Source organism: Triturus cristatus, chromosome 7 (assembly GCF_964204655.1).
Source record: "Triturus cristatus chromosome 7, aTriCri1.1, whole genome shotgun sequence".
In the NCBI taxonomy this organism is placed as follows: domain Eukaryota; kingdom Metazoa; phylum Chordata; class Amphibia; order Caudata; family Salamandridae; genus Triturus; species Triturus cristatus.
Window position 1 is genome coordinate 1,729,859,601 of NC_140590.1, and position 72,089 is coordinate 1,729,931,689.

The following is a 72,089-nucleotide window of genomic DNA, read 5'->3' on the forward strand; positions in this document are numbered from 1 at the left end:
ACAAGTAGAGTCTGCGGGTCTGAACCATTCACTCATAAGAAAAGAAGCGACATGTCAGCACGTACAAACGAACCCAAAAAGAAGTCCTCCTAAAGAGGGCCAAGTCCCATCACCCACCGAAGTGGCATGCTTCATCATCTGGGACCTCCCATAACTACACCTGGTGTAGTTATAGAGCTACAACTCCTTCGATTACTGTAATAAGGAGGAGCTCAGGGATGTTCTGGTTCCTATGATTGGGAGGATGAATTATCTCAGCATGAGGAAGACTGTCCTAGGTGTGGATAATCTAGATGCAGTGTGTGAAATATGAAAGTGATTTAAAATTGATCATCATTGGAAAATAAATTTTATTCTGTATCCAATGACACCAAACTAAAAACAGCAGAAATTGTGAGGGGAGCGCGTACACAAACGTTATAGGGCCGCGCCCTCGTGGGTCAACATGTTTCAGCCAACCTGTGTCTACCTAATGACTGTGGCTTTCGTCAGGACCAAAAGGTAACACTACTGCAAAAAATGTGAATAAGTGGTAAGTGAGATAAAAAGGAACGATACAACCTAACAGAGTACCTACTTATCCGTGGATATGTGGCACCGTAGTGATGTAACTCAATCACCTGGAGACAAAACAAAATAATAAAACATAAATGTGCTGAACATGTCTACTCCATTCTCTTAAACGAAGTCCAAATGTCTCATACATAAACATTCGTCAAGCGTACAGACTGCATTGTCCTCTTACCCGCAAAAAGTCAGGGATGCACCTACACTCCTGGTTACAACTCAGGGCGTGAGGCAACGCTCTAGAAGACAAGAGAAAGGGGGAAAAAGAACTAGCTAGTGCCATAAGCAACAGAAGATAGTATATTCAACTGTGCGTGCAAAAAGCTGTGTAACCATAGAAACTAAAAAACCTAAAAACAGACAAAGGTGTGTTAACTGACTATATAATGTTTAAAACCATGCTACTAATGTCCTGGAAACTGACTCAACCAGGAGCTTGAGTGAGCATGTCCATGACTAGAATAATATTAAAATCACCAACAGCAAGCGAACAACAATCATGTAGTCAAATACAGCCAGAGACTACTCGAAGACTAATCTCTGCGATAGGGTTCATTAAAGAGACTAAATTACTGTATACGGATGAAGAGAGAGCAGGCTTACCTGTCCGTCGTTACCCCGGACCTTCTACCTAGTTGTACCGAGCGTAACCGGAACATCGTAAACCTGCCCTTCATAACGATCATCTGTATGGAGTGCCGGGCATCGGGCCAATCAGCGTGCGGAGGCGTGATGACGCAACACGCTAAGCAAACGTGCGTCGGAAACGCAGTGAATGCTGGGGATTGTGGTCTCCGCGAGTTATGTGGCGCGCTTGTGGCCGTAATTAAACGATGTAATGGGCAGAAATGTATTGTAAGAATGGAAACACAGTCCCATCTGTCCCCATAGTGAAACCCCACGTTATTGCATCACGTGGAAGCGGAATCGAGGAAGGTACGTGTGCGTCAGGAATAGATGCCTCTGAGATAATGGTAATTAAGTAACATGACGCTCTAAGGGTTACGAGTGGAGGAGGATCATGCCGCTCTCCCATGCTTCTCCTAGTTGACTCAAGTACCAACGAAGTGATGTGTCGTGAAACTGAGTTGAGGATGGAAAAGACCCACCATCAGCAACAAGGGCTTGGACCCAGAAGTATCACAACGAAGTCCAAGGTATGGACTCGTTGAGCCCTATCGTGTCGCTTTTGAGTGTAAAAACCCAGCGTTGCTCCTTTCTGAATAAAAAAGTGGACACATCAGTTATGTGGGACGGAATAAAGGGTTGTTCTATGATCGTCCACCTAATGTCATCAGGGCTATGTTTGGATTCCACAAAGTGTCTAGTCATGCGGGTTGCCTGCCTTTGACATCTGATGGTGCTTTTATGTTCCATTATCCTGAGTTTGATCCTTCTCGTGGTCATACCCACGTATCTTAGATCGCAGGGGCAGGTGATCAAATAGATCACCCTTTCACTATTGCAGTTAGTGTGTTTAATCTGCCTCCAGGGTTTATTCGTCCCTATATCCACTTCTGTAGTATGTCTGGTGTTGGGGCATACTGCACAATTGCCACACGCATAATGCCCTTGGACAGGTGGCAAGTTCCACAAGGTGTTGGTCTTAGAGATCACTCTGTTCTGTGGGCGCGTGTGTACTAGTGTGTCTCGCAAATTCGCACTTCTCTTGAACGAAAAAAGTGGAGGGCTAAGGTGTATCTGTCCCACATTCAAAATGCGCCAGTTTTTTCGTATAATTTTCTGAAGTTGATTTGAGTGAGTGCTGAAAGTCTGGACACATGTCAGTCTATCCAGAGAGGCCTTGGGTACCGATGGTTCTAATAAGGCATCCCGATTGTTGTTACTAGCCCGCTTGTAGGATTGTTTGATCAGTTTCGAGGGGTACTTCCTGGCCCTTAGATTCCTCGAGAGAACGTCAGCATGTTCTTTGAATTTGACAGTGTCCGTGCAGTTACGTTTCAAGCGGAGAAATTGCCCAAATGGTAACCCGGACCTGAGTGATTTGGGATGGAAACTTTCATATGACAGGAGAGAATTCCTTGCCATAGGTTTTGTATATAGCTCACTCCCTAGTCCGTTGGCAGTGGGAAAGATGAGAAGGTCTAGGAATGGTAAACTCAACTTGCTTGCTTCCATGGTAAAATTAAGGAAGGTATTCCGTTCATTGAGCCACAGATGGAAGGTCTCAAGGGTTGCAAAGTCACCTCGCCATATGACGAAAATATCGTCAATATAGCGTTTCCATATGACAATATAGTCACGGAAGGGGTTATCATTGCACAATATACATCGTTGTTCGAACAAGTGTACGTACAGATTGGCCAGGCTGGGGGCAAAAACACTGCCCATAGATGTACCTGATGTTTGTAGATACAACTGGTGTTCAAACTGAAAAAAAATTTCAGTCATGGCCAACCTGGCACACTCCATGATAAATTCCACTGGCGAACTGAGCCCGATACTGTTTGCTTCAAGAAGCCCTCTGATGGCCTCAAGAGTTTCAGTCTGAGGGATGCAAGTGTATAGAGATTCTACGTCAAAACTGACGAGAAAGTCTGTGTCAGTATTGAAGTCTAAACCTGGAAGCAGTTGTAGAACTTCCTTGGTATCCTGTAGGCATGTCGGCATGGTTTTGACCAAGGGTCTCAGAAAAACATCAACGAATGTTGAAAGGGGTTCCAATAACGAGCCCAAACCGGAGATGATCGGTCTGCCAGGTGGAGGGCGTTGGGTCTTATGGATTTTGGGCAGAACGTAGAAATAAGGGGTGACCGGATGTTCCGTCACCAAAAATTCTGCTTCTCGTGCTGAAATCCAACCCTCTAGTTTAGCCTCATGTACTAGTTCCAAAATTTCTTTTTTGATGCGTGGTGTAGGGTCCTGAGTGAGGATTTTGTAAAATCTCTCGTTGCTGAGCTGTCTCAAACATTCTGTCTTGTAGTCCAGGGCGTCGAGAATCACAATTGCCCCTCCCTTATCAGCAGGTTTGATGATAATTGTGGAGTTTCTGGACAGAGAGGTTAAAGCCTGTTTCTCTAAGTTCGGGAGATTGTGATATTGACAAGTTGGTTTAGTCAACATTAGGGAGGTTTCTTTGGTGACAGCAGTTTCAAAAGCAAGAACCTGAGGAGGCAAGGAATGTGCGGGTGGATTAAATGTGGATTTATTCCTGAGGCCGCTGTCAGTAACACCCTCTATCGATGTGGTATCCTCATTGGTCTTGTCTTGGAAGAAAAATCGCAGTCTAATTTTCCGAAAAAACTTAGCTAACTCGCAATGGAGAGTAAACGGATCACCCGTATTAGTTGGGACAAAGCCCAAGCCTTTGTTTAGGACCTTCTCTTCCATCGCGGTTAGAGTGTAAGAGCTCAGATTGACCACTAACTGCTGCTGGGTCCCGCCCCTGCTGGGCCCTTCGCCGAGCTGCGAAGGTGCCGGGGTGATGTTGGTGGTGGTGGGCTCCAATGGACCCTCGTTTGGTTTGGGGTTTGTTGACCTCTCCTTCGTCCCCTTGAACGTCCCCGGCCCTGGCCTAAAAAAGGCTGATTGTAAAAGAACTGTGGGGGGGGGTTGAAAGGCATCATGTTTGGGGGAAAGGGGGAATTTGGATATTGCCACGGTGGAGGTTGCCACCATTGTGGTTGTTGATTACCTCGCCAGTTCCGCCTGGAATTTCTACCCCTACCTCTGTTTTGTGTTGGCTCTTGAGTAGTGGAATCAGAGTCACTAGACCAACCCTCTGATCCAGAAGAAGAATAGTTGGAACCGAATCGTCTACCCTTCCTATTGAACTCAGGTGGTGTGTAGTTCTCTTGTGTGTAGGGATAGACTTTTTCAAAGGAAAACTTAGCTAAGTCTTTCTTGAATTTTTCTATCTTAGAAGAAAGAATACCATCTCGAAAATCTTTGTTAGATTTGTTGTTATCATCGAGGTTCTTCTTGTAGATGGAATGGGACAAAGTTGTCTTAATTTGTCCTTCTAGTACTTGGATCTCGATCATGATAGCATCGGCGATGCGTTTGGCAGTGCTAATGATCAAAATTAGCCAATCGCGAGTGCATCGCCACGCTATCATGGCCCAATCTTTGAGAAAAAGTTTATCCTGTAAAAACAAACGGGGTGTGTTGGTGACGATTAAGCCAGTAGGTGCGCAGTTGCCGCGCAAATACTCAGTCATAATCGCACCATGGATACTGGTACGAGTGTGCGATTTCTTCAAGACTAGAAGTTTCGCCCAGTCGTCGCCAGTTGCTCCTACCGGGTTGTCTACATTATCAAAGATACTTGGAGTGGTGGTCAATATGAGGCGGGCCACTTCGTCGTCAAAGGCCAAGCCTATAAGTTCTGTCATGTTGTTGAAGGAAAGTCAGATACACACACCTAGTCTATAAAGAGGCTGGGACACAATCTAAAGAAAGAAAGCACAAGAAACACAGCAGCACTGCTGGGTGTATGACATATGAAGACCCGCAGCCGTAGCTGCACACAATATCAATACAAAACAACTGGTCACAGGGTCTAAGGGAATTTTAAAGACCTGCGCAGACAAATCCCCAAATCACTTGAACAAACACAACAAGTAGAGTCTGCGGGTCTGAACCATTCACTCATAAGAAAAGAAGCGACATGTCAGCACGTACAAACGAACCAAAAAAGAAGTCCTCCTAAAGAGGGCCAAGTCCCATCACCCACCGAAGTGGCATGTCTCATACATAAACATTCGTCAAGCGTACAGACTGCATTGTCCTCTATAGTCAGTTAACACACCTTTGTCTGTTTTTAGGTTTTTTAGTTTCTATGGTTACACAGCTTTTTGCACGCACAGTTGAATATACTATCTTCTGTTGCTTATGGCACTAGCTAGTTCTTTTTCCCCCTTTCTCTTGTCTTCTAGAGCGTTGCCTCACGCCCTGAGTTGTAACCAGGAGTGTAGGTGCATCCCTGACTTTTTGCGGGTAAGAGGACAATGCAGTCTGTACGCTTGACGAATGTTTATGTATGAGACATTTGGACTTCGTTTAAGAGAATGGAGTAGACATGTTCAGCACATTTATGTTTTATTATTTTGTTTTGTCTCCAGGTGATTGAGTTACATCACTACGGTGCCACATATCCACGGATAAGTAGGTACTCTGTTAGGTTGTATCGTTCCTTTTTATCTCACTTACCACTTATTCACATTTTTTGCAGTAGTGTTACCTTTTGGTCCTGACGAAAGCCACAGTCATTAGGTAGACACAGGTTGGCTGAAACATGTTGACCCACGAGGGCGCGGCCCTATAACGTTTGTGTACGCGCTCCCCTCACAATTTCTGCTGTTTTTAGTTTGGTGTCATTGGATACAGAATAAAATTTATTTTCCAATGATGATCAATTTTAAATCACTTTCATATTTCACACACTGCATCTAGATTATCCACACCTAGGACAGTCTTCCTCATGCTGAGATAATTCATCCTCCCAATCATAGGAACCAGAACATCCCTGAGCTCCTCCTTATTACAGTAATCGAAGGAGTTGTAGCTCTATAACTACACCAGGTGTAGTTATGGGAGGTCCCAGATGATGAAGCATGCCACTTCGGTGGGTGATGGGACTTGGCCCTCTTTAGGAGGACTTCTTTTTTGGTTCGTTTGTACGTGCTGACATGTCGCTTCTTTTCTTATGAGTGAACAATAGACAGTAGACACAGTTTACACCATCATCGTTTCACTTTTTATTTTCAGGTAATGCATAACGGAATTATTGCTATATCGTGATATATATTGTTATTATGTTGTATTGTTGTAATCACTTTAATATACCCAGTAACCTACCGTATCTTCTATTCCAGATCTCTCTCCTCGCAGTACCCTCACTAATTCCCTTCCCCTCATCTGGCCTCTCTGATCCTCAGTGATAACCAAGTCAGAGCTACCAGAAGTTGGGCCTCTTGAGGGTACAGCTCCTGAGGAACATTTACTTAGTCTGTGACAATCCTGCTACTTTTTAGCTTTACTTCTTTACCCATTTGTAGTTTGCTTTCCTTCTGTCCTGCTGTTGCAATGCCTTAGCATACAACTTTAATTTCCCAAAACAGTTGAATAAAGTCTACTTCTTTTGACACTGTTTCAAGACACTCTGATGCACAGCCCAGCCTGGTGTTTCATGCTACCACTGTTGATAAGTTTTTCCATCTGACCAACAATGACATTTCAGCCACCGATTATATTTAAGAAGGGCTATAATCCAAATCTGAGACAGCCTCTACTGCTCAATCTGGTATAGCGGTTGCCTCCCTATGCCCTTGTGTTGGACATGTTGACACTGACTAAGCCACTGTGGGCCACATGAACCAGTCTCATTGGATGAGGGACTGTTATCTGTCCTGATGCTATGATGGAGAACATGGCCATTTCCCAACTACCTGACTTTGTGAACAACAAATGTCGAACATCACAAGGAACAACAGGTATGACGTAAGGCAGGCCACTGCAATGGACATCACTTACTTTGCTAATGACCAAATTGCATTCCATGCAAAATGTGCTACCCATTCACACTCAATAACAAATCGAACACAACCTGATTAAGCACAACCAATGTAGAGGGATCATGTGACGGTGTGCAAGTGGTGTGCCATCCTACGGACAGAGAAGCATAGGGCTCAGTCTCATCAGAAGTATGATTTGCACCTGTAATCTGTATCACACATTGTAAGTGGGAGATACACAGATTTCCTCACAATGTTCATGAAACTGTACAATATAACCCAATGACATCTCCAGACAGCAAGATGACATGGGAACAATGGTGAAATGGTGGCTGCTCAGTCAGTCAAAAACATCATTGAGTCATTAATTGGACATAACACAACATGGATGTTGGGTATGTCAAAGACAAGCCCATACCACCACTTTGCTTTTCATTCTTGCAAGATCAGCCTTTTAAACAAATGCGATGTACAGTAGCAGAACAAAAAACATGAAGAATCACATGCACATCCAGATATTGTCTCGGACAATCATGTAACAACACATTGTATTTATCAGGTACAACTAAATATTGAGAAAGCCGAGCATCCCCCGTGTTAACTCTGTGTGCCACAAGTCATTCTCATGGGCAAGAGGAGAGATGACATTACACACTACAATGAGATTGCACATCAAATAAAAACTGTTGTACTGCATTTGTTAGTCACATCAATGCAGCATTATATCACAAATCAAAGACTCATATCCCATACATTTTGCACAACATGTAAAGATTTGTGGTGACTGAATCACCTTAGCTCTCATCCAAGGGCCCAGACTGTAAAGCAAGGTGCTCCATAATACACACAATACATCCCTATTACAGCTAACAACGTCTCCAAGGACATATCGTGAGTGTCATAGAGGAATTCTGCACTGCTGTTGCAGGACAGCTACACAATGAATCAATACAAAATACTGAAAAATATATGGCCTACACTCGTACCAAGGTGTCATGCATTGCAGTCTACTTGTTCAATGGTTCTATGCAACGTCACAACACATTTACTAACTTCTGTATATTGTCCCCACAGTGGACACTGTGCACCAACATTTGTTGATAAACAGTGAACAGCTTCAGAAACATCCACTTTCAAGTCCATGTTTGATATATTGCAAAACGTAGATCCAGAAAAAAATGTGGGTGAATTTTTTGCCAGAAGGAAGTAACTCCAACAGCCACTGTCAAGTGTCATGTAACTGTAAGGATGAGCATGCTGGACACAAATCTACATATGTCACCATGTGAAAGGACATGTCTATCATCTCAGTATTGCTTAGGACCACCAGTAACAGGGAATTATGCCAACAGATTGTTACTTTTTGTGATGTTCTGGTGGTGCACTCCCCTTCACCTGATGTTCAAGCTGGTGTCAAGCCATGTAACGTGCCTGAAATTTGCATTGGCATTTAGGCACATGCACATACTCCACTTAATGTAACATTGGGGTGCAAAGGGTGTAACAGCGTGTCTTCTGCTGCAACATGCTTAGCCTTTTGATGTGCCCAGTGGTTGTGTCAAAATATATAATGTTTCTCTAAAGGAGGCCTACAAAGGGTGATACAAATTCAAATTATTCCATTGTCCTCTAAGTCTGCTCCTCAAATGTGTGATGTATGCTGATGCACACATTGAAACAGCATATTCCACTTCTGAATTGTTAAGGGTTATCTATAATGCAAGTTCTGAGGCTGGAGATGTGCAAAAATTGGTAACACAGCGCTTTGTCTTGTCTCAACACACAGGGATGAGGCATATGGACTATATTTATGGTGCATCCCTGTGTGTGCCCTTGCACTGGAGCCCACAAATCTGGGCAGTGCCACTATAGGCACACTTGCGCCATGTAGCTAGGGTGACTGTGCTGCAAGAGTGAGTTGCCATTTGTGGCACACCTTCAAGCTCTAATCAATCGTGAAAGCTGAATTGCCTCATCCATGTGTGCTGGTGAATACAGCATTCTTGGAATGAGCTGAAACGCACAAGGACTTAATATATGTTTCCTAGTGTTGGCTGTTGAAGTTGAAACAGCCCCATATGTGTGAATCTAGAGCTGCATCAACAACTATGGATGTTGTGGTGAAATGTCCACAACAACAACAATTCACCATCCCTTTGCTGTAGTGAACTGCTTTGGTAACTCTGGATCCAGGTTAACTGGCTTGGTGCCACCCTGTAATAATGGGGATGCTTGGAACACTATCAGAGCATAAAAAAGTGTCAATCAGTTGGTGTTTGTGCCTTGTATAAATAAATAAATCCGTATTTGTAAAGCGCAAACTACTCACCCTTACGGGTCTCAAGGGGCTGGGCGCCGTCATGGAAATTAGGTGAGCTATTGCCTAGAGTCACATGGTGCTGAGATGAGCTGCCGCCAGAGCCGGGTATCGAACCGTGAACCCTGAGCTCCGAAGTCAGCTGCCCTGGCCGCTGCCCCCAAATTTTTGGCACAAGTAGTTAATGCTTTCTTGACACATATGTGTGTTTCTCAACTCCATGACAGTGGTACACACCTTTCTGGAATGGGGCACATACGTAGCACATACATAGACACATACAGCATCTTGGAAATTGTATGACTTGTACAAATGCATGCATTGCCAAACAAACACTGTGACGCATGGCGCAGCATGACTGTGAAGGCTTACAGGTTGACAGCCTGTAAACGTTTTGAACAAAATACATATGACCAAGGAAAGCCACATACACACACACCATATGTCACTTGCCATAGCCATAGGCTGTTGCCAGGCATGCAACAGAGTAAAAAATGGTACAAGTACAGGTCAAATACCACTAAGCGACAAATTTTTTCCCCCATTTTACATTGGTGTGAAGTTTTTCATAGCCGCTTTACAAAAAACTCGGAAAGCACATGAGTTGCAAATGAAAATTCCCCTCTAAACTTTTAGCGGCAAAACAAATCACACTAATTTCACAAACGTGCCACAAACGCACAGGAAATTATGTCAGCATGCCTTCTGTTGCCAGGAATTGTGCTGTACGCTTCTACTTTCACTTTTGCTCATACTGTTAGTGTCCTTTGAGCTGTGTGTTTGTATGTGGAGGAGTGTGCTTGATCTGTGTGGATAACATGTATTTGTGGTGTTTAGCCTGGTGTCCGTCAAGACCTGTGTTGCGTTTTTGTGATGTTTTTTGAGTTTTTGCTCTTGTTTTGTCGGGTGTCCATCTCCAGGGTGTATATTTTAGAATTTTTTGTTGTACATTTAGGTGGGGTTTTATTTTTATACTGGCTTTAGTATTTTGGGAGAAGATGTTGGGGGAAGGTAGGGAGTGGAGGAGGACGGAGGACATATTTGGGGCTTTCCTCTGGCCTGTTGAATTTCAACCTCCCTAATATGGTTGAGAGTGAGGGACTGGTACTCCATTGGTTTGACGTGACGGTCTGGAAATTGCGGTCTGACCGCATACGCCACAACATGCGCAGAATCTTTGGTGTGGACAGGACTGTCCAAAAGCAGAAACATTGTTTGCAGGATTGCGTTGGCTAGGAGGGCAACCTCTTGGATAACCTGGTGATCATTATTGGAAGGCAGGGTGGTAAGTAAATGAATAATATTGTCTGCCTTCACACAAAGTGTTCTATGTAAACAACATTATTCAATGTTGATATGTTACTTTGGAAACAGGCATTTCACATAGCATTGATGCAAGATTGGCTGCCTATCACCTACCCAGGCACTCTTGCACCATTGTGCAAGGGTGATTGTTTGTCAGGAAAAGATTGTTAAGTATAGGTAGGTATCCCTTCGTGCTCATGGACAATTAGTAAGGTTGCCTTGTAAGGTATATGTGTGCTGCTACCTGTCGCACACATATATTTTGCTACTCATCATGTAGTGATGATTTGTAATGTGCAGGAAGGGACACCTTTCTGCTCAAAAACTATTTTACACTGTAAATCCAGGCTAAGATGTGTGCTACTGATTGAAGTAAGCATAGGTTGAGAACATTACATGTAGAAATGTCAACGTTTGGCCTTGTAGGTCGACCCTGACACCTCCTACTTACTGAGTTAGGCCTAGACTTGCATATCTGGTCCTGCATCACAATATATGGCTATTGTGTTTGTATACCCACCACAAAACCAATTGCTTGCCCCTTTGCTGTAGTGGACAGCAGTGGTAAAGGCCATATTTACAAGGTGGCCCAAGCCACGCAAAGTGGCACTGCACCACATTTAAAATTGGTGTCATGAGGCATCATCAGCAGAACACCCAAAAAAGATTTCGGGTGTTGACAATATGGTGATTGTTTACTTACATCCAAGTATGTGGACACTGGTAGCTTGATGTCTCAGAGTCTGCTGTGTTGATGAGATGGAGAAAAACAACACTTTGCAGTCACTGACATACAAATGATGTAGGTTTGGTGTTTTCTGACCCTAACCAATGTTAGATGTGACTGCCACTCTCAAATTGTAGTCACAATTGAAACACCTTTTGTCTCCGGTTTGTCTTGTATTACACAATCCTGCATTGAGCAAGTGTTGTGTGTGAGTCAGTTATTTCACACCCCTTCCTCTATGCAACATGAACCTACATATGGTATAAATTACTAGATGTTGTCTGTAGATGAGTTAAATACAATACATGATACATGTGCCACATGATGCCTGATGATTACTCCTCATTCATGTCACAGCTGGATGGCCATTGTTCATACAAGGGGACGTTGTTGCCTTTACGGATCCCCACAACACTGGTGAGTGCCTTAGGCCATGTATGTTTAATCAGCAAATGAGTGTTTGTGATGACTGGTCCTGTAGGTTGGTGATCCCACTTTGGGTGTGCATGACATGGATATCACTTCTCCTACAATGAGGCATATTTATGAGAAGATGTTGTAGCATTGAGCTGCTGCAAAATATGCAGTACTGCATCCCAACCTTTTCTGAAAACAGGGATGTTCTGTTTGTACAATGCTATGGGGCACCCCTGTATTTTAAAAATAAAATGTGCCATATGTTGCTGCCTTACACCAACACAGGCACCCTTGCACTGTGGTGCATGGTACCAGCATTGGTGCTAGGCAGCAAAAGATAGCACTGGTGCTTGGAAAAAAGCAGGGGTGGCAGGCAACATTATGTAAAAGGGATGTTGGTGATGTGTATGATCGGAGAGGGATTTCATGTACAAACTGGCATGATATGGTAATCAATGAGAATCAGAGCATTGCAGCTACACTTGTCAGCGACACCAATCCATACAATAAGCCAGTCTCATAAACAAGTTGGGACCTGTCTTATATATCAGAATGTTAGATGGTTGGTCTACCCCAGACCTACAACTGGTTGGAAATGAAAATAAAATTGGGCATTGTGATGTGGACAACTACTCTTCCCATTATTTGTTCCTGTCTTACTTCCAATGTGTTTAGTTCATGTAGATTTGCGGCACGGCTAGCTGCCATGTGACATAGAAGTACTCACATGCTTAAAGTAGATGTTTACAGCCTGAACCCTGTATATGTAGCTGTGGAGACACATCCGACTATGTAGTGCATTGCAGTTGACAGTTGGGTGACTTTTGTATATGTGTAACACTTTGGTGCTTAATGGAGAGGTGTGGCTCACTGGCTAGAGGCGGCAGACCTGTAGGCAGAGAATCGGCCAGGGACCAGGGTTCAATTCCCGACGCGCCAGGGTCAAAACGGACTTGATAATTCTCGCCTCGGTACCTACTCTAACCAGGAACACACTCGGCAACTCTGGGCATTAAGCTTGCCTCATCTCTACAACAGCCCCCCACAGACACCGGGGATGCCTGGTTTCACCTTGGAGATACCCAGAAAGGGACCATCTCACAGGGAAAACCAGGATGGGTTCCCCACCGGTCTTCAGCGCCAGGATACTCCATGGAGTCACAGTGCGCTTTACAAGTACACCCACATTTACATTTACATTTAGTATGCCCCTACTACACCCAGTGCATACTATGAGTAGGGGTAAATGTCAATGCATGGTTCTGCCATGGGTCTGTAACTCAGTCTCCTTGTGAACATTTTTCTGGTAGACTCTGTCTGAGTTTATATCGACGTCAGCATTTCACTTAGGAGAACATCCATTTATGGGATTGAACTCTGCCATACCACACATTACCTTAAAGGTATCAATTTGATATTGTGAGTAGAGATTGACTTCACATGTGATTTGTTCCATCAAACTTCGTGTTGAAAAAGGTTTTATGAGACTGTTACCTACCTGATGGTGTAAACTTGAATGTTGTAAAGACTTGTTGGCCCTAGTTATTTGTCCTGTTCCTTACATCTTGTCATGTGTGTATTTCATTACAAACAACATGTCAGCTGAGGCTACTAAGATGTTCAAACCTTTCTAGGACAGATACTGGCATGTCCAATGAGTTGCCAAGTGTTCCTGAGCCATGGAACTTCGCTACTATGAGGAGTGGGCTTAAGGACGCTGGAAAGCATTCCCTCAGAGTGCCCTAAGAGCAGCCACACTGAGTGTAATGTGTCAGCAACTGCAAAGCAACATGGGGTCTGAGATAATCTGCCGAGCACCTCTGGTGCACAATGCCCTACACCACCAGTCACACCATCTGCAGCTGTCTAAGCTGCTGCACCAGAACCACCTGTCCCAACAGCCACACTATCGACAGCTGGCCAAACTTCAGCACCAGTCACACCTGCCACCCAAAGACAGAAATCTTCTACAAGGCAGGGAGGACAGGAGAATTTTATTGGACCCCAATGTGAAGGTTGCAACTTTGGAAGAACAAATGGAGCAGGTTATCAACCATCTGGAGGACATAAATGGAGCCCTTGGGCTCCTTTTCTGAAAAAGTTGGAGTAAGAGTTTAGCCCTTGAATATTCCCTCAATTCCCCTGTGAGATATATACTCATTGTTTGTTTTGAATTGTAGATATACATGTATAATTAGAGTAGTTTTAGATTAGCGTTAGGTGTAGATAGTGTTTTAATATATTTATAGTCATCATAGTTAATTGATCCTCTTTTTTCTGGAATCTACTGTCCCTGGCCAGGCTTGGCTCCGCTGGTCCCCCTGGTTCTTACCCCAGCCGGGCTTGGCTCCGCTGTGTGCTGGGAACCGGACTTCATTACCCAGCAGCCCCACTTCTCAGGAGGACGACGCTGACGCTGCTTACGTTGGCCAGGAGGCGCTTAAAGGGCTGAGTGGTGCCGAGGCTTCTGTGATACTCTTTTTTCTGGAATCTACTTTCCCCGGCCGGGCTTGGCTCCACTGTTCCCCGTGGTTCTCACCCCAGCCGGGCTTGGCTCCGCTGTGTGCTGGGAACCGGACTTCATTACCCAGCAGCCCCACTTCTCAGGATGACGACACTGACGCTGCTTACGTGCGCCAGGAGGCGCTTAAAGGGCTGAGTGGAACCTCGTCCCACGGGACGCACCGGGAGAAGCCCGGGACAAGGGCGGGACCGTCTTAGGCCGTCATAGGCTGAGGGAGGCCGGGCTGGGCCACTCATCTGATATTTTGTCTCCCCGGGTACAAAATTGTAAGTACTGTTTATGAGAACTATACATTAACATTACCATGACCCTGAGGGAGAGTAGAAGCAAAACGGGTAATGGAAACCTAACCGGGACCCTGGATAATTTTATCCTCAGGGCTAACTCGGTAATAGACCAGGGGATTACGTTGATGGAGCGGCAGGTATCTCAGGATTTAGCCATTGCTAGAAGATCTTCTATGGGACACATTGCTAATGTTCGGACACCTGAATCTCATGGTCAAATCAGTGGTAATGTTGCCCCTGTGATTTTCGAAACTACGTATGTACTATCGACCGCCCGAGATTTGGATTATACTAGCCCGGGGGAGCACTCCATTGTTCCGGATTCATTAGCGCCATTACCCCATTTGCCACTTACAGTGGTTAGTCCTGTTAAGCCCTCCAATACCAGGCTCCTACAGGAGAGACACCAAGGGGCGATCACAAAGCGTAAACAAGGGCAGGTGTATGCCAATAACGATAAGAAAGGGAAGTCGACTAAAAAATCGTATAATACCGGAACTGTAGTTAATGATAGGGAGCAGGCTGTTATTAATCACCCGGATATCTTAGCCGCACTAGCAGAATATTTAACAAATCCTGCTGTGGTACTCCAGTGTAAGGATAATAGTGAGGGTGTTAGGGCGTTGATGAAGGATCCCATTTTGGCTAAAATGAGTGATCTGCTTAATCTCCTCCTCCACCCAGTTGAAGATAGATTAACTAAGATTGAACAGCAGCTTAATAAGTTTGGGCTTGTTTCCTTGGAAATTCTTGATTTTTTAAATAATGAAACTATGCCTAGGGATATTGTATTTTTAAATGGCCTTAAGGGGGGAAACGGTGTTACTGAACCTATACCCTCTTCAATTCCCATTTCAATTCCTAATATAGTTTTACCAGCTTCAGTTGCCCCATCACCCAAGATACCAGTGGTAGCAGCGACTAAGAATCCAGGGGAGTACAAACCGGTCCAGCCTAAATCGGGATCTGGGGCTTCACCATTGATCTGCCCCCGGAAACGAGTCCTTATTTGGTTGTTTTGTCAGGGGTTCCTGAACTGTGTAAGCCTGGTCAAGAATCATTTATGAGTCTAAAGAATAAAGTTGTTGACTGGTTAAATAAATTCAGACCACTTCCCCCGCACTTTTCTAGTAAAATACTTATGGTACGGAGGGTGTCCTGGGTGGGACATTTGACCAAGGATATTAGGGGTGATTGCGTTATTTGTTAATTTTAGGGACCCAAGGACAAGGAGAAGATTTGCATGATCTTTACGGGGAGTCCCTGAACAAATTAATGGCATCCCTGGATATGGTAATTCTAGAAAATGCCAAGAGTGAACAGGGTGATATAATCCCCACATTTACGGGTAGGAATGCAAACACAGTGATCGATTACATTTGTGTATCATCTTATATTACCTCACTGTGCAAGCTGCCTATGGTCACCGATTATATGATAAGTGACCATAATTGCATTATCACCGTTATCTTTTTGCGGAAGGATAGAGTTTTCCCCTCTGATCGTTCTGTGGTGAACATCGAAGCCCATAGACCCAATGGTGTAAGAATTAGATGGAAAGGAGAAAAAGATGAGGGAGCTATTAAATCCATAGTTAAGGACTGTCGAGGAAATTTTTTTGCTATCCTTGAGTGCGACCGTGATGCCGCCGACACTGTGAAGGATTTTATATCTATTAATAAAGTTATTGAAAATAAATTCACTAAAATTGTCTCGGGGAAATCAGCTCCCAAGAAAGGTTGGTTTGACCATGTTTGCACCGCTAAGCTATCAGAGCTTAAGCAGGGCTTGGCCGTTAGACCTAGAGATACGATTGTGGTTAACCAACTAAGGCAGAATTACAAGTTCGAGGTCAAGCGGCGTAAGAAGGAGTTACAGCAAGAGGCCTGGGACAAATTGACCCAGGCAGCTGAGACACATAACTGTGCTCTATTTTGGGCTACAGTTAACTGCCCTTTTCTTAAAGATGATAATGTCCCAGAACTTACCTCTAATGTTAACAAGGCTACATGGGTAATTCACTTTTCCAACATTTTTAATACCAACATTTTGCCTGAGGACAGGTATGGCCCTTGGCCCTTCATCCCGTAGGATGTTACCATCGTGGAGGTTATTTTGAGTATTAATGCTTGTAAAGGGGGCAAGGCACAGGGACCCGATGGGGTCCCTATTGATGTTTATAAAGCTGTGCCTAAGATGTGGGGACCCCTGCTAGTGAATGTATTTAATGCTGCTGTATGCGACGGGGTGCCACCTACCTGGGAGGAATCAATTATAATTCCAATCTACAAAAAAGGTGATAGAGGGGATGTTAAGAACTACCGCCCTATCTTCCTATTAGATTCCTCGGTTAAAATCTTGAGTAGGGTCTTATTGGTAAGGTTGGAAAAATGGGCTGAAGATAATGGGATCTTGGCTAGTACCCAGTATGGTTTTAGGAAGGGGCGTGGAACCGTGGACCAGTGTTTAAACTTAAATCTCCTCATAGGGATGTATACACAGGCAAAAATGGGTTCCCTTTATCTCTGCTTTGCTGATTTAAGCAGTGCCTTTGATATGGTTGATCACTCGATTCTCTAGACCAAATTGTTAGAAATGGGCGCGCCAGAAGGAATTGTCTTTTTTCTTGCCCAATTATATTCCAATCTTCAAACTAGTATTCAATATGGTATTAACGGGGAGTGCACGATAAAGTTTAGGATTCGACGGGGAATTAGACAAGGATGTGTTCTTGCCCCACTTCTTTTTACACTTTTTATCAATGAGGTAGATGCTGTTTTAAAGGGGGTGAGCGCTGATGTCCCCAAGATTAATGGCCTTGACGTACCGGTACTGTTATATGCAGATGATGCCGTGTTACTGGCAAGGACCCCATTAGGGCTCCAACGTTTGATGGATAGTGTTTCTATTTTTAAGAAGAATAGGAAACTACTCATCAACAAAACTAAAACTTTCATTATGACTTGTGGGGCAGGGTCTAGGAGATCTCAAACCTATTTTTTAGATGGGCACAAGGTCCAACAAGGTCCAACAAGTAGATAAATACTGCTATTTGGGAATTACATTTGCAAAGGATAGCAGATGGTCCCATGAAACCATTAATGTGCGGACAAAAATGGTAAAAAGTGCCCATGGTGTTTTTGAATTTTCTGCTAAATTAGGGGAAAGACGTATTTGGGATATGTTACAAATTTATAAAGCTCGTAGTGTGTCCACTGCCCTCTATGGTGCAGGGGTTTGGGGATATACATCGAACAGTATTTTGCAATTAGAGGAAAATCTTTCCTCAAAAGGTTACTGTGCCTGCCTAAATCAGCCCCAAATGAATTAATCCATAGAGAGCTAGGGATTTATCATTTATCTGATTTGATTTCCTTAAAGCCACTTATGTTGTGGAGTTCTGTTTGGCTGAAGGAAGAGACCTCCTTAAATAGAGCAGTTGTAACTGGTTGTCTCTCCCTTGATAATTATCCATGGATATAATATATAGTCTCCAGTTTTAGAGATATCTATGGAATAGATATTACTGAGGATTGTTATGCCGCCTCAGTTTTGTCTAAAGTAGAGATGAAGAATATTTTTATGACTTATTGGGGGGAGAGACGGAAGGTGAGCGCTGGTCAATTAGTATATTTTATAACAAACATGTGGATGGAGATGGCTATCAAATCTATCTCAGTAATGTTACCAGAGTTTCCCACCGGTTTGTATTGACCAGATTAAGACTGGGTATTGTACATAATCTGGTAGCCTTCCCCTCCCCTAAATCACACCTTGTTGGTCCCTGTCCCTGTGATGGCACCTCTGTACAAAGCACTTTGCATCTACTTTTAATATGTAAACTGTATTATCATCTACGAATACACCTTTTAAAACCAATTTTTGTAAAATATGGTGTACGCACCGTGCATGACTCAATGAAATTGCTTTTTAATATGTATGAAGTAGATATTTGCTTTTTTACTGCTACCTACCTTCTTAAATGTATCCAAATGAGGAAAAGTATGATGTTTTAAATTATTCTGAAGGTTTAATGGTATTATTGTACCCAGTAATTATGCTATCTGGTGACGTTATGTTTATATGTGCTTTTATGGTCATTATTTTAATGTATCGAATAAAGCTTTATGAATTGAATTGAGTTAAGTTTCCTTTTCGTTTGGGTGTGAGGTTGATGTTTTTGTACTTGTTTAGGATTGAATAAAGACATAAAAATGTAAAAAAAATAAAAAGATATATTATTGTTTAGGATATATTTTTAGGTAGTCTAAGTTTAGTTGTCTTTGTCCCGTCTTCACATGTGCCTTAAGGAGGAAGGTGGTTGATGTTTAATATGTATTGTTAAGTGTATAGGTTAAGATAGGTTTTTATAAGGTAGAGTTTAGGATAAGTAGCATGAAGTAGCATAACGTAGGTCAGTTTAGGAATTTAGCATAGACTAGGTAGGTTTAGTTTAGTTGTATACTTGTTTTTAATAAAGTTATACTGTTTTCCAATTTGTAGAGAGGTATTGAGCTAGTATTTAAGCGAAATATGATATCATTTTCCAAATTGATTATTAGCCCAACAGGTGTGAGTGACTTCACCACCTGGGAACAGGGCACTGTTGTACAGCCTATTGATTGACATGAACAGACATGCATTGAATGTAGAATAGAAAAGGTTACTTTTGTCATTTCATAGGGATAGGGTGAAAAATAAGTTCTCCTATACAAGATTATTGTGTGTTGCTAAAACATTAGGTCTTAGAGGAATGGAGCTCCCTCTATGTTTTTTCCATGATGTAGTTATGTTGGATGGTACATAGTTACCTGCCTCGTTCACTCTGACAATCACTACATTTGCATTTCACACCAAAGAGGTGCTTCGCTGGTTAGCATGTATTAACATGCAACTTTTGGAGTAACTGGTTTTTCTTTACACTCTGAGGGCACATTACCAGTTCAACAATGTTGTGGTCCACTATATTTAGTAGTCAATGTATTTCAGACAATGGGGCATATTTACAACTGGAGTGGTGGTGGGCAGCATTAATCCAAGAAGGCTAATGCTGCATTCTGCCATTTTGGAATCGCAAGGCTGTGCTATATTTACAACAACCTGGTGCAGCCGTGTATTTCTCCCTGCGCAGGTGCACAATTTAGCAGCTTAGTGCCAACGCAAGCCCACTTGCAACGTAGTGCAAGGGTGTCTGCATTGTGGCAATGACTGTTTATGTGCAGGAAGGTGCCCCTCCGTGCACATACACTATCAGTCATGTTGTTTTGCTGTCTCTATGTGTACTATACAATGCAGCACACATTGAAACAGCATAAACAAGGAGATATACAGCATTTTTCCTAATACGCCACCTTGTAAATAAAGTGCAACCCTGATCGCCACAGGAACGTCAAAAAAGTGACGCTCCTGTGGGGATCGAGGCTTGTAAATATGCCCCAACTTTTTAAATGTCCACTATATTTGATGTAGCAGCTACACAGATTAGGCATTGTTGACACCTGTCCTGTTTCATGTACACAGACAACACACATCAGGCAAATGAAAGAGCATGTATTAACATGTGCAAAAGACACATTGTCATACTTGACCAGTTCATTTGACAACAACCCCAAAAGATATGCATTGCCAGGGGATTTTCAGACAGAGTACTTGTGGAGAACATGTCAAGAGGCGTGTACAGGAATGGGACATTTTCAGTCAGAAGGAGGATTGCAGTGTCATTGTGGAGGAATGGCCACATTGACAGTCCGAAAATGTCCACGGTGAACATAGCATAATCACTATGAGGACAGTGATAGATGATGTTCCCAGGCATGAGGGTAAGCAAAAACAGGACGCAATGCAGGCACCTCTGCACAATGATGCAAGACTGCCTGAGTTTGCACATGGCAGCTACATTTAGCACCAGCGCTAAAGGAAAGGCAGAGTGCACAGTAATCTTGTGCATGCAGCGCATACCTGCATTTGGAAACTGTCGGAGCATGGCATTAGCGTTCTTGGATTAACGCCACACTGTTTCCTAGTAAATATGCTCCAAGGTGCAGTTGACACTGCACTCCACAATAATATGGTATGTATGCCCAATAGATATTACATGAATGCACTATATCTTGACAAGAATGCATATGCCTGCTATTACACTGTGTTTTAAAATAGGTTGACTGCGAGACTTGAAACACTACCTGTTGCACACATTTAGATAAAAGACACTTAACTGCTCACTTGTCATTGTATGTATGCATACGGGCTTAGTTACACAGGACTTCCACTACTGGTATGTCACTTTCAATGAAGTACAAAGTGACGTACCGACAGCTCAAAGGACATGTGAATAAGCCTCAGAGCACCTATGTAGCTAGCGTTTGACCTGCACACAGTGGGGGTGGGGGGATTTGAGGCATGGCTACCTGCATGAAACAACATTATGCATTCCCCCCAATGTCCCCGGTTGGTACTTACCCTGTTGTTGATGTAGTTCATCATAGTCAGCACTGACCTGTCACTCTACTCCAACCACTGACTCCTCAAAGATGACTTCAGACACCAGTTCCTCTAAGACCTCAAGCTCCTCTTGTGGTGCTGGACTCCCACCTCCAGTCTGCAGTGCTGCCTGTTGATTGCTGGCCAGTTTCTACTTTTTTTTGCACTTGGCAACATGCCAGTGCTTCTTCCAGTCAGTCACTGTCCTCTTGACTTCTGTGACAGAGTTAACCCTTGTTGACCATGGACGCCCAAATGGAATATTAGGTCCCTAATGACAATTTGGAGCTGACGAAGAGCTGGTGTTGATTCTCCATCACCTCCCAATTAGGATCTCATTTTCCTCCTGTCTGAATCTGCATTCCTTTTCCTCTTCCCCTCGGACTCTGGCTGGCCATATTGGGTGTTGGGCAGGTTGCTGTCCTGCGCTGAACTTAGTCCAGGCTACTCCATTCTGCATTCAGGTGATTTTTATTTTTCCCTTAGCGACGTATTTGCAAGCTTTTGTTTCCGCTAGATGCTGAAAAGTGATATCTGTCTGACTAGCGCAAACTTTCGTGCCGCTAATTGGCCGGATGTCACTTTCTTCAATCTGACATGTCTTTTTTTATCACCTTGACGCTAGAGTTAATATAATTTTTTGCAGCTGGTAGCTGATCCTAATGCTGCTGCCTAGCGGTGTCTTGCAAATACGTCGCAAACATAGCATTAGGATTCGGCATCGGCAGTGGTCAAAAAAATTGCTGCTAAACAGGGTGAAAACTGCTTAGTGGCAGTACTTGTAAATCTACCCCTGGATACCATATTTATCAAATGCTCTTGCAGCGCAGAAAGACACCAGCGCTGTGTGAAAGAGGGAGGGTAGAAATGAACCATATCTATAATATACTGCACATTCCTGTCCTCTGCCTGCTCTGGTGCGCAATTAGCCAAGCGGTGTGGCAGGCACCCTTCTCTCACAGTGCAAGGGTGCCTACGTTGTAAGTAGGATTGCTTTTGTACAGGAAGTGACACCTTCCTGCACATCAAGAATCCACTGTGGCATTTTCCTCTTTCTGTGTGTGCCGCAAAATGAAAGATGACAAAATGAAGAAAAATGAAGATTTTTCTCCTTGTTATGTTGCTCCTGGTGAGACGCAGTATGTGGACGCATTCCCAGGTCTGCCAGTAATGGTAAATGTGGTTAGGCTGCAGGCACCAAAATCCATGGGTGGATGTCTGGGAACACCTGCACTCCACTCTGCATAGAAACGTAAAGTAGAGCTTCGCTCTGCGTTGCTGTACTCTAGATTTATCAAGCCACTTAGGATCATGCAAGGTGGCCTTGCGTGGCTTGATAAATCTGACTGCGGCGCAGCATCGCCCCCGTGCCCCATTCTGTGGCGCACGGGCAATGCAACACTATGATACATTTGGCCCTAAGGATGCAACAATCATCTAAACGTAGGTGTTCTGTCAAAGTAATAGCTAAGTCGAGGTAAAGTTGTCTTGATTTAAGAAACAGACAATCCCGATATCACAGTGGGGCAGAAGTGAGTATCTGCCGAAGAAGGTACGCAAGTTCAGTTTCTGACAAAGCTAAGACTGAAGAGAAATTGTCTAAGAGGGTTAGGAAAGTTTGAGGGTTAGAGAGTTTGAGAAAATAAACTGGAGATCAGAAAGGGAGAAAGGTGTGAAAAGGATTGTTTTTATAGTGGGGTTTATCTCATTTAGCAGGTTTTATGATGTGAATGCACAATTTCACTACAGCAACTGTGTGAAGATTTTTAAAACGTTTCAAAGACTGGAATATTTCAAAAGGAGTGAAAATTAAATTCTGAACAAAAATAAGTGTTGCTGGAGAAAACTTTCAAACACTACTTTTTGAGGGAGAATCCACTGACGAAAACAATTATTTATAAAAACAAACTTATTTTGCAGAAAAATTCACATGCAGAAATGCTTCACAACTTTGCTAAACTATGCAGTTTGTCGACTTGCAAAACCTCTCTCTGCAGAATTGAAATCCTGCAGTTTCTTAGTAAGGGTCTGGGAGAGTGGTTGAAGTGGGTGAAGTTTTTAGGTGACTTTGGGTTAACATGAGGGGACAAGGAGTTCTGAAATGGGACAGAGCCGTTCTGCTGTCTGAGGAATAAATCCGTGGAATATGTTTCATTGAATGGTCAGGTCAGCCGTTGCAGCTGTGAAACAGGCGCTGCATTCCTATGATCCTGTTTTTGACTGCAAGGCCCTCAAATATCCAATCATAAATCGGATTACTGCATCTTTATCACGTTTGTTCACACTTTTAACTCTCTCTGGAAGTTTTTCTAGGTACAGATGGTGTGATCACCAGCTCTAGCCTGCTAGTTTTCATTGTTTTGAGCCAGGAGTGCGGTTGATGGCTACTGAGCAGAGAATGGAAACTTTGTGAGCTGTTAAAGACCACTGATGTCCTTTGCTGTGCCTGTGGTGATGAGAGGTGGAAAATATTGGTTTGTGTGTGTCTGCGTTTTATGCATGTGAAGTCAGATTACGGCAAAGTGAAAAGAGTCCAACCACACACATCTGCTAAAATCAGACCACAGCCCAGTGTTCTTGAAAGAGTCGCAGGTCCTTCAGCTGTGGGTCTGACGTTTGTTGACCAGTTGCAGAGGGCACCAGTGACCTCCCACTCGTACATGCACAGGATGCCCACATTCAGTCCTGCGTTGGTGTTTGCACCTTGAACATAGATTGTTGTGGTCAGGAGGCTTGGGCCTGGTGGCGTCAGAGATGAGATTAGCGCTCTGCTTCAGGGTAATCACGAGACTGATTTTGTAGGAAGCATTGTCACACCTCCGTGTAGTCACCAAGAAAGCTTGCACCAGCTCTGGCGCTTAGATGGGCAGCTCACTATTTTAAGCACAAATGAAGCAGACAGAGGTATGGAGTGCAGTAGGTGCCGTGCACAGGAGATTTTCAAGTCAAGCAACTATTTCAATGTGTTAAGTTCGGTGTTGGTGTGGCTGTAGATTACAAGCTGGCTTCAAAATCGTTACACTAAGTGTGAATTCCACATTATTTTGTTGCAATACTGAAAAACAAGAAATTTAATTTACTATCAGTGGGGGGGGGGGCGTACATCAGTAAGGAGGGACTCTCCAATCAGTGGGGAGGTACCCAACCTTCAGTAGGGAGGGACATGTCCACACATCGGTGGGGAGGGAGTTGCCCGTCTACCAGTGGGAAAGGGGCCACCTATAAGTGGGGAAGGACCCGTCCATCAGTGGGAAGGAACACACACGCTCATCAGGGGGGAGGGGCCCACCCAGGCCCACCCAGGCCCACCCATCACTGGGGAGGTACTCGCCCTGAGCCTGCTGCATTTGGGTAATGTTCCGACCGCTGTGTCTTCAATGTACACTCTGGAAAGCTTTGCACCTATTATGTGCTGAAGAATGGTGCTCAATCTAGGTCAGTAAGGGAAGCGCAGAGTTTCTGCGACTGTCAGCAAGAATTCATGAGCGTCTCAGTCTTCTGTTGCTCTGTGTATTAGGACTGCTCTTGATGTGTGAAAGTAACCGCTCCACTTAGTGTCAGATGTTTATGAGAAATGAAGCAGTGACAGATAGACACACTTGTTATGTCGAACACTGTTTTATTGAGGGTAAACTTCTGCCACCTGTTCTTCTACTTCTAGCAGATTTCGACTCTACCAATGGCCTTCCTACCCTGCAGAATCTTGTTTTCCCTTTGCCTCTACCACTTCCCAAATCTGCTGGATTTAGAAGCAGTGTCCAAGATCTCCATCTGTTTAAGGGTGACAAGGGAGGAGGGGGCACACTGCCTCTCATCCCAGTACACTTCACCCCATTGCTTTCTGGTAAATACAGTACACCAAAGTTATTGCAGGTACTACTGATATGATATCTCTAGACCCGTGATCCTGGGATTAGCCCTTCACCAGTAGAGAGCTGAAGTAGTACAGAGCAGAGAAAAGTCATCTTGGGGTGCTGAAATGCTGCCCAATCCTTCAAAGGTTACAGTACCACTCCACAGGCACTCAGGTCCATCCAAGGTGAGCTCATCAGCTCATTGGCTCAAGGGAGCCTTTTAACCAAAAGGGAGGAAGAAGCACACTGACTCTCATGCCACCACACCTCATCCCATTGCATTCTGGTAAACGCAGTACACTTACTTCAAAGTTTCTGTAGTTTTTCAACAAAGTTGGTGCAGGTAGTGCTGCTATCTTTAGGCGTGTTTCTGGGTTTAGCCCTTCACCAGTAGAGAGCAGAAGTAGTAAAGAAAAGTGATCTGGGGGTTGCTGAAATGCTGCCCAAGTCTCCACAGGCACTCAGGTGCATCCCAGGTGAGCTTATCAGCTCTTTGGCTCAAGGGAGCCTTTTACACACAAGGGGGAGGGAGCACACTGCTGCTCATATAAGCACACATCACCACATTGCATTCTAATAAATACTGTACGCTTACTTCAAAGTTGCTGTATCTTTTCACCAAAGTTGCTGCAAGTAGTGCTGTTATCTATAGACATATGTTTCTGGGTTTAGCCCTTCATCAGTAGAGAGCAGATAAGAGCCATCAGGGGGTTGCTGAACATCTCAACCAAGACTTCACAGGTCACAGTACCACTCCAAAGGCACACAGGGGGGTAGGAGCAGACTGCCTCTCATCCCAGCGATCTTCACCTCATTACTTTCAGGTACATGCAGTACATTTACTTCAAAGTTTCTGTCGTTTTTCACCAAAGTTGGGGAAGGTAGTGCTATTATCTCTACACATGTGTTTCTGGGTTTAGCCCTTCATCTGTAGAGAGCAGAAGTAGTAGAGAGCAGAGAAAAGTCATCTGGGGGGTTGCTTAAATGCTGCCCAAGTCTTCACAGGTTACAGTACTACTCCAAAGGCACACAAGTGGAGGATGCACACTGCCTCTTATCCCAGCACACTTCACCCCATTGCATTCGGGTAAATGCAGTATGCTTACTTCAAAATTGCTGTGGCTTTTTGCCAACGTTGGTGCAGGTAGTGCAGTTATCTCTAGACATTTGTAATTGGGTTTAGACCTTCATAAGTAGAGAACAGAAGCAGTAGAGAGCAGGAAAATATAATCTGGGGGTGCTGAAATGCTGCCCACATCTTCACAGGTCACTGTACCACTCCACAGGCACACAGTTGCATCCCAGGTGAGCTTGTTGGCTCAAGGGAGCATTTTAAACACAAAACGGGAGGGAGCACGCTGCCTCTCATCCCAGCACACTTCACCTCATTGCTTTCAGGTACATGCAGGACACTTACTTCACAGTTGCTGTCATTTTCACCACAGTTGGGGCAGGTAGTGCTATTATCTCTGTACGTGTGTTTCTTGGTTTAGCCCTTCATCAGTAGAGAGAAGAAGCAGTAGAGAGCAGACAAATAACATCCGGGGGTTGCTGAAATGCTGCCCACGTCTTCACAGGTCACAGTACCACTCCACAGGCACACTGTTGCATCCAGGTGAGCTCGTTGTCTCAAGGGAGCATTTTAAACACAGGGGGGTGAGAGCACACTGCCTCTCATCCCAGTGAACTTCATCTCATTGCTTTCAGGTACATGCAGTACACTTACTTCAAAGTTTCTGTCATTTTTCACCCAAGTTGGGGCAAGTAGTGCTGCTATCTTTAGGCATGTGTTTCTGGGTTTATCCTTCCACCAGTAGAAAGCAGAAGTAAAGGAGAGCAGAGAAAAGCCATCTTGGGGTTGCTGAAATGTTGCCTGCTGCCCAAGTCTTCACAGGTCACAGTACCACTCCACAGGCACCCAGCTCATCGTCTCAAGGGAGCCTTTTAAACACAGAGGGGAGGGTACACACAGCCTCTCATCCCAGCACTTTTCACCCCATTGCATTCTGATAAATGCAGTACACTTACTTCATGTTTGCTATAGTTTTTCACGAAAGTTAGTGCAGGCACTGCTGATATCTATAGACACATGTCTCTGGGTTTAGCCCTTCATCAATAGGGAGCAGAGGTAGTAGAGAACAATGAAACGTCATCTGGGGGTCGCTGAAGTTCTGCTCAAGTCTTCACCAGTCACAGTGCTACTCCACTGCCACACAAGTGTATCTGAGGTGAGCTTGTCAGGTTATTTGCTCAAGGGCGCCATTCAAACACAAGTGAGGAGGGAGCAAACTGCCTCTCATCTAAGCGCACTTCACCTCATTGCATTCTGATAAATGTATACTTCAAAGTTGCTGTAGTTTTTCAGCAAAGTTGATGTAGGTAGTGCTGTTATCTCTAGAAACGCATAGCCCTTCATAAGTATGGAGCAGAAATAGTAGAGAAAAGTCATCAGGGGTTGCTGAAGTGCTGTCCAAGTCGTCATCGGTCACAGTACCACTCCACAGGCACACATGTGCATCCCAGGTGAGTTTGTCAGCTTGTTGACTCAAAGGAGCATTTTAAACACAAGGGAGGAGGGGGCACACTGCACCTCATCCCAGCGCACGTAACCACATTGCATTCTGGTAAATTCAGTACACTTACATCAAATTTGCTGTTGTTGTTCACCAAAGTAGGAGCGAGTAGGTAACATTCTCAGCAACCCCTGATAAAATGTGTTTTGATCTCTACTGATGAAGGATAAAATCCAGATACACACGTGTCTAGAGATGAACAGCAAGACCTGCACCAACTGTGTTGAAATACTACTACTAATATACAACTAAGCACGAATTGTGAACTGCAGTCGCAATAATGCAAGTGGGCAAACTGTACTGGGAGGTGAAGCAGTGTGCGCCCATCCCCCTTCTGTTTGAAAAGGCTCCCTTGAGCCACTTAGCTGATGAGCTTTGGGAGATGCACCTGTGTGCCTTTGAGAGGTACAGAGACATGAGAGGATTGTGGCAGCTTCTCAGCAATGTGAAACTCACTAAAGATATATTCTACCCATGCGCTGCATAGGAAAAAGACCTTAAGCTATCGCTTCGGTTTTTGTTCCTTAAACGTGCACGCGTTCCATTGCCTTCAATGGCAATGCGTGCACGTTTGGCGATTGCGTTGCGGGAGCGAGCTTGACACCGTATGTTTGTAATTAACTTGCAAACACATGGTGCCCCTGGCTCGCTCCCGCAAGGGAAACGCTTCGGCCGCACTCCCCTCAACCCTTCCACTTTTAGCGCGAGGCGCGCAAGCATGCTCCCCGCCAAACAACATCAGCTCGGTATAATTTCACTCTAAAATAAAAAAATAAAAAATAAGAATTGTACGTGTGCTTACTTTGAAAAGGCTCTGGAGCAAAGACAGACAATGTCACTGTCCTCACTGGGCTCATCTATATGCAGCACGACCTCTGCCACCATGCTCCACCTTTCGCACAACATGCTGGTTCCCGCGGAGAACAGCAACCAGAGATGCCTTCTCTGTACGCAGGGGCGCCACACAGATGCCCCAGAGCCTCTTGACAACAAGCATTGAATGTGCAAGTCCTACCAAGTTTGCGCTTTATCACTGGTAAACACGGTAATCACTGCACATGAGGACCGAAACAGCGGCTCCAAGCATACACACTCAATCAGGTATAACAAAACATATCCTATTTAGATAGGGCAGTACTGTGACAATCAGGGATTGGTTTGTTGAACTTTTGGCTGGGAAGCTATTGTCAACTGTTCATTGGCCAACAGTGCTCTGAAACTACATGGTTGCTGTGGATTGGCTGAGAGAGGTCTGCCAATTTATTATTGGTTGAGTGATCCCGGAAGACTGCACTCAGCCCTACGATTGGATGGCCGCATGCCCGTTTAATTCTGTGCGGGCAGTGTGCTGGCTCACAGCCCACCCGGCCTGTACTGGCATCACAGGCGTGTCATTTACGCCTTCCTGTCCTACAGCAGCTACCGTCCTCTGTACGAGCATCTTTCGTAACTTACGCCGTCACACATGGTTTGTGTGCTGCGCCCCCCTTCAGCTTTTCACTTGGAATATTCCCTACAGGATACCGGCGTCCCGACCGGTTCAGGTGAAACTGCTGCAGCGAGTAGTATCGCCTGCTTAAAGGGCACGCCAGACATCGGACCAGTTTTGGTATGGGATGGGGCTAGGCTGCTTGTGATTTAAATCCCTCTCAGATGCCAGTGCAGAGCTGCCAGTGCAGTGTTGCACAGATACTGTCTGACAAGCTCCTGCAAGAACCAATATAAACAACCCCTCTTAACACATTTTATTTAAAACACCATGCATTTCCTTAGAAAAACTGCTCTAGTGCTTTGTCAGCCTCCCATATCAAACTTAGAAAAATAAGCTTACTGTGTCATCTTACATTTTTAAAGTTCATAGAATTGTATTACGTTTTTTAACAATTTGGTGTCAAAAGTGCCCGCTTGAGAATTTCCACCTGCCTGCTCCTCCTGACTGTACAATGTCACTTTGGCCTATGTTTAGCATGTGATAACCCAAACAGAGGACCACCTCTATACTTAAGCACCAGCTCGTACTATTAGCCCTTTAGGTAAGGTGTTCGGAGCGCAACAGCTATGTCCTTCTCTCAAAGAGAACTAAACTGTTTTGAGAGGGGTGTGGAGGGGTTGTCCGGCTTGTCCCAATGGAGAGATGTGAGAGCTTAAGGGGGGGTGTTGATGATTTAAAATTGTTTTCGGTATGTTTTTAAATTGCTTTTACTCAGACTCATTGCAAGTAGTTACAGTGCTGGAATTGGAGAAAGAGAACAGTGGGAACTCTAACGTAGGGACAATGCGCAGGTGATGTTAAGAGTCAGGCATGACAGAGTCAGAAGGTAGGCAACCTAACGTCTGCAAGTACATATGAATTATTATAAACTGCTCCAAAAGAAATTGACAATTAGAAAGTCAATATTAAAATTGTACTGGCTTATTTTATTTTTCTCATATGGACCTCATTTTACAAACTCCATCACTTTGCTTAACATAACATTCAGACCCGACATGTATAAACGTTAATACGGATGCAAACGACCAAAAGTAACAACGACCAAAAGTTTAAAAAAAAAAAAACGACACTAAAACACAACTTCATCTCTCCGCACAGATTTACTGCCTCATTGTAACTCTAATCCACTGCCCCCTCTGTAGATGGGATGTGAAATGCCGTACCTGTGCCAAGCCCAGAGACAACCTACTATAACAAGCATTGGCATAGCCAATAGGTCTTGCTTTTGGGACCTTATAAGTGTTTAGTTATCCAGCACAATATCCATGGTGCAACAACATTAACTGTTGCATGGCTAAACACTTCTAAGGTCCCAATGGCGAGACCTATTGGCTATGCCAATGCTTGTTTCCTTTCTTTCCTGCATTTTTCTGAGTAGTTTCTACTGGTTTGTCCTGGTTTTTCACTGTTTTTTCTTCTTTTTCTCAACAGCACCCAATGACTCTCATGGCCCGCCCTGCCTACCGGCCATTACAGTGAAATAGCCCATCCTGTGCCCATTTATTCCATCAGGTCTGCATATAATAACCCTATCCATGCTAGTATTTCAGTACCAAACCCCAAGAGCTGCAGATAAATACTGCCAGTGAACGGTGTCAACGACTAAAAAATGTGTTACCGCCTGGTACAAACCCATTTTGGCCCATGTGAATCAGCATGGGGAACAACCTACTGGACACACGGAGCCCGATTCACAGAGCTAACTTAAGACAAAATCCTAAACTTACTACTTTTGGTATTCACAGAAGTAAGAATTTTGTCTTAAGTTTGTCTTAAGACAAACTTAAAACAGACTTAGGACAAACATAAGACAGACTTAAAACAGACTTGAGACAGACTTAAGACAAACTTAGGACAGACTTAAAACAGACTTAAGTTAGGATTTTGTCTTAAGTTTGTCTTAAGTCTGTCTTAAGTCTGTCTAAGTCTGTCTTAAGTTTGTCTTAAGTTTGTCTTAAATTTGTCTTAAGTCTGTCTTAAGTCTGTCTTAAGACAAACTTAAGACAAAATCCTAACTTCTGTGAATACCAAAAGTAGTAAGTTTAGGATTTTGTCTTAAGTTAGTTCTGTGAATCGGCCCCACGTTTACCAGAATTTTGTGGTTTATGACGAGCATGGAGAGAGTGGAAGGACCCGACCTACGGAAGGGTCTCCGTCTAGTTTGGGCAAGATCACTAGGATCACTCTCTGGTGGTCTGGGGTGGAGGCTCCTGTCCTTAGCAGACTCCTAAACGGACAGGAGGTGTAGGAATAGATGCAGAGAATATGCAGCATAGAATTTCAATGGGGACCTGCCAGAACTGGGAGTCTTTTCAATGAGGAGCTGCTGTGTGAGTACTTTGATCTCTAAAGGTCCAGTAACTTGGACTATGAGGTGTAATGCCTGGCAGTATATAATGGTGTTCAAGAGTGTTCCTATGCCAGTGTCATTATGGATGGGGAGGAAGAATAGAGCCAGCGGTAATACTTGGTGAGCTCCTCATTGATCTCCTACTGAGAATGCACTATTTGATTCCTGCCGTGCACATAGAGAGAAGCAGGGGTCTTCTTTCAGACCAAGCTAACAGCCAGTCCCACAACTTGACAGCCGTGTCCCTCTCTTCATATTGTTTTATTGTGCATTCATTCAAATCTAGGCAATGTATAATGTGCAACAGAGATATGGAGTCACTTCTAACGTTGTGCATCCGGTTTATAAGCAATGTGTCCCTCAAAGCCTAAAATCATTAGCTCCAGTTCAAGTGGCTCTATTTTAAGTTATTTTTCGATCCCATATGATGGCCCCAGGCCCAGCTCTCCCCTGCTGCTGCTCCGCTCTTTTACCTACCTGTTTTCCGAATGTTTTCGCCTGCCTGTGCCTCATTTTTTTTACTACTTTCTCCTTCCTTTCTCCTCGTTTTTGAGTGTTTTCTCCTGCTTTTCCTTCATTTTTTACTGCTTTCTCCTTCCTTTCCCCTCGTTTTTGAGTGTTTTCTTCTGCTTTTCCTTCGTTTTTTACTGCTTTCTCCTTTCTTTCCTCCCATTTTTGTGAGTGCTTTCTCCTGCTTTTGCCTTGTTAGGTCTTGCCTAGGCAGCGCATGCGCTGTCTCGTTGAGACATGCAGTATATGCTTTAGTGGGGGAGTCCCCGCCTCCTTTTTTAGGTCTCGCCTGAGGCAGCGCTTTAGCGTTGCTCTCGCAAGAGCTTTTGGAAACAGGGGGATTTGGAAGTGCAAACTAGTGCTTGCAGGCCTCCAAATACAGTGCATGTGCGCCGGGCGCGCGCACCATTTGGCAGCCTGCGTGATCATTTTGCGGTCGCATTGATGTTCTCAGTGAGCCGCGCGGCCACTGAGAACATCAAAGCGGCCGCGAAAGTGCTCACCATTTGCCAGCCTGAATGTCTCCACCCCCCCCCCCCTCTGTGTCTCTTCACGAGCTGGAAAGGACGGGCTTAAAGACTGCCTTTTTTAAAGCACCGTTCCTGAATGGAGGTACATAATATATTCTGCATATTATAGCGCTGCATAGTACAGCAGAGAATAGCACCTCAGCACTATATTATTTTCTTTGGTACGGCGTAAGAATTACTCATATGTGGAGCTGCACATGGATTGCCCCTTCAAAAACCTCAGCGAGAAGTGTAGCCCTTAAACCATTCTGTGCAAAGTCTGAAAACAAATCAGGAATTTCCACTTATTTCTTGCATGCTTCTCTCCCTATAGTTGCTGCTGCCACTAGTTGGACCTGCCTTTGAGCCCTCATTAATCCCTCCACTTTACTGTTGTTGACCTTCGCTGCTCACTGCTGCATCTAGGCACTTTCTTTAAGCCTCTCTCCAACTCCACTGTTGACCCCCCACTCTACTGTTGCACCCATGTCCTTTTTGGTGGGTCTGTTAGCTGCAGTTTTCTGCAAGCCCCTCATTTACCAAAGAGACAAATGCTGTGGAGCACTTTAAATATTTTTTTATGTACTGCTTCAAGATGATCATCCTCCGTCTTGATAATGTAAATTAAAACAAACAACTGTTGCCTCCTTGACATATGCATGTGCGGTGCCTCTCGGCTGTTGTTGCTTTTTGATGCAGAAGTTGCTCATGCTTAATGGCGTCTGCGTGTCTTTGCAGCATTGCTTGGTTTGCTTTTTTGGATGAGCCGTATGGCATTCTCAGAAAGCAATTTTTTTTTTTACTTTTTTTGCCGAAGCTAAACAGCAATAGCGGCAATATGTCTGCATTGACAGACAGAATGTGCCAGTACTTTTATTTTGTGGGGGGAGAGGGGGTGGCAGGATTATTTTTTTACGTGGCGTGCTTACCTTGAGAGGGTGAAAAAGGGACTGGAATTAGTAACAAGCATTTGCAATGCATTAGGTCTCGTTGGACCTGCCTTTGAGCCCTCATTAATCCCTCCACTTTACTGTTGTTGACCTTCGCTGCTCACTGCTGCATCTAGGCACTTTCTTTAAGCCTCTCTCCAACTCCACTGTTGCCCCCCCACTCTACTGTTGCCCCCATGTCCTTTTTGGTGGGTCTGTTAGCTGCAGTTTCCTGCAAGCCCCTCATTTACCAAAGAGACAAATGCTGTGGAGCACATAAAATATTTTTTTTATGTACTGCTCCAAGATGATCATTCTCCGTCTTGATAATGTAAATTGAAACAAACAACTGTTGCCTCCTTGACATATGCATGTGCGGTGCCTCTCGGCTGTTGTTGCTTCTTGATGCAGAAGTTGCTCATGCTTAATGGCGTCTGCGTGTCTTTGCAGCATTGCTTGGTTTGCTTTTTGGATGAGCCGTACGGCATTCTCAGAAAGCAATTTTTGTAATTTTTTTGTACTTTTTTTGCCGAAGCAAAACAGCAATAGCGGCAATATGTCTGCACTGACAGACAGAATGTGCCAGTACTGTTTTTTCGTGGGGGGAGGGGGGGTGGCAGGATTATTTTTTTACGAGGCGTGCTTACCTCGAGAGGGTGAAAAAGGGACTGGAATTAGTAACAAGCATTTGCAATGCAATAGGTCTCCCATTTACGCGAGTTTGAGCTATTGACATTGCAAATAACAATGCCTATTGGCATTGTCATTTACAATGCCAATAGCTTTAACTCGTGTAACTGCGAGACCTATTGCATTGCAAATGCTTGTTCTATTTGTTATTGAGTGTGTCTGTCTAAAATGTACTACTTCCTATTGGCTAATCATGTTCCAAGTCCCTCCTTTTTCCCTGTTGGGCACGCCTATGGCTATTGGCCCCTTTACTTGTATTAGTCGATTTTTTCTGTGTCTGTTTTTCAGTGACCTCTTTTTTTATTGTGCCTTTCTTTTTTTTTTTACTTCAAGGCAAGCATGTGATATTGTCACACATTTCAAACTTTCGGTTTGAAAAGTGATATTTTTTACGAGCTCAAGGTAAGCTTAGATATTGCCAGACTTGCGAGATCCCTGTGTTTATGTATTATTGGAAAATCGAAATTTGCAAATACTTAACAAATGTTGAGCCATGCCGAGGCTCGAACACTGGCCCCCAGGTTTCAAGTCGGCAGCTCTAACTGCTAAACCACAGCCTCTCCATCTATGGATTGCTAATCGGAAATGGGACAACTGATTACATGCTGTATTTTTCTTCCCTGCTTACATACTGTTGTTACAATGGAGCCGCCATTACAACAAAGTAAATAAATAAAAGGAAAAAAACGTCTGGCCACCATTTTTTCCCTATTCGTTTACTTTAGTTTCAATTGCTGTACCCGTGCTCTAGCTTGAAACATCTGAAGCGAAAGCAGGAGTGCCGGGATTACTTCAGAAGTAAAGAAATAGAAAAAAATACACATTTTCCTTTTCTATACTTTTGAAGCAATCCCGGCGTGCTGCCATCAAGGATAGTGGGATGCCACGTGATGCTTGTTTTGTCTTTCTTTTCTCCCGGAGGGATGGAGGGGGCAGCGAGATCCCTGTTTATTTATTTGTAATTGCAAAATCGTAATTTGCAAATAATTAATAAATGTTGAGCCGAGGCTCGAACACTGGACCCCAGCTATTTAGTGGGCAGCTCTAACTGCTAAACCACAGCCTCTTCAGCTATAGACAGCATATTAGAAATGGGGGAACTGATTACATGCTTTATTTTTCTTCCCTGTTTACTTACTTTTGTTACAATGGGGCACCCGCGCGGGTGCCACCATTACAACAAAAGTAAATAAATAAAAGGAAAAAAATGTCTGGTCGTCATTTTTTACCTATTTGTTTACTGTGGTTTCAATTGCTGTACCAGTGCTCTAGCTCGAAACATCTGAAGCCAAAGCACGAGTGCCGGGATTATTTCAGTAGTAAAGAAATAGAAAAAAATGCACATTTTCTTTTTCCTTACTTTTGAAGCAATCCCGGCACACGCGCTTAAGCTTCAGATGTTTAAAGCCAAAGCGCGCATGCCGCCATCAGCATTAGGATAGTGGGGGGCTGCAAAATGCTTGTTTTTACAGCTATGGAAACAAGCATTTGCAATGCAATAGGTCTCGCATTAGGAAACGTTGAGCTTTTTGTATTGTAAATTTACTAATTTTTTATTTATGAGTTGGTATTGAAAATATTGAAATTACTAACTTTCTCATGTACAATGTCAATAGTTTTAACTGTTGCAAATGTGACACCTATAGCATTTGTAATGCAATATGTGTTGTATTTACGTGACTTAGATGTATTGATATTACAAATAACAATGGCTTTTAATTTTTGCAAATAATTAATACTTAAATAAAAGTTAATGTAAATTATAATGGCAATCGTTTAAACTTTTGTTAATAGCTCTTTTGAAGATTATGTTTAGTGTATTTAATTGCGCCTAAAATCCAAGAACAGAAGTTAAATATTATAATTTTTTTTGTGCCATTTGTAATAAAGCCTAAATATTGAGAGAACATATTAGAGCCAGTTGTTGTTGAATGGTTGTACAGATTGATACTGTGGGGGCGGTGAGTGATGTTGTGGTGGTGTCGAGTGATGCTGTGGCGTTAATTAATGCTGTGGTAGCGCATAGTGATGTAGTGGTGCCCTTGAGTGATGCTGTGGTGGTGCTAAGTGATGCTGTGGTGATGCGATAGATAGATAGAGTGCAATAGTCCAATAGATAGATAGATAGATAGATAGATAGATAGATAGATAGATAGATAGATAGATAGATAGATAGATAGATAGATAGATAGATAGATAGATAGATAGATAGATAGATAGATAGATAGATAGATAGATAGATAGATAGATAGAGCGATAGAGTGTAATTGTGTAGAATATAATTATGTGGCACCGAGTGGTTTTGTGTGGAGTGTATGTTGATTTTAGTGGCATGTAATTATGTGGCATTGAGTGTTATTTTGAGTGTATCTTGCATTGTTTGTATTGAATTAATTGGCACTGAGTGTTATTTGGAGTGCATGTGGCATTGAGTGTAGTGTAATTATGTGGTGTGTAATTATGTGGCGCTGAGTGGTATTTGAAGTGTATGTGGCATTGAGCGCTGTGTAATTATGTGGTGTTTAACTATGTGGCACTGATTGGTTTTTGGAGTGTCTGTTGTATTGAATGAATTGTAGTTATGTGGCATGTAACATGTGGCGAGACCTAAAAATGTTTTGGCTTATGCAAGACATAGATAGAATCTCAATTTTCACATCTTAGGTTCGTATTTGGTTACAAACAGCAATGTCAAAAGACATCAATGCATGGCTGGAGAATGCAAACACTCCTCTTTCTGATTTGTTAACATAATAACTTGACCTTCATCAGAGACCTAGTTTTAGTAAGGGAATTCCCCGGTTCAACAGGTCTAATGTTAGAGAGCCATTGACTCCCCACTTAGACCTTAAATATGCATAGCCAGGTTCAACCTCATAATTCAACTATTGCGCTTATCAAATGAAATGTGCACACCGAGGATCAATTCACAATTTTGTTATGCACTGAGTTGCAAGGTAGTAAATTTACCATTGACAGGCGCAATAACAATTATAGAGAATGCAATGGACAGGTGGATTTTCCGCTGTAGAAAATGTGAAGTAGGGTCCGAAAAATAGATATTCCAATGGAAGTATGATGGAGTTAGCCTGCACACTACAAAGTCATAACTTTGTGGGTACTAAAAAAAATGTGCTGTCCCTAGTCGACTACTCTAAAATACAACTATTTTCAATAGGTGTATGCAGTACAATATGTTTGGGAAAACACAAATATTTAAAATGTTTCTTTTCCAGGAGGTGTAATAAAGGTGTTAGCTCACATGACAATGTCGCCAGGTGGAGAGGAAATATGTGTAGTCTCACATTACCCCTAACTTGTCTCTTGTAGATTTTCCAATTTAAAATTATCTGTCTGACTGGAGGTTACGGTTGAGAGATGTACATCAAGGAAAACCAAGACAAGTTAGCAATAAATTAAAAGTAAGCAGTACTGGTGGGTGGAAGAAGAACATGTAATACAGCCAGGTAGCGAGCAGATGTATCAATGGAAAGAGCTCAAATATATAACTATATGGGGATCTGAACTGAAGGTCAGGCATCTCTAAAATGCAAGGCAAATTCTTTGGTTTATGCCATGAGAAGGTTGTGCAACAACGTCCATTCCCCTGATAGCAAACACATTTTATCACTCATTTTAGCTAAGCAGAAGCAGTTGCGGCATAGGGTTATGAAGCCTTGCAGCAAACTCTTGCTCTGGATGGACCCTGTAATGTGCACATCAAACTCCAGTCAAGCTGCAAAGCACCAATTAGACTGGAAGTCAAGTTCTTGAGATAATCATATAAACGAATGCCACCATTTCTTAATGACCTGACTTAACTTTGGGATCGACAAATTGATATAAAATATTTATTGTGGTTGGAACTTGCAGACTACTCGAAGTCAGAAATGTCCCCGAAGCATGTAAGAAAGTTGCAAAACTGCAAGTTAAAAGTGGGTTCTTCTTTAAACGGAATGAATTAATTTAATACAAATAATTGGTGAGAGTACAATACAGAAGGTTCCTTTCAGAATGCTGTGACAGAATACCAGAGACAGGAATGGCGCCACTATTTTTGTACACGAAAAAAGATCTAAGTGCTTTATAATTAGTGCCATTGGTGAAGAAATCCTATTGTTGTGAATCAGCTGAACCCTCTTAATTGAATAACTGTGGAAGGGCACAATGCAGCTTTACGGGGTGGTTGGTACAAGAGATACTCCCGCCTTAGTCAGAAGTAATCCAGTTTCGCCAGGCTATCACTGTGAATTGTTTGAGGGAAGAGAGACTGCACCTGCTGTGCGTCTTTATGTGGTAATGACAGGTCGTGCCTTTAGTTTGCCTATCATATCATAGATGGAAATAAATCACTGCACGTGCAAAAAGCGTTTGACATGCTTAGTGAAAGTGTGCAACAAAAAGACATTTGTTTGGTGGCGTGAGATTGTGCGTGCAAACATACAGTCAAAAATTCAAACACGAATGCACGCAAACCGACACATGCACACATAAGCATTAGGATTGGGGGGGGGGGCGTAGACAGCGAGAGCCCCTCTGTGGGACTGACAATGCGATCACAGAGGCATAAAATAAATACCAAGAGTGAAGAGATACATGCAGCCATGCTTCACACGCAGAAACACACTCATGAGCGAACAGAGGCACGCAGTTAGATATAAGCCGACAGACTCTGATTTGCTTTGTAGTTGTGTGTTTGTTTGCACCAAACATACACATGTGGTAAGCGGCGAAAGTGAAAGTAATCGAGCAGAGCATCAAAGGGCTGGGACATCAAAGCGGCGAAAGTGAAAGTAATCGAGCAGAGCATCAAAGGGCTGGGTGAGAAGGGAGGGGGGAATGCAAGGAGAAGAGGAGCAGCTGTACACGTGCACGCCATCGTGCACTCAAGCTGTAGGCCAGCAAACCATGTGGGTAGCACTTTTGAAAGCCCACTTACAAAATGTCTCAAAGAAACAGCTTTCGCTGTCTCAGCGAGACCTAAAAACGTTCTTATTCTCACGCTTTTCTGGGTGCAGTGTAATTGGCATCTCTACCGCGCGAGCTCAACCACTGTCATTCGGAGATCCTTAAATAATCTTCGCTGCAGAGTGGAGAGAGACACGGGGTCCTGGGGCGAGAAAGGCCTCGGGGGGGGGGGGGCTCGACTAGGTGAGTATAGAAGTTCATGAAAGTGAAGGGATGAATGAGTAAACATTTGAAGAGTGCTCTTTTCGATCGAGAGTACTTCTAGGCGCTGTAAATGGGTAATTTCAATGAGAAGATGAAAGGAATCATTTTATTTTCTTTTTCATGTATTTCTATTATATCAAGAAGCTGCACTGGGGGCTGGGCTCTGTTATGGGAACTGAAGATTACAGAAGACAGGGTCAGGGATGGCGCGGTCAACGCACACGTCATGTTCTTTTGTAAACATACATTATGTGACACGCTAACGAATACTAGGGGTTCGCCTGTTTGTAACCGCCCCCAAAAGTGGCAGGTAATGTAAGTGTAGGACAGCAGAAGGAGATAACTTGATTTGCCCAGGATCACACAATGTACAAGTAAGCCTTGAAGTCAGTCTCTGAGTTAACTTTGGATAAACAATCCACCACACGGGACTCGTCTTCCACCGCGGGACTGGTTACTGGACAAGGGGGGGTCGGAAGTGACTAGTCCCTTCCGTGAATTCTCTTTGTTGCTCCTTTGAGCTTTCTTTAGCTTTTACATATCAGGTTACACCATTGACACAGGAGCGGAAAACACATTGGATCAATCACTTCTTGATGCATCACAGATTACCCGTTACACTCAAATTACAGGGGAACATAACTGGCCCAACATTCAAGAGCCCTAATTAATCAGATTTTGCCAGACTTCATCGCTGTTACCCGTCCTACTCTGGTTAATTAGCTTTTTTTTCTTAAATGACAATAGGCCATGGCATAAGCATTGTGTGCAGATCGGCCCGGAGTAATATACTATTGGTTTACTAGAGATGAGAGGGTGTCATGATCCACTCAAAGCCTCCCGTGAGCCAAGGACTTCCCAACATCCATGGTAAGAAATAGCACGATTTCTGGCACATCTGCATACGTAACATATAGTACTCTTTCTTGATATTAATTACATTGTGGTACCTTTTGTGATCTATTTCTGATACACCCAATGCAGCACAAGAACTATTCAATGTGTAAACACAACAAATATAAAATATGCAGGTAGAGGTTATACATTTTACAACGTGATTTTGTGACATTCTGCAGCTGGTTTCGGGAGTTTAGGCTGGCGGGGATTCTGGGTGGATAAGAAGTGGGGCCCTGTTTTGGATCTGCACAGTCTTCTGTATTCTATTTACAGAGGCTTGAATAGCACTGAATTAACACGCATAGATCGTCCACTAAATTGTTAAAAATAGAGTTTCATGTTTGCCGTCGTTGACTGGAGAGCGATCTATTAAGGCTGCACATCTGCTATAGGGGAATATAGGGTGGCTGTAAAGGGAGGATACTGCTACTGACACTTTACATGAACCCCCTGACAGCTTGTGTGACCTTGGCTGACACGTTAAAGGTCCAGTGCAGTCAAATGCTTTATTTAGATACATTCTTTGTATGTAAACTTCCCTCTCTCTTTGCTGAGGTTGTTTTAAAGGTGTATCTTCCCCGTTTCATTTTAAACATTCTTTAAATTACAGGGACTGCTATTTTCGGCATGAAAATGTTGTATATTTACCTTAGACTTGAATCGATGAAATCTGACTACTATGTCTTTAATCAATAATAATTATAATCTTAACTGTGATGTTAATAGCCATCATAATACATGTTATAAAGCCCTCACATACCCACAGAGATAAGCAATGACTTAGAAGGAGGCAAGATGTTGAATTTACTTCAGGAAAGTAAACTTTATTCTTGCCCTACCTGAATTGTTTCGGCTAGTCAATATTATGGTAATATTAATATTTATATGTTTTTATATGTAAAGCCTTGTACCTACAGATTGTCATTTTATGGCACTGTGAATGACAGACGTTTGTTTCACTCAACGCATTGCTGCTCGTTCAATTGACCTCGGAAGAATGAAAGGCTGAGTCGGTCCTGCTGGGATTCAAACATGGGATGGGCAGGGGCCCGAGTGCCCTTAGGTGATTTCACACATTGGGTGCGACATGGCAATGTTAAAGCATTTATAACGTAGTTTCAGGCTCCTGACACTGTGCCGAAATGTCCTTGATGACACTGTATTGTCTGCTAACATAATGAAAGGGACGGAAACAAACGAGGTTCGCTTCAAGCCAAGTTTTACTCCCGGGCTTTAAAGATAAACCGAGTTCACACCATCTCTGCTGTGTTTACTTAGCAAATGGGGCAAAATATAAGGTTAGATATGTAGCTGTTAAACACTTTATCTACAACATTTTTATTTGCTACCATCCTGTTTAAGCACGTTTGTCAGCACCGCTGCCTACCAGCAGCACCAGAGCAGAGTACGCTTAAGAGGTTACCTTAATTGCAAGACCACGTCACACACGCATGTATTTCTTTCCCGATCTTTCTCCATTTCTCTTTGTATCTGTCTGTAAAAGTCTCATTGTCTATGCCCTTGTCCGTCCTTCCACTTCTTTTTATTCTGTGCGTATCTCAGTCCCTCATTCTTTTTACATCTCTGTTTATCTTTATTCCTCCTGTTTCTCCCTTTCTGTGCCATTGTCCTTTTCTTTCTTTGCTAGTCTTTTTGCTGTGTCTCTCCTGCTCTCTCTGTATGTTTCAGTCTTTGGACATTTTTGCTTTCTTTACTTCTCTTTTTTATCCTTCTGTCTTTATTGTGCCGTTTCCTTTTTTCCCTCTATTTTCTTTTCACCTCAGTTGTCCCCTTTCCTCAGATTCATTCCATCTCCGTTTCATTTTCCTCCTTTCTCTAGCATCCTTTCTGTTTCCATATTATTTCCTCTTTCATTCCTTTGGTAGGTAAAAAACATTGTTATTTACAACGCCAATACCTCTAACTCTCACAAATGCGAGACCAATTTGCATTGCAAATGCTTGTTTTTTACTGCTTTCTCTTTCCTTTCTCCCCTTTTTTCTGAGTGCCTTCTATTTTTGCCTCGGTTTTTACTGCTTACTCTGCAAAGCAGCTAGCAACTCAAACGCCTTGAGACCCTCGTGGATAATGTGCCGCGCTTTTTAAATCCTGACTGATTGATTGATTTATGTTTTGATACATAGCAATCTCACAACTGCCTTAAAGATCTCTCATTATGTCACTATACGTTCTCTTTAAAGAAGTTAAGTATTGTGTCTGTGATGGTGTTTCTCAATACAGTGTTGGGCAATGCGTTTGGTTGAAGTCTCCAAAACGGTATAAGGATAATTCTCTACCCTCTTTCAATTGTCAAAATCAGTGAGTTATGGTCTGATGGTGAAAGTCCCAGATATTCTGAATTATGTTTTAGGCTGCCTATGCCATCTGTGCCTAGAGATATGTCTAGACAAGTGTGTAATGCATGTGCAGGAGAGTAGGAGTATTTGCACACATCTGGGTGTATGCCCTGGCAGATGTCCGAAAGTCTGCATCGTTTAACGCAGTCTGCAACCTTTTGGGTGCTATTATGGCTTTGCACATATTGCAGAGGGAGGGTGGGTCTATCCAGGTCTTTATTGTGCATGCACTTGTGGTTAACCCATCATATCTTCTGTATGTTTACCTTATCAAGCATGTTATGGGTCACCATTTCAAAGAATGTGCCTGGTTAGTGTTAGAGGCATGGGCATATATATGCTAGGTGATTACATTTTTCCCCATTCCAGTGTACCATCTATTATTACATATCTACCTTCTCTGTCAATATGTAAATATATATATATATAGATGTATATTCATAGGGATACCTGCAACTACCTATCTAGATGTGCCTGTCACATAAGCTAGGTATGTGGGGCCAAAGACCTGACCTCTCCATTTCTTCTTCAGCGTAACTGTCTCAACCAGTGCAAGATGGGTTTCCTGCCAGAAATTCACGTGTACATGTCTGTCATTCAGGTTGGGTTGGCCAGACCTCTTAGATTAAACACCAGGAAGTCTTACTTGGGTTGTGATGCCATTCCTCCTGCCATATGCCAGAGAGCAGATAAATCGCCGACTGTGCCCATCACTGCAGTAGTGTGGCGTGTACAGGTGTTTGCAAGATCACCCACCATCCCTCTTTGTAAACAGTGTTGTCTTCTTTGTGTGTTCTTTCCACTTCCTATGGCAATTGTATCAGAAATGTCATCGATAAGACCCACAACTCCGCCCACTCCCCTACCCTGTGTGGGACAAAAATGACATCCTGTACAATACAAAATATCGGTTCCAGCCCTACCCATCTCAAGAGTCTGTGAGGAGAGGAATGTCCTACTGTGCCTGGCATCTTTCACTGCCAGTGCATCAGAAGAAGATAGTTGTGACCTGTACTGAGTTCAGATAAAGGTCCATGAGTTTCAGATCTCAGACCTCAAGTTGTTGAATGTCTAAATTGCAGTGGTTCCATGACTCTAAGTGATGAGTCCTTGTGTGGGGGAATGGTTTATGTTCTTCAAGCAATGCCATCAGCAGTCATGGGAGTAAGTACAGGCCTCTGGTCATCATCTCTTTGTATTTTCCGAGTTTGAATCTGCATGTTCCTCAGCAGGATTCCAATCACTACTTGAGGCTCACATTTGTGGTGTTGTCCACCGAGTCTCAACATAATCCACCAACTGCGCTCTTTCAGGGAGAGTCTATTATTTTGTGGTGATCCCAGTGAAACTACATTATTTACTCCTCCTGGGTCAGTGGAGGCTTGATTGCACCCCTTTTGTGTTAGTGTTAATCTTCTTTCTGCCTCTGTTTTCCAGCCAGCACCACACATTTCCCACCTCCATGAAAAAGAGTCATTGAGGATTTACAACTTGTCAGGAAACATCAAAGAGTGCATAAGGCCCAGGTGATGCAGTTGTTTCTTGATCTCAAGGAAAACATTTAATTTCTTCTAAATAACCACAGTGAGGATTAGTACTTTACTGTTCTCAACAATCCATGTTGCCCGCCATGAGTTGAAGGATATTGTCTCTATCCCTGTAGTTCAGTATACGCACTATGATAGGTCTGGGTGGGGCCATGGGTGCCTGTGGGAGAGCAGGCTCCCAGTCTGCTCTCTCCACTGAGAAGAAGTTAAATAGGGCCACGGTGCAACTGTTTTGCTCAACAATCCTTCACACTGGGACCCTCTGGTTTTTCTAACACACACATGATACGTATGGTATTGCGTTGTGAGTGGCCTTCTGCATCTTTCACTCAAAGGTACACATATTCACCAGTGGCCTTGGGTTTCAGTGCTTAGACAGTTTGTTCATAGTCTGCAGCTCTGTCTGCTAGTTTCCTTTGGTCTGCTCAGTGTCTATCTTGGCATCTAGGACTGATCTTGTCTTCTGAGTAGCTCTCAATAAGGCATTACATTTATCAGTGTCAGTGCATTGCCCTCATGGGTCAGGGGTCAGTGAGTGTGAGATCAGTGAGTCTATGTTGGTGGACTTCAGGGAATGCAGCCACTTAATTTACTGTCGGTGCGGACTGTTTGCAATCTAGATTGCAGCAAAGAAAAATAGCAGCATTAAGAATCTATGGCCTTCTCCTCCAAACCAGTCAAACTTGTTTGTTTGAAAACTATTTTTCCAAAGGGAGGTACAACTCAATGTTTCTCTTTTCTTTCAATTATGCTAGCCCAAAATGATACACAGAAAAGTCCTTGTTGTGTTTATTCTAATACATGTTTATTTTTTTCTAACAAGAGTGATACATCCAGCCAACACATGTTTCGAAGGACAAGCACTCTTCCTCAGGGCTTAGAATTTTCTTGCAACAATTTCTCAATTATAATTAGTATCCTTTCGGACTGATGCATACTTAGAACATTCAATTTTTACATTACCCCATATCAGTATCAGCAACAGCACTACAAAGCTATGGCCTGCCCCTTAGTTTCAGAAGCAGCCCTGAGGAAGAGAGGTTGTGTATAATTGCAAGAAAAGAGACAAATTAAGTTGTACCTCCATTTGAGAAAATTGGCAGTCTAGATTTCCGCTTCGTTCTGATGGTTAGTGCATCGACTAGACCTCAGGCCGTACTACAGAAGGTGCACCAGGGACGCAACGGGCATGTGTGCCTGATTTGTGCCCCCCCCATGGCACTTTGGTATTACAGTGCCAGGGCATTTTCAAGAGGGCATTCCCTCATTTGCATGAGGGCTCGGCCCCAAGCAAATGAAGATGTTTTTTTACTGATGCGACCGCGCTGTATTATGCACATAGGCGCAAAAGCAAAGACGCTGTCAGGGGGAGCACTGAAAGTGTCCTACAAAAAGGTGGCTCACTGTCATTGCGCCCCTGATGGCATCCCTCTGAATGGGGGGATTAGGGTCCTATGGAACCCCCCATATCCCATTGCAAGCGATGCAGTGACTCACTGCACCTGCATACAAAGGGATGTATAATCCCTCTTTAAAATGCAATCAGGTTGCCCCTGCATAGTAAAACACGGAGTGGATTTAAAGAAGCTGCTCCTTATTTCAATTGAATGTGTAGCCCCTAGGGCAGTATTAGTTTGCAGCTGCCATGGGGGCAGTGTATTCACTGTAATAGGCCACACTTTCCCCATTCGTGCATGGCGTACCTTTGTCATGGTGCATGTGGCACAGTGCTTAATTTGTGCCGGTTACGTATCAGGGCCGGGTCTACGCATCTGCTGCTTGCACGTCACATTTGCATGATATTGTTGACTTGGTTGACAAATACCTCTCCTCCTCACTGACTCTGTGCACAGTGTTGTTCTCGATGTCTCCCGTGACCGCCTGAGCCATTCAGATGGCATTGGCACCACGGCCCTTAGCCCGTGGGCGGGAGACCGAGTGGGACACTAATTGGGCTGGATTTGGTTCTTCCGGGGTAGGGGCTGTGCGGCAGCGTGAGTGTGCGCATATTTTATTCAGATGATTGCCACGCACTGGCACACCCGCGCACCTCATGAGTCCTCATCAGCAAGCATTAAGGCAGGCAGCCCGACGATGTTGAGAGCAGGCAGCACCAGGCCCAGTTTATACTAGGGATAAGATAAGGTGTGCCCCGGCCCAGCCCACCACGTAACCGTTGATCCGTAAGTACTAAAAACTCACTAGCAGACAGGCCTAGCCAGGATCTAGCTAAAAGGGCGGGGGGGGTCAGTGAGGCAGGCCTGCAAGGGAGCACGAAGTCGCAGGCAAGATGGTAGGCCCCCTCCAGGGGTTGCAAAGCAGGCTAGTGCTGCCTGGTGCCACGGAACACGATTGCCTCAGAAGCCCTCAGCAGTGGTGGAAGGTGAGTCCACGCTCACTATCTTCTGTTCGTGCCATCATTTACATTGCCTCTTCACCGGGATACACGCACTGCTCCGCTCATCCAGGTCTCTCTCAAGTGGCGCCACAATGCTGGTATAAAATGTCACCCTAGCCCCGGGACAAGGCTGAGAGATTCAGCGCCTCCCCCGGTCGAGGGGATCTGGGAGGCAGACGTCGATCATCAGCAGGGCTGGCCCGGGGCATCAGCATGGAACGGCTGGACATCAGGAGAGCCGTGAATATTGTCAACAAGCATTAGGTCTTGCCTTTGGGACCTTATAAGTGATTAGCCATGCAACAATTGTTGTTGCACCAAGGATATTGTGCTGCATAACTAAATACTCATAAGGTCCCAAAAGCGAGACCTATTGGCTATGCCAATGCTTGTTTAAAATTATTTTTCAGAATGTCCATTTTTGCCCTTATTTTGCAAACGTCTGTGCGTCACATCTGAAGGGCTGACTTTCTATTTTTTTTTATACTTTTAATGTCTACTGCATATGCTTGCAAAAATGAATCAAATAAATGGGGCTTGGCAAACCCAGACGTAGCGGCATTGCCAATGCTACTTTTCTTCAATTTAATCATGGTGGAGACACTAGCAACAAGGAGTTCTTGATTGTTAACGCACACAGAAAACAATTAGGAACACAATTTATTTTGAATTTCTACATACCCAAACCCAAAGTATTCAATCCCCTAACCCCTACATTTGATGGCTACATCTTGAGCATCTTTATATACGCTTGTTGCCAAACAACGCGTTTTGAACCTTGTTCTGGTCTCTAAAGGGTGCTAATAGTGGGAACAGTGTACGAGCGCGATGACCATATTGTCTGGATTTAAAGATCATCGGGACTCGCACAGAAAGCAGCAGGCAATGGGCCACAAGGGAAGACAGGAGAACTGCAGATGTTATGGTAGTGCTAAGAGCCCAGTTAAATCTAGCACACAACCAACTTAAGAAATCCACCAACGGTTGTACATCATGTACTGAACTGAGCAAATAACTGGTATCATCTGGCAACTGTTTCGCACATAGGCGCAGGTGGAGATGTGAATCTAGCAAAATACCAAAGAACTCTGAATGGTGGGATAACAATTAGGGTGACCCTACGGATGACATGCTTTCCGTTCATATTTGAATGGAAATACAGGTTATTCAACTATAACAGAAAGTCTCTCTGGTGGGCACTCTGATGTAGTTAGCCATCCATTTTAACTGGGCTGAACCTTTAGGCCAAATCGCACTGGGCATCCATGTTCTAACTAGCTTTTATTTACTTTTGAAACTGTATATTGGTTTTAATCATAGCATGGTTATTATCCCTATTCAGAGGGCACACACTAGCACTTTACTAGGGCCACCATTAGAATGGTCGTACAATACCCTTTACATTTGTCTGAAAATCTTTTTTCTTTAGAGAGCTAAAACACTTTATTAGGACTTTAACAGATTAATATCATGTACTAATGGGCCTTGAAAACCACCCGATGGTACTAGTGTTTCCACTTTATATAGTTTTAGTATTTGTGGAACTGCAGGTCATATGGCAAAAGTGTGGTTTATTCTAACGACAGTACTCATCTATGAATGCCTTAACTACTGTGATATTGGATTATTGTCCTTTTATGCATTGTTTTATGGATGAAATTCTGAAGAATATTTTTTGACTGACAAACTGCCCGAATGCAATTCAGCAGGCATCCAATGCTATTCCTTCAATTGACTTAAATGTATTTACACATGGGGGCCGATTCCAATCCTGGAAAAAGGCCGTACGAATTGTCGTAGGGAGCGTTTTCTCCATACGACTCGTACCCGGTAAACTGTCCCTACAACCTAGGAAGTATGATTCGTACAGAAAGCCTATTTCCGTACAAATCGTACAAAAGACCGTACGGGTAAAAAAAACTATGATTCTGATCCGGAACAGCCTGTAAGCGACGTCCGGACATATTCAGGCAGCAGTTCCCGGCCCAGCAAGTACGATTCGTCCCTATGTCACTCTGTACGGCTCTTTTTTTACGGGAGTCAAACACAGCCGGAAAAGCAGAGTCCGACGCGAACCGCTACACAACAGAGCCCCAGTACGCGACGTACACGCCCTGAACCCCGTCGTACGTGTCATCCGGTCCTCTTGGCCTACGACCTGGTGCACCGCACCCGACGCACACACCGCAGAAGGTGAGAACAACACCCAGGGGCCAGGGTGGGGGTGAGGGGCAGGAAACAAACCCCATACTCAAAGCCAAACCTATAATATGGAGGCCATACATTACCACCAGGGTCTAGCCACTTGGGGGGGCGTGTCCAGCAACCCCTGCGTACCGCAACAACGGAAGTGGACGTGTACGGTGCGTTGCACATGTACCCCTATGGCACCATTAGAACAGTGATAGGGACCTTACACACGCAATGAATGCGTGGGTACTGTGCGTACCACACGTACCCCTATGGCACAGTAGAATTGTGATACGGACCGTACACTTGCAATGAATGCGTGGGTACGGTGCGTACCACACGTACCCCTACCGCACAGTAGAACAGTGACATGGACCGTACACACGCAATGAATGCGTGGGTACAGTGCGTACCACACGTACCCCTACGGCACAGTAGAACAGTGATACGGACCGTACACATGCAATGAATGCGTGGGTACGGTGCGTACCACATGTACCACTACGGCACAGTAGAACAGTGATACGGACCGTACACATGCAATGAATACGTGGGTATGGTGCGTGTCACACGTACCCCGTTACGGCACCAGTACATTTGGCATACGAGGCGTACCCACGCCAGGAATGTGGGCTTAGAGGACTGGCCCAGCATGTTACCTTCATATTGGTGTGTGTGTATGTCCAGGCCAGCAGTGTACTGCTCCAAGGGGGTGCGTGGGTGGGTACAGAGGACTCCCAGCAGTGTCCAGACATATGAGGGTTGGGTGCATATGACTACCAGCAGTGGACAGAGATATGGGGGTGGGTTCATTTGACTCCCAGCAGTGTCCAGATATATGAGGGGTGGGTGCATATGACTCCCAGCAGAGGACTGAGATATGGGGGTGGGTGCAGAGGACTCGCAACAGTGGATAGAGATATGAGGAGTGGGTGCATATGACTCCCAGCAGTGTCCAGACATATGAGGGGTGAGTGCATATGACTCCCAGCAGTGGACAGAGACATGGGGGTGGGTGCATATGACTACCAGCAGTGGCATGCAATATGAGGGGTGGGTGCAGAGGACTCCCAGCAGTGGACAGAGATATGAGTGGTGGGTGCAGAGGACTCCCAGCAGTGGACAGAGATATGGGGGGTGTACATCATTATCAGATGACCACACCTACATGGTGGTATGGACGCATCCCTAACTTTGGACTATGATTTTAGTGCTATTACAACACATCACTGACAGCAGTGTCCCACTCCCAGGAGGATGGATGTCTTTCACACACTGCAGAACACACCACATGTGGGTGTGAGGTCATATAACACATGCATACCCACCCATGGCGGATGCAGCACAATACACACCCTGATTTCATGCCAACAGACTGTATAGTCATGTAACTGCATACAAAACTAAGATAGCCAAAGGGAACACACACTGTAACGCACATCCCAGGAGGGATAGGAATGTTCAGGTGCTGGTCCAGCCACCAAGATGCTGTCTCTCATGGAAGGAATAGGGTTTTATTCCACTAGATACAATGCCCACAATCGGAGCCAAGTGCCCAAATACCCTGCATAACAAGTACCATTTGTGTGGTAGGCGTGATTACACACATGCATAGTGCTGAAAAGGGCCAATTTGTCCCTGAAGACATTCCTACATACCCAAAACACAAGTACAGTGACTAGCAAGGATGGCACAGATGATTCGGCAGGAGACATCGGTGAGCAGGCATGGCCATTGTTGAAGGTATCCCTCACCAACAAAGGAAATGTTGACACAGGTCAGCGCAACAATTGTGCAACTGTTTGCAGGTGCCACAGAGGAAGGAACACTCCTTGGGACAATGTCTCCAAACAAAATGAACACACACTACCAATGATTCTTTGCAGAGACATTGTGATGGCAAACAGATACCATGGTCCACCTCATGACCATCATACAAAAACATTTCTCAGAACCCTAACACATTACCAGAACACCAACTCCAGGAGCCTCATCACCAACATCAAGTACCTGAAATGCAATAGTGTTGAAAGTAAAAGAAAAGGCTTAATTCAGCACCAAAAAAAAATACAAATAAACTAACTATGTACAAAGGCCAATGGCCAGTCCATTTCTCAAGTCCAAGGGTGGACGTAGGGGACCGCGTCCACCCCTACCTTGCCTGCACAAAGGAACCTCAAGGTTTGTCGACTGCGGGGGGGCATCATCTGTGGCAGTAACAGGCACCGCAGGGACATGAGGGGGATGGGTAGGTGTGGTGGGTGCAGGGGTGGACACCTCCACCACAGGGGGTGGGGCAGCGCCAAAGTTGGAGGTGACCTCAGCGCTGCACACTGCTGCTAGGACTTCCATCCTAACCCCTGCACCTGAAGATACCCCAGGGCCAACAGAGGGTGTGGTGGGCGAGGGATGGGGTGCAGCGCTCTTGGGGGAGGGGGTGGACATGGTTGGGGACTCAACTCCCATGCCCGGGGAATTCCTCCCCCGCTTGTGAGGTGGTGGCTCAGAGGGGGCGAGGTCCAGCCCACCCATATAGATCTCCTTGGGTGAGAGTTTGGCAGGGGAGCTAAGGGGAGTGGTCTTGGAGGAACAGGGTTGTGAGGACTGCGGACTGCGACTGTGGCTACGTGTATGTCATCTGCCCCCAGACCCTGTGGGTGTGCCTACATCCCCCTGAGTGTGCGTGCCAGGAGGTGTGTGCTGTGCCTTACTTGGGGGTGTGCTGGATGTGTCTGGTGGGGTGCGTGCCCGTGACTGTCTGGGTGTGCGTTGGGCAGGCATGGGAGAGGGCAGTGTGGATGGGTCCGGGGTAGAGGGCAGCAGGGGTGACAGGGGCAGGGGGTGCGGTGCCTGGGCCGAAGGAGACATGGTGGACCTCTCCACGGACAGAAGGGACAGGAGCAACTTGCAGGGTGGAGATGGTAACCGAGGAGGCGGGGACAGATGTGGGGATGCTGCCAGTTGGTGTTGCAGCCTCCGCCTCCTCAAGGAGGTCAGCCTCGGACCCGTCGGTGTCGTAGCTGCTCTCGCCTCCAGACAGGTCCTCTGACTGACTCTCCTCGCCCTCCGTGCCACTGGGTCCTTCTGACTCTGACACATGAGCACGAGAACAATTGGTCACAGTGCATATAAGGCAATGCATCATGAGTAACAGCTAGATAACTCCGCACATATGTAAGCCCTGTAGTGCCTAGTTGGTAGACCCACTATGCCACTTGGACACCAGGAAAAAAAGAACACAAAAGGCCACAACTTGAATGAGAAATACACTGTCATGCCACCTCTTGTTTACCCTGAAAGAAACAGTAGTGGTGCACCCAACGTAAACTAACACACCTCAGTACTCAAGGTGTCACCACACTCAGAGACCTGTAAGTACTTTGGAACACAAAACGAAAAAATGTTGCTACCTTGGGACTCACAATACTTTACACAATCTACATGTTTTGAATGTGCCAATTCGTCATTTCGTGAAAAGAACACTCATGTGCCTGCATGAAATATGTCGCACAAGGCAGTGCACACAAAAGTACATTTACACTGTCATTGAAGAAGCTGGCACCTTTTCTAAGAAGCCACTGTTAGAAATAAATGATGTTGCAGAAAGTACATATACATGGGCCCACGGAGGTCTTGATGTCTTGAGACTCATTAGTTTGTATCACCAACAACAAAGGAGTCTCACTAAATCAAGACCACTGTGGGAACATGTATATGGAGAATCTGCAACACCATTTAATTCTAACAATGGCTTCTTTGAAAATGTGCCTGTGTGTTCCATGGAAGTGGAAATGTCGTTTGATGTGAACTTCCTTGGGAGACTTTTCTCATGCAGGCACATCAGTGTTCTTAACACAAATCATCAATTTTTCACATTTAAAATATGAAGAACTGTTGATAAGTGCTGTGAGTGCCAAGGTACCATTTTTTTAGAGTAACAACTTGAATTATGTCAGTTGTCACATGGCCATCTGTCACCTGATTACACAGTTGGCTACACATATGACCCACTGCCTGTCATCTTGAGTGGCACACATGTCCACACCCAGGACAATGCATAAGCTAATGAGCCTGCAATTGGGTTGAAAAAAAGCCTAGCTGTACTGTGGGGACACCCTCATGGCAAGCCAGAATGTACACACAGATGTCAGCACACAAAGTCCAAACTGCGTTGCATCTGAACCACACACAGGTGCAAAAAATGTATGTATGTATGTTTTAAAAAACTGACACAGGCTGCAAAGCACGAACATTAAGCACTGGCCAGCATCACAGGGGCACTGCACGGTGATTCTTTGTACAGCCAAGTCACACACACAAGTCAGACCTGGCAATGAAAAATCAGGGTTGCACATGTATGCCTCTCCCGCACACCCCACCCCATACCTGAGTCAATGTGATTGATACAGATCAAGAAGTGACACCTCTTATTCAGGGTTACAATAACTGTGCTGGAAAAATAGCTTCATTTACACAACATCACCTCGTGGGGCTGGCAACACATTTTGTGACAAACAACCATCACCAGATTGTTGTGAATAGCCACACAGGCACTGCCCAGTGTGAGTAAGCACAAGCAAAATGGTGTATCCCTGTCCAGTGGACACATGTAGCACACATTTGCAAAATACTAACTAGGCCAGGGAACAATGCCACAGAGGCAGACCTATGCTGAACCCACAGAGAATGTGCACAGTGTTCGATGACACACATGATTAGGAGGCCAGGGTGTCTCAGGGGACTGTAGTGGGCACACTGCTCCGTGGTCCTGGAATGGGCTGACTGTACCATGTTCAACCATCATGGCAATATGCATATCTCCCACTCATGCTCATCATGTCTGAGGCCACAACATTGGTCATGCATGCTGCAAAGGTGTTCAGTTGAAAGCTCACACACCTATGTTGAGAATCATCATCAGTGACAACAAATATGGACCCCCAACATAGTGAACAGGTCATGGCATAGGCAAGGTACCAACACAAGTCACAGACCACCCACCCACATGATGCAGAAAGCAATGTGCACTTAGATTTACTGGCACCCTAGATGACCATGTGCAAATGTGATTACACACAGACCAGGGGACACATGTCAAGGAGGGGAAGGGATGAAAAAGAGCACCAGGTGACATTGGGGAACAGAAAATGCACTGCACATATAAACTCTGGGGGTGTATCCAGGCTACAGAGCACTTCCAAAAGCTGGCAACACATAACACGACAAACAGCCATGTACCTACCCCCTCCTTGCTGCAGTCTCTCCTGTAACTGCCTATCGAGGTCAGGGAATACCACCGCCAGGGCACGTCTCATGTGCGCGGTCAGGCGTCGGCGGCCGCCGTGGGGGCGAGGACTGGCGAGCCCCAGCTGGTCCCGGGCAATCCGCCGGGTCCAGCACCGGATGTCCTGCCACCTCTTGCGGACCTGTGGCAGCTGCCAACTACGCTCCCCCTCAGATCTCACGGCCCTGACGATGTTTTTCCAGATCACCCCTTTCTCGTAGGCAGTTACCTGTCAGGATGACAAAGTGACACAACATCAATACACCTGCTACATGTCCCAGAGACACACATTTGAACATCATTGAAATGTTGAACAGTGCATAGGATGCAGACAGGAATTACATCATGCACAATAAGAAATTGGCCTGTGTGCAAGCCCCAATGCACTACATGGCATTGAAAGTCAACAGGTTGGCAAGATGGGTGTGACACACTCACTGATCATGCCACACACTGTGCAGCACATGCAACAGCAGGCTGATGGCCAGCACGTGCCAAGTAGTCACATGTCCCACTCCACTGACGCACCATCAGCATACTAGACAGACACACCCAAGCACAGATCACTCGCCTGTCATTGACAACAGCGGATACAACCCTCACTCTGCACATGTACCACTTGCCAGTGGGGTGTCACAGGTGTCATGCTAGCTCTGCAAGTCAGACACCCAGCACGGCTTACTTGTCACTTCAGATGGGTTGATCTGTTGCCTCCTCCATGCAGCTGTGGTGCAACACTTCACATAGACACTCACCCACATGACAAGGAACATTCACACACATCAATGTCCATGAGGTCGTTCACATCATTTGGACACTCTCACCACAGGTCTACTCAACTCATACACATCTGTGGGTACAGTGACCTGTCACACTGGGGAGACCACTGAATCAGCTCAGGACAATAGGAAAAAAAGCCACCAAGGATTTGCCAGGCTGAAAGTGTCATGCACTATGCAGTGAGGAGTGCACACAGGAACTACATCATGCTCTGCATGAGAGACATCAGCCTGTCCCCCCCTGGGACCCACTCTAAACAACATTGCATGTCTGTCCCACCTGGACACAATATTGACAGTCACACAACAGGTGCACAGGCAAAGGTAGTGTTGTCAGCACTCACCTGCTCCCCTGGTCTCCCATACAGCTTGGTGTACTGTGGGAGGAGGCAGTCCAGCAAGGCCTCATTCTCCTCCTGGGTGAATGGCTGGGCCCTCTCCACAGTACGTGACATGGGCCAGAGGAAGCAGAGACAGCAGCAGTGTGGTCGACTGGAAAGTTGTGCAGGCAAGTGCCCTCTCATGGGTTCTGGCTGCCTTATATCTGTCTTGCTGAGGGGCATTCATTTTGAGGAGTACATAGTGATTGGTCAGACTCATTAGCATCGTACGTTTACTCCAATCCCTTTAAACATACACCAATGACAGCATTCGCATCGTTCAAATTTTGAGCATCATGTCAAGTCAACAACCACTTTGCAACATTGTATTTTGTGGCCAACTGACTGTTCCAGGACACATGATCGACACTTTTCAACTGAACACTCTGTCTCCATGACAACCAGCATGCATTTAGGGCATAATACTTGTCCCTTATGTGTCCCCTATGTAATTTTGAAATCCACACACAGGTACGGTGCGTTTCACACGTACCCCTACGGCACCAGTTGTGCAGTGTGTTTGACACGTACGGGTACGCACTAGTTCACACGTACGGGTACGCACTAGTAGTACAGTGCATTTGACACGTATGGGTACGCACTAGTTCACACGTACGTGTACGCACTAGTAGTACAGTGCGTTTGACACGTACGGGTATGCACTAGTAGTACAGTGCGTTTGACATGTACGGGTACGCACTAGTTCACACGTAGAGGTACGCATTTCACATGTTAACAATGGTAATACAGGCGCACACATGCCAGGAATGGAGGGCTACTTGTCATTGCATACTGTCATGTGCAGGCCCTAGGTGTGGCAGCCAGTGATATTTCACAGGTCATCTCATCTAGTTGCACAATTTATGTGTGATGACCTGTGGACACATGTCATGTGTGATGGGGCGCTATGTGGCACACATCACCTTGACACTTGCCACATGTGTGTCTGTAGTCCAACTGTGTCATGCACAGCAGCAGTGGGATGGCACAGTCATCAACACCCTCACCTGTCTCCTGATGCCAGGGACAGGGACACTCTATCAACTGACATGTCACGATCAGTGTGCCCCTTTGTGACTATGTCAGGTGTGTGTCATGTGTTCCCATGAGCTTGGTGTAAGTGTTCCGTCAACTGAATCTGCTGTTGGTGCATCCAACATGGGTCTGTGTGGAGATGAGCATGGAACACATCTACGCACACCATGCCAAATGTGGATTCCCACCGCTGCAGGGTCTGTGTGAATCGGACATCATATTTTCCCAGTCATACATGTCTGCGTTTTCTCAATGGTTGTGTCTTTCTCTTGTCACGTGTACCCCTTCATCGCAATGTGTTTGATATGTACATTTGACATTCCATGTGACCTGTGCGTGTGCCTTGCAGTCAGCTGTGCGGATGAGATGACATCCTTCCAATGCAGCTATGTGGTTGTGTGTCACTCCTGTGAAATATGTGGCTCTTCACTCAGACTGGCCACCAGCTCATTTCAGGACATGTCATGTAGACTTGAAAATCAACAGGTGTATCTGGCTTTTTGTAGGAGTGCCAGCAATCTGGCATATGTGTCCTGTATGTATTGCACACACCCAACTCCATAGTTACCTGATGTGTATTAGCAGTGTAGCATGTGCTATGTTCATTGACATTGATATTGGCAGACTCTCAATCTTCATTCTTACAAACAATGTCTTGCAGGGCACAGCCTGTCCCAAGAACAATGCCAGACTTGGGTGCCATGAGGGAACGTGCCCGCATCCGCCGTTACAGATTCACTCGCAAGTTGATTGAGGACTTGACAGACAAGCTGGCACCACACCTGCAACCGCGACACAGGTATCCTACTGCACTGACCCCCAAGATGAAGGTGATGGCAGCCCTACATTTTTTTGCCACAGGTACGTTTCAATTCACCATAGCTGACGTTGGTGGCATGTCACAGACAATGTTCAGCCGTGTCCTGCGTGATGTTTAGCAGCCATGTTAGAGCACCTTGATGAATTCTTCCAATTTCCTACTCCTGAGGAGTTGACAGATGTCAAGGGTGATTTCTCTGCCCTGGGAGGGATGCCCCATGTAAGTGGGTCCATTGATGGTACACATGTGGCTTTGGTACCACCACAGGAACAAGCCTATCACAATAGAAAACATTACCACTCGATAAATGCCCTTGTGGTGTGTCTTGCTAACATGCTGATTTGCCATGTCTGTGCATGTTTTCCAGGATCAGCACACGATGCCTACATCGTGAGGTGTAGCAGGGTGCCACAAATGATGCTGCGGCTGCACAACGAACGAGCATGTCTTGTTGGTGGGTATACTCTGTTTGTCCTGTGTGTTGCGGTATCTTTGGCTCTTACAGCATCTCCTGACCCACTTTTTTATATGATGTTTCCATGTAGGGGACTCTGGATATCCCAACATGCCATGGCTGCTGACACCTCTCCGCAACCCAAGAACAGCTGCAGATCACCGGTACAACAATGCACACAGGCAGACCAGGCGAGTGATTGAGAGGACGTTTGGACTCCTGAAGAGCCGATTCCGGTGCCTGGGCAAGACAGGCAGTCCCTCCCTTATGCCCCGGAGAAGGTCTGCCGAATCTTCCTCGTGTGCTGCATGCTGCACAACATGGCAGTTGAGAAGGCAGTGCAACTCATCCTGGATCTGGATGAGCAGGAACATCCACCAGTGGAGGATAAAGGGCTTGCTCACGAGGCTAGTGATGAGGAGGAGGAGGATGATATCCGGAGTCAGCTCATACGCAACTTCTTCTCATAATGGTGAGTCACTGGGTATGAGTGTGCAAGCTTGTTTCATTGAGTGGCATGTGTTGCAATGTGTGTGTCCAGCTGAATGAATGCAAAGTGACTTTGATGTGTGTTCTGATGTGTCACCATGCGGAGAGACTTTATTTGAAATTTACATGTGTCCAACATTGTTCATGTTTTGTAAATGTCCATGTGTGCGGCGAGAATTGTTTTAGGTGACCTCTTGTGTGTCTGTCATTCCCAGGTTTTTGTGCCTGTTGTCTGCTCATGTCATCGTTGTCCTCCTGCTATTCCTCATGAGGATTGCAACGTGTGCTGAATCAGCGTTACATGCATGGACATGTGGAAATGTCAGTTTGGGTAAGGATTGCAGCAGGGCTTTTTGGTGGTGGTACGGGTTGGGAATGTGTGGGCCTGCTTCTGTGCATGTTGTGGTAACATGCATACATGTCTTCTCACCATGGAGCATATAACATGTAGCATCACTCCTATGACATGATAGTCACCCTTCTTGACAGTCATCTGTAGTGGAGTGTGGCGTCTGATGAAGGCATCAATGTGTGTAAACCTTGCCTCTGAAACATTGCAGATGCTACGGGTGGACATAGTGTGGGACATCACAACAACAGGCTCTATGGGGAATTGCAGCCTCTCCGTGTGCAGCAGGATGTGTTTGGCTCATCCCCTTAACTTGTGTGCCAGTTCATTGGGATTGACATCATCCGTGTCGTGAACGGGGGGTCCAGCGTATGTCCCACATGTTCTGTCAACTGACCTGTGAATCTGTTCACATGGATGCATTTCCCTTTGTGTGTGTATGTGGAATAAAGGTGTTCAGCACAATCCAAAGTGCCTCATCTCTGTCACTGCAGCTCTCTTGCCAGTTTGCATGTGTCATCTATGGCATACTTGTCAAATATTGAGCATATGTGTATGTGTACTTCGGCAACATGCATGCAGTTCTTCATGGCTAATAATATCTATTGTGCATGAAGTCCCTGGTTGTGCATGTATTTGTGCAGGTTGCACCCCACAACGGAACGTGAACACATGCTGATGGTGTGTCTCCTGTGCGCAGCTCCGCATTTTGTTGCCTGACCCTGTGGCCGTCATTTTTGGTGATTGTTCATACATTTTCTCGTAGTGACCCATGAGTAACCTGACACTCCTTCCTTTACATACACCTGTTGCACTGTGCCTTTCTGACCTCCTTGTCTTTGTGTGCTACTTTTTGTCTAGTTTCTCACCCCTTCCGCATGCTGCTGCCTCACCAGTGGCACCGCCCCACCAGTGCCCTGATTCTGCAACCCACACGCCTCCAAAATGCTCCTCCCTTCCCCCCTCCACCCATTCTTAATGCAGCCAGCAGCTTGTCTGTGACACTGTTGCGCCAACGCCGTGCCAAAGGCAGGACCGTCTGCGCCTGCAATGTGCACAGTGCATGAGCCTCTGGTCTTTGCATGACCCACATCACACAACAGGCTCATGCTGCAGCCAACCTCCAAGCAATGTCCTCCAGACAATCATCCGCCTGCTATCAGGCAACCCCTAAGCGCACACACGACACCTTCGCATGCTGAGTGTGCAACTCCAATTGCCTACACAGCGCTGCCCAGCCTAACAGACCCTGTCAGAACAACCAGGTCATGTGCCTCCTACTCCACACCCGCTCCGTCCACCAGCACACCATTGGACTCTGTCACCTCAACACAACAACCCCACACATCACCTTCATGGCAGTAACCTGGACATAAGCATCCTCAGCACACGACTTCTTCATTGCCATCTCAGACGGATACAAGATCACCCGCAGGGACGGCACCAACAATCCCGGATGATGAATTGCAATTTATTCACAAGTACACCCTCAGAGTCACAAATCCGGGTTTGCAGCAACTCCCTGGCAACCCTCAGAGTAACACTCATCTACAGATCTCCAGGCCTACATCCACAATTGCGCTAAGCCATCAACACGTACATCTGCATGCACGCCCTCACCTCCACAGGCTACATGTGGCTGGGGGCTAGTAACTTCTGGCTGGAGGAGAACCACACCACCATCCATCATTGGTCCATCAACATTTTAATCAACGTCTCCGACAAGCAACACACTGCCCCACACCCCGCTAACAATAACTCAAAGATGCTTGATGTAAGTCACCACAGACAAGCTGTGTGGGACACTCAAAACAACACCACCGCAACACCCTGAAACCTCACGCACCTGATCAGCAACTGATCCAACAGTCTTGCCACTTTGATGGACTTTCCTGTGAAGCACAACAACAGTTAAGGCACCTGGGACAAGGCAGACCTAATGGACTCCTACAGACCTAGCCGGACTCTTGTGCAAACCTTGCAACACAAGGAGCCATCATTTACCTTACAGGCCTGGAAAAGACCACACACAGACATCACCATATCATCAGCAAGGACAAGTGGAGATCCTTCAGATAGTGCCGAGACACCACAACACACGACATCAGCATTGTGAGTGAACTGACAGCAGATCTCCATCCAAGACACCCCACCTTTGCAAGGCAGATCACATCCCTTGCAACTATGTACCACTGCTAGCTCATGGCCATACACAACAGCCTTGGCACACAGAGGAAGACAGCACTATAATCCGCAGGACAAACCCCCCTCAGGTTCTGGACTCCCGTCAGCAGCAAGTACACCACCTGGCTCATGTGCACCATCCACTTTGGCTCTCTATCAGGTCCCTTCCCACATAACATCTCAAACACATCATTCCCCATCCTTGAAGCCCACGTCCAGCGCGTCATGTATGTCTCCTTTGAGTTAGCCACATTCCATGGGTGCTGGAGGCATGCAGAGACCCAGGCCCTTCTTAAACAACGGACGGCAGTACCGCAGGATCTCCTGGTACATCACTCTGCTTCCCTACCCATCAAATGTCATCAGGAAGACACTCAATAAGCAACTGACAAATTTCCTCCACGCAACCAGCTCCAGGCAACCGGCACCAGACCATATTCCACAGTAATCACACCACTGCAACTGTCATCATTGCCACCACCAACGACAACTTTCCCCTGCTCAACAATGGTGAGCCCACCCCCCTTGGCCTCTCAACAGCATTGTACACCATGTCCTAACACACTGTCAGCTCACACATCTCCAACACTGGTATCCAGAGGAGGGCCCAGGGTTAAATCAGAAAGTAGCTCACCAGCAAGGCCCTCCACCCTGCTGCATGTAGTACACTGGGGTCATGTGGCACATGCCCCAGGGCTCCTCTCAGCGTGACGATCTTCAATGTCTCCATGACCCTCCTCCACCATCACATGCAAACATGACCTCATCATCAACTCGTATGCAATTGACACCCAGCTGCTCTTCAAACTCACCAAAGAGCCAGCCATTGCCAGATCCAAACTTCAAGAAGGCATGAGATCCGTTAACGAATGGCTGAACATCAGCCACCTGAGGCTGGACTTGGACAGGACTGAGGTCATCATCTGAGGATTGTCCCCTTATGGCTGGGTCAACTCCTTGTGTCCCACTGGTCTGGGCACCGCACCAGCACCCAGTGGCCACGCACGCAAGCTGGTGTTCATCATGGACCCATCGCTCACAATTACCATGCAACTCACCACCATCTGTACCTCATGCTGCAACAACCCCGCATGCTGAAAATGATCCACAGATAGATCCAATACAAGGCAAGACAGACCGTCCCCCAGGTCCATGACACCAGCCAGCTCAACTACAGCACCGGCCTCTACGTAGAACAACAGCAAAACTGCAGGAGAACTTGTCCACATCCAGGGTGCATCCGCACACATCATCTTCTAAATCCCCAGCCCCAGCCACATCACCGTCCACCTGAGATAGCTACAAAGCTCACAGTCTGCTGCAAGATCACCTTCAGACTCCTCAACCACACTCAGGAGCCAGTCCACAACCCCAGACCCAAAACAAACCTTGGACGTCTGTCATCCAACACCCCATTGGCCCAACTCCATGTAGCCCACCTTGCCCTGGCCACCATTCATCACATCCACATAAAAACTGCATGCAGGAGATAGTTCTCCCACCTCGCCAAACAGACCTGGGACTCCCTCCCCGGGCACATCAACATGACCCATGACCTCTACACCTTCATGATACTCTGGCAAATTGGTCTGTCTGAGCAGTATTGCAAGCCCCCCCTCAGCAGCTTGAGGCCATCACGGTTGAGTATTGGGCTCCATGTCTGTATTTGGTGATACATTGATACACATGTGTGTCCTCGACCGGACTCAGATCCAAGTGTATGGATGGCTGGAGTTAGTTCCACACTCAGGCATACTTTGACATATCCCCACACGTATGTTGTGGACTCATGCTAAATGACTGCAACATAAAATTTCACGTATTGATTATTTAATTATAGCTTTGTGGCATGATTTGTGCACTGAAAAAGGCTCAATGCAGGGACCATAGAATCCAAAGTTCACAGGGGGAGATGGGATCCTTGCCATTTGAAGTCATCAGAGTCCAGACCACAGTGTTTTTGCATCATTAGTCAGACTGTGACCAGCAGGTCCATGTGGCAGATGATGTCAGTCAATGAGGTGATGCTGTCGCACATGAAGGCCAGGTGCCAGGCCAGGTTACCTGGGAAATGTGGATGTGCCGCTGCCTCTCACGGTCTTTTCTGTGGACGACCCACCTTCCTTGGGGGACCCTCAGATGCAGGCCTTGACGATGCTTGGGACGCTCCATCGGACAAATCCTCCTCCTCCTCCATCCCTGTGGCTGGTGGTGGTCCAGAGGGTCCAGGTCGGTCGGGGTCATCCGCGGAGTGTTGAGAGACGTCGCTGCCGGTGGTATCAGGTTCCTCCCGGGCCAGGGACTGTGAATCTTCACCCCCATTGTTGGGGGTAGATTCATCACGTTGCCCTGTGTGTGAGAGACAGACAATGTTAATGCCGTTTCATGCAACATGCATGTTTCATACACATTCAATTTGGCACTGTTCCTCCAGGTAGTTGTATGTGCCTAGCATTCTCCTCAATGTTCACTTGTGGATGGGTATGTTGCGGGGGACAGATTGATATGTTCTCCTGAGTCTTTGACATGTATATTTTTGGCTTGGATGCTTCTTCGGCTATGTATTGGTCTTGTTGTGTTACATGTCCATTGTGACAGTGGGTAAATCCATTGCCTGTCCCGGGGGTGTCTGCTTGTGTAAGAGGTGTGGGTGACAGGGCCTGCTGGTGGGTGTAGTGTGATTTGGCACTGGGGCTCCCAGGTGATGTAGCTGTCCCCCCATGGAGCATGCTGCCATGACAGTGAGTGTGAGTTCCTGTCCTAGATATCTGACCTTGTTGTCTTGGTGTTTGTGTTTGCACTGGTCACAGGAGGGCCTTGTGCTGAGCTATCGTGTCAGTACTTTTCCAATCCCTGTGCATTGCGCATGGTGCATGGGTATGTACCTGGGCCATATGGGATGAGGGCAATTGTGTCTGTTTTGGAGTTCAACAATGTGTTTTGTGCCACCCACCCTCCGAGCATACCAGACAGCCATTCTTGGGTTGCTGCTTCGTGTAGCATGGGACATAGCATGGCCTTGCTTTCTCAATGGGGCATACACATGTTAGTGGCATTAGCATTATTTTTTACTTTGGTTCTGGCTTGGGGGTAATTGCGTGCATTTGGTGTAGTTGGGGTGTGGATGTCATTACCCCCATGTTACCTAAGTTGTTTGTGTACTCACCAGGCTCTTAAACTCCTTGAAGTCCATGTACTCCCACCGGCGGAAGCAGGGCCATCACCTTCTCCTCCCAGGGATGGAAATGTACTGGTCTGCGGGGCCCACCACCTCCAGTGATGTTGCTCTGGGCGTAGTCATCATTCATTTTGCGCTTAACCGCCCTCCGCAGATCGTACCACCTGGCTTGGCATTCATTCTTGGTCCTTCTGATGGGTGCAACAGCATTCACCCTATCGACGATCCTCTGCCACAGGCGTGATTTTTCAGCTGTTCGGGTCTGTCTGACCAATGTTCCAAACAGCTGTGGCTCGACTCTGATTACTTCATTGACAAGGATCTCCAGCTCCTCCCTTGTGAACTTTGGATTCTTGTCTGTGGGCATGGTGTGGGGTGAGGGTGTGGATGGTTGTGTGTGTGTGGGTCTGAATGTGACAGTGTGGGTCTGAATGTGAAGAGGGGGTATGTGTGAAGGAGGTGTGTGAATGTGTATATGTTAAGGTGAATGGGTGCAGTTGTTGGTGTGTGCTCTCGAGCTGCAGTGAGTCTGTTGCAAAGGCTCATGGTTTGTGTGCGTGGGCCCTTTTTATTGGACCATTTGTGGGTGGGCCTCAGTTTGAATTTTTGGTGGGTGTGTTATAAGGGGTGGTTGTGAGTTTGCCCCTCTGTTTGCCTGTTTGGATGTGTCCAGGTCAGTCATTTCCATTTTTTGTGCACTGTAGACGTGTTTTGTGGTGTTGTGTGAGTCGGATAGACCCTCCTTGTGCTGTTTTACAGTGTCCATGGTTCAGTACGGTACAGGAGTACGAGTTGTACAGGCACACACCCCCATGCGTTGTGTATGTACGGTGCATACACGGACATTACTATGTACGGTGCGTACACCGCCATTGCGTATGTACGGTGCGTACACCGCCATTGCGTATGCATGGTGCGTACACCCCCATTGCATATGTATGGTGCGTACACCGACATTGCGTATGTACGGTGCGTACACCAACATTGCTATGTACGGTGCGTACACAGACATTGCTATGTAAGGTGCGTACACCGCCATTGCGTATGTACGGTGCGTACACCGCCATTGCATATGTACGGTGCGTACACCGACATTGCTATGGACGGTGCGTACACAGACATTGCTATGTACGGTGTGTACACCGCCATTGCATATGTACGGTGCGTACACTGACATTACTCTGTACGGTGCGTACTACAATATTGGTGCGTACAGCAACATTGCTTATGTACGGTGCGTACACCGCCATTGCGTTTGTACGGTGCGTAATACAACATTGGTGCGTACAACAACATTGCATATGTACGGTGCGTACACCGACATTGCATATGTACAAGTCATTCCCCGTGTACGTAAATCGGAAAGCCGGTCCAGATCTTACTTGTACGCTCGGACTGTATTTTTACGATTCGGACGGAAAAGTGTCCGGGTCCATCTCGTACAACTTTTCCCGCTACGATTCGTACGAATTTACTTTTTCCCGTACGAATCGTACTTCATGGGTCGGACGTGACATGGTAGTTAAGCTAGAGGCTAATGCCAGGATTGGACTGCCTAGTGGCCCAAGCAAGGCCTGGTGGATGACTTGGTCAGGTCACTCGTGGTGCACCACTGCAGGTCCAGACATGGCATCGCATGTGCTGACCAAATGCCAGCAAATCTTGAAAAATAAAGAATCCATCAAACAAACAGCCCTAAAAACCTGTCAGGATTCTAGTGGTCGTTGTGAGACTCATGCAATGGTAGCAGTTTTCAAGCAACAATAAAAGTGTCAAAATAAAGCCAGTGATTAATGCACCTGCTGGAGAGATGAGAGTTTTGTCCAGTGGCAGCTTTGAGTTATCTAATGTAGCACAGAGGGTTAATATGCCTACTGCAAAGAACGTGTACCATGCATTTAAAAAACTGTATTTTATGTGCATAGGTGAGTGTGTTAATTTTGTCACAGAGATTCTTTTGTTACTGTGCAGTTCATAAGTGACTACCGAAATCTAGCACAGTGACCTATAAACTGTGATTAAAGAGCTGCTTGCAAACTGCATGGTACTAGTTAATAACTTATGTTTTTTCCCAGTCTTTCATTATCCTGATGCAGCTAAAAAGGTTTATTTGGGCGGAAATACATTTTTATTGTTAAAGTCAATGCTAACCACTGGGTGATGTTCTGAATCCCAAGTTTGTGCTTCTGCAGACCAAGCACTCTTTAAAAATGCCTACCAGTATGAATGACATGTGAATCCTACGCCTTGTAGTACCCTTTGCCTTGTGTAACATTTTCTATACACTGATTTACACGTATGATTCATTGTCTCTATATGTCTGTGATGTAAAGTGCTCTGAAATCCCACAATGGTATGAGAGATGCTATAAAACAAATTAAATACATGTGACGGAGAGGCTATGGAGAGATGAGAGGCACTGCTGAAGGGTGATAATAAGGGAATCATTGAAGAACCCCAACAAAGATTGTCGTATCCTAGTGCATAGTAAGGTCTTCATTTACTATTCGTTAAAAGCTAATACAATTTAATATATAATAATAAATGTGTTTTTGAATGCACCACGGTTTCCTAAATTTCTTTGGGGGAGAACCTCCCAAAGCCCCTTTTGTAGTGGTCAGGCTCACTCACTGCACTTGGTGTGCACCGTATGGCGACTGGTTTGAAAACATTTGCCAGGGCTGCTTTGGGTTCCCAGTCTGGCCCTGGCAGGAGCAGGAGTCTTGTCCTGCGAAATAAAACCAACCAATTTAAAGTTAGTCACGGAGTTGCAGCACCAACCTTCCCATTAAATTGTTTTGTTTTTTGCAAATTCTTTGAATATTAAACACTCAAGGGGATATTTACAATAGAAGTGGCGGAGCGTGTCGTTAGCCTCCTTGGCTTAACGATAGGCTCCGCCACTTCAGAAACACAGGGATGCACCATATTTACAAGAATGCGGTGCAGCCCTGCGTTTCCCCCAGTGCTGGCACTACACTTAGCAGTGTAGCACCAACACAGGCACCCTTGCACCATAGTACAAGAGTGTGTGCATGCAGGGGAAGATTCTTTATGTACAGGAAGGTCCCCCTTCCTGCACATAAACAATCTTGAAATGCTGTTTTGTCACTTCTGCTTTTTCCATGTGTGCTGCACGAGGCAAGCCACATGGAAAAAGCAAAAACGAGGAGAAATAAAGGATTTCTCCTCGTTTTGCCAAGTTATGCCCTGGTTTTCCCTGGTCTTAATTTTGGCGCTGCCTCCTATTTATGCTATCGTCATAAATAGGGGGTAGTGTCAAAATCACTGGGTGCGGTGAACCGCCCACTGCCAACCCCTTTCACTCTAAGCATTGCGTGCAGGGGGGCTTATTTAAAAGGCAGCATTAAGCCATGTTATGTGACTTAACGCTGCCTTGTAAATAAGGCAAAGCCTCTATCACCACAGTAACGTCGCAAAAAGTGTGCACATGTGTGTTTATTTTTGGGGGAATTACCATTTTAATGTTTGACATACAAAATGATTGGGGGTCCCTGGCTTCCAGTGGTGACTCAATGGGGGTCCTCAGGAGTCAAAAGTTTGGGAACCACTGCAATAGAGTATACGGGTGGTAAGGCCATGCGATTTAAGTGAGACCAACTTGGCACAGAACAGTATACTCAATAAAGCATTCATCAATGATGTAAACATAATTCAGTCCATGGGAACATAGATAGGTGCAGTCAATACAGGGATTGTAAACTGATTAGTCATTGCTGTAAAACACTTCCCCCTAGACCAGCAGCTACCACCAAAAGAAACAAGCATTGGCCCTGCGCACGAGAACAAGCATCGCGGCACCGGCGCTTTACTTTGAACATTAAAAGTAAAGCGTGGGTGCCGCGATTATAGCAAAAGTAGAGAAATAGATGTTTTTTCTATTTCTTTCCTTTTGCGAAAGTGAAAGTCATCACGGTTCTAATGACCCGTGAAAGACTGCTGGTGGCCGGCTGCGAGCATGCACGCTCACGTGAACGCAAGCGCTAGGCCAGCCAGCAGCACTTTGAAAACTCGTCTATAAAATGTCTCTCTGAGCAGCGCATGCGCGCTGACTCAGCGAGACCTAAAAAAGGAGCTATGTGGCCCACGGGAGCCCGGAGCTCAGATGAGCTGTTTCCTACTCCATTCCTGTTCAAGCCACGTCCCCTTCTCTCTCACTTTTATCCTATGATAGAATGGGGCTCTGCCCCCACTGTTTACCCCAGTAGCTCCTAGTATAATATTACTGAGGCACTTCCATCCTCAGTCAGACAAAACTCAATTCACAACAATTGCCAGTTGTTACAAATACAGACACTTCGGGAATTATTATTTACAGTAACTGCTTTTCAGTCTCCACTACTGTTAATAAAATTATATATTTTACCCATTAAGTTAGGACAACTACTAATATAATCCTCAAAAACTCGGTGCGTCACTTATTTCGCTTGTTTCACCTAAGTTGCCAAGGTTATCTCGTTAAAGCTGAAATTAGTTTTTTTCACCACACAAGAAGAAAGTAGCGACAGCGCGATAAATTCTCAGGGCTTTATCATTGATACATAGGTTCATAAATGATAAGAGTTTCGGAATCACCCAGCACTCCTTAGTAATAGTAGCCATGGATGTAGTGACCGGCTGGTCACTATTCTAGTGTTTGTTGTACGTCGTTGGCAAAAAAAAATAAAAAAAATAACTGGTTTTAATAATACCTGTATTTACGGTAAAACTATGGCCGATTTTACAATAACTGACCTCCATTAGCAGTATGTATATTAGTAATTTATAGCAGTAATAAACGCGGACTCGTCACTGTCCACCCCCAGCCTGTGGCATAGCTTGGGCCACGGCCGCCAATGAGCCTCTTGGTGTGGCACTGCACGCACCAGCATCCGTCTGTGTTCAACTTTAAATTAGGATTTTTCTGCGCCGGCCCGGCCGGTGCACAGACATTATTTGCTGGCACTAAACGAGTGTTGTGAGTTATTGTCTCGTGCAGAAGAAGTTGCACTAGAAGTTCACACCTGAGTGCCCCGGCCATAGCACAGAATTGTTGCTTGTTTTTCGGGTCAATACCAGTGTTTATAGACTTGGGAATATAGGCACCAGCCAGCTTTAATGACGTCTTGTCAAAGGCGCTGAGGGACATCTCTTTGATGTATTTACAGATGGGTTTAAGAATCCTCTCAGCCCATTGAGCAAATTTAGATTAAAACCCTCCTTTTAGAGCCTTGGATGTCTGTCAGTGTCAGTGTTTTTTCGCCTAACAAGTGCCACATCTAAACGTGTGTGCATGATGGAGCGTGTGACAGAGAAGGAAAACAAAAGTGAGGTGCGAAAGAAATGACATTTCTAGAGCGGTACATGTCATAACTAAACCAAAAGTGTCGGTTCAGAACAAAAATGTGGTTAGAATTAGAAAATGAATGTTGAAAAAAGCACAGAAGAAAATTCATTTCACTATATTTTTTCACACATTTGCTGAATTCAGGTCCTGTATTGTTTTTGCGAAGTGCAGTGACCCCAAAAATGATCACAAAATAACCATTTCAACAAAGCACATAGAACTAATGTGCTTCCTTCCAAAAACTCCAGAGGGCAAGATTTGCGTCAGCTTTGCGTTTGTGCTGAACTGTGTAGCGCCAAGTAACTGTTTGTAGGTCGAGTAAAGCTTATTTTCCTTTGTACAAATAACATTTTGTGATTCACAAAGCATGCTTAGAAACGGAGAGGCCAAGTGTGCTCTGTACACCACAGTAACTCGAGGGGGAGATACAAAGGCCAACGTTAATGAGTCCAGCAGGTATCTCCACTCCAGTATTCACAAGTTACTGCGCCCGGGATCAGGGTAAAAATGGAGGCCTCGGGCATACTAAGCCCATTCCTGCATGATGTTCCCTGATTCCAGGCCCTGGTGTAGACGTTTTCCATCTGCTTTCGGCTGGTGGAAAGTGTACGTAGTAAAGCATTGCGGATTCTTGCTTTTTTGTTTGGAGTTTTATATAGTGTGAGTTTGACCCGAAGGTATCAGAGCGCCTTACATGAGCACCAGTTGCATTACATATGGACACAATCTTTTTTTTTTTGTTTGGCCCGGGGAGATTAAGTGATCTGCACAGGTCGACCGCTCTAGCTCTTAGACCACATCTTTTCTGTGCTCCTGTACCCAGAGTTTGACTGGAGCACAAAATACACAATTAGGGGTGTGGCCTAAATCATGCAAACTAGAATCATGAGTTTAAGAAATTCATAAAGTTGTATTTGACAAAGGATAATAAAATAGCAACATGTTACATGAGACGCGTGCACAGCATAGCCAGGCAAGACACACAAACTAGCATGCTTATACAATAGTGATGTAGGGAGTGTGTCATGGGCCCTAGTGTAAGAAAGGAAATGGGTCAGCACTGAGAGTGACCTATAAGGGAAATACTTTTTTGTTTCTGCAAACTGAAGTAGCAACTAAGTACTTATAGGCAGTGGAACTGCTGCGGGGCAGGGGAGGGGCAGGGTGGGGGGGGGGGTAGGGAAGTCAGACAAACGACGGCCAGGAGTAAAGTAAAACACTTACTTTACGCCTGGCCGTCGTATGTCCGACTTCACTGCCCCTCACCCTGCCCCTCCCCCGCCCCGTCCCGCAGCACTCCCACTGCGAGCCGCCACTGCTTATACAGTATGAAAGCTTGCAAGAGAAGCAATAGTGGTGAAAAGACTTAGGTACCCAGGGTGTGTTGGTGACTGTACGTATGAAAAATAATTTGCTTACAAGTACAGCTTTTTGGTGTTCTAAACCCAGTCTGGTAATTGGCAAGCTATCTGTTTTGGTCACCATCCCATGTTAAAGGTGCTCTCTCAGGTGTGAATAAAAACAAAGATTACAACATACCTATTAAAATCTTTAAATTTCATTAAACTTAAAAATTGAGTTGTTATTTTGGTAACAGTTGTTTTCTTAAATTCTGTAGTGGAAATAAGACTGCTTATTCTCTTTGCATCTGTTATATAACACAATTGCAATTAAACCTTATTCTAAGCTATTGTGTAATATCAAACACCTAGAAACAGTTTGTATAATTGGAAGACCTCTTTTATGACAGTTATTAACTGCCTTAACTGTTGCACAGGAGTCTATAGTGGTACTGCCTGAGTAGAGTGTAGACTGATGAGTGATCATAGCACCATTTGAAGTATGATTGTAACAAAATGATTTATAAAAACAATTTTCAACTAGAGGACAGAAAGTCACAAGTGGAAGTGACAAAAAGACTCATTCAAGTGTATTGCATGATTTTATTCAGTTTATTTGATTAGAGTGTTCTAAGAACATTTTGGTTTATTTTGTCACATAGGCTATGCACAAGTTGTATCTTTGAACTCATAGACTCATTTAAAAATGGCATCCCCAAGTATTGTCCTCTCCCCAAATCGGCACAGAGCACTGGAATTGTCCCTTTTCAATGCATTAGTGATTTTAGCTAATTTATTCCAAAATTGTCCTTTAAATACACTTTTGATTTATTCTTTTTCAAAAATTTCACAGGACAGGAGAACCTCCTATGCTGGCGGCCGGCTGCACTCGTACACGATCACGTGAACGAACGCAAGCACTAGGCCAGCCAGCAGCACTTTGAAAACTCGTCTATAAAAATGTCTCTCCGAGCAGCGCATGCGCGCTGACTCAGTGAGACCTAAAAAAGGGGCAAGGAATGCATACAAAATATGCGCCTGAATGGAGTTAAAAGTCACCACTTACCCTGATAATGGAAGGTCAAAAGAGACCTGTGTACAATATAACTGAATTAAATTAGCAGCGTGTCAAAAGTGAGAGTGCGCAAAAACCGCAAGGGAAAGGCTGTTTGCAACTGAATTGCGCAGTTTGTAAAGGGGAGTTCTCACGGGGGCACAGTGTTAACGTAATGTGTGGCGATTGATTGACAAATGGTGACTCAAAGGTTGAGTGGAAGCAGTTAGAAGCCACTGCATGGGCCGTCAACAATTAAAGTTGGTTCTAATGGTATGGCCCCGCACCGAGAGTTCCGAGAGGCAAATAAAGGAAGCAAGACAAATGAACTCACCGCTCATGTTGCAGCGTGCATCATGTAAGAAGACCAAGAAAGAATGGTTTTGTTTGGTTCTGTATAAGTGTAGTAGCGCTGCCAGACGCCGGGCGCCTTGTGAGGCTCGGCGTAGTCTAGACGCTAAATGCCGGTTGGAGATACAATGGGGTTGACGAGAAAATAGAACAGACTGCACTGTCTGTTATTGAACGTTTCAGTGTCAGGGGAAAAAATCAAAATATGTTTGAAAGCACAATATATGATTCAAAATGGATAATACCATGGATAAATAACGTGAAAAAAGGAAACTTTAAAAAGGGGGGAAAGCAGCCGGAATGAATAATAATGCACCACATCAATGGGTTCACACAGCGGTTAAACTCTGTAGGTCGGTCTTTATGCTAAAATGGTAGTTCAATAGAGTATACGGGTGGTAAGGCCATGCGATTTAAGTGAGACCAACTTGGCACAGAACAGTATACTCAATAAAGCATTCATCAATGATGTAAACA